The 63,319-nt window shown below is 44.8% G+C and overlaps 2 protein-coding genes and 1 long non-coding RNA gene across 11 annotated transcripts; 2 read left to right on the top strand and 1 right to left on the bottom strand.

Annotated features, from left to right (window-relative positions):
- Positions 1-12,661: 12,661 nt before the first annotated feature.
- Positions 12,662-41,052, top strand: LOC100690686 (neuronal membrane glycoprotein M6-a). Of its 2 annotated transcripts, none has more exons than XM_005461302.4 (7): positions 12,662-12,861; positions 28,013-28,205; positions 29,213-29,369; positions 32,761-32,914; positions 34,718-34,794; positions 34,874-34,939; positions 35,707-41,052. In XM_005461302.4, the coding sequence occupies exons 1-7, from the start codon at positions 12,825-12,827 to the stop codon at positions 35,857-35,859; spliced, it is 837 nt and encodes a 278-aa protein (XP_005461359.1). In that variant the 5' UTR covers positions 12,662-12,824; the 3' UTR covers positions 35,860-41,052. The 2 variants fall into 2 exon arrangements, with proteins under 2 accessions (XP_005461359.1, XP_025764214.1); XM_025908429.1 differs by lacking the exon at positions 12,662-12,861 and adding an exon at positions 13,149-13,345.
- Positions 41,053-45,167: 4,115 nt separating this feature from the next.
- On the bottom strand, positions 45,168-55,126 carry LOC102080803 (docking protein 3). 8 transcript variants are annotated; one of them, XM_019360557.2, is made up of 10 exons: positions 54,977-55,073; positions 53,959-54,207; positions 53,653-53,731; positions 49,923-50,173; positions 49,584-49,836; positions 48,717-48,832; positions 48,528-48,638; positions 48,356-48,425; positions 47,723-47,895; positions 45,168-47,112 (listed from the first exon to the last, which is right to left on the bottom strand). In XM_019360557.2, exons 5-10 carry the CDS (start codon positions 49,603-49,605, stop codon positions 46,258-46,260), a joined length of 1,347 nt encoding a protein of 448 aa, XP_019216102.1. In that variant the 5' UTR covers positions 49,606-49,836; positions 49,923-50,173; positions 53,653-53,731; positions 53,959-54,207; positions 54,977-55,073; the 3' UTR covers positions 45,168-46,257. The 8 variants fall into 8 exon arrangements, with proteins under 8 accessions (XP_019216102.1, XP_019216101.1, XP_019216103.1 ...); XM_019360556.2 differs by having other exon boundaries at positions 49,584-50,173; XM_019360558.2 differs by lacking the exons at positions 49,584-49,836; positions 49,923-50,173.
- LOC112847217 (uncharacterized) lies at positions 51,121-52,284 on the top strand. The gene is made up of 2 exons (XR_003220656.1): positions 51,121-51,352; positions 51,448-52,284. It is a non-coding gene; the product is annotated as an uncharacterized LOC112847217 (long non-coding RNA).
- Positions 55,127-63,319: the final 8,193 nt, after the last annotated feature.

The following is a 63,319-nucleotide window of genomic DNA, read 5'->3' as shown; positions in this document are numbered from 1 at the left end:
CGTGTGAGTATGTGTGGTTCTGTATTATTTTTATTGTTAATAATTTTACCTCCTCACTACGTACGACTCTGGATACTGTAGCTCCTGTGAAAACTAAGGTCTCAAATCCGAAGTACCTGACTCCGTGGTATAATTCTCAAACACGTAGCCTAAAGCAGATAACTCGTAAGCTGGAGAGGAAATGGCGTGTCACAAATTTAGAGGATCATCATTTAGCCTGGAGAAATAGTTTGCTGCTTTATAAGAAAGCCCTCCGCAAAGCCAGAACATCTTACTATTCGTCACTGATTGAAGAAAATAAGAACAACCCCAGGTTTCTCTTCAGCACTGTAGCCAGGCTGACAAACAGTCAGAGCTCTACTGAGCCAACCATCCCTTTAATGTTAACTAGTAATGACTTAACTTCTTCACCAGTGTTGGGCAAGTTACTTTAAAAAACTAATTAGTAATAGTTTCTAGTTACTTCTTCAAAAGGTAATTGAGTTAGTAACCGAGTTACAATATTATAAAAGTAACTAATTACTAGGAAAACAAACTATTGCATTACTTTAAAAAAGAATTTAACCCTCTGGGGTATAATTGGCTATTTTTGACTAATTTTGCTTTTTCCTCCACATTTCATCTTTAAAAACTATTTACTTTGCCTTGTTTGCTGTCATTCTTTTCAGCACAACCTCATGTGTTTGAATTTACTGTTATTTTTTTCATTTTGACATACTGTATTAACACAATTGATCTAAAATCAGACAAAAACCATAAAATCACAGTAGATGAAAGTTATATTTTAAGTATAATTGTAACAACCACAAACATTAACAAATCATTTTCATAGCTTGAAATACAAAAAGAAATTGTAAATTTTAAAACCCAATGCACAAGTTTTGCAAACAACAAAATTATTTGCATCTATAAATACAGCCAAGGCGGGGGGGGGGGGGGGGGCTATAACTATTTCAAACTATTTACGGAACAATCAGTTGTTCTGCATCAAATAAGATGTCACACAAATTATTTGTGCCACTCCAAAATATAGTTTCTGTCTGTTATAAGATGAAGGAGAACATCACAGCCTGATACCTGCAGGCCTGACAGCAGCAGGTGTGTCACTGCTCCTGTTTCCCACCTGCAGACAGCGTTTACACTGTAATCTGCCTTTGGTGGCTTTTTGACAGAACTGTGACATTCAGCATTCACCTCATTGTTCTGACACACTCTTTCGCTCTCTCACTGCCGTCACTCCTAAAACTCCCCCCTCTTCCTAAACAACCAAATGCCATGTTGCCAATCATTTTTTGATTGGTCGATATGATACATTTTGCCTGCAGTGGGAAATGGTGTTTTTTTGTTTTGTTTTTGCTCACAAGCGGAGAACGCTTTCCTTAGAAAACGCAGTTGTGACACAGGACCCACACACACACGGGTTATGCTTAGTGTCTTTTATTTTGGAAATAATCTGCGGGTTTTTTTGTCACCCGCCTCGGACGCAGCCACTGCGTCTCTCTGCCAGCATCATCTGCTCCATCTCACTGTGGGCACACAAAAAGACATCTCCCTCATTAACACAGTCCCGTACACCTGTTGCCTCCCCGCCTCCGTGCCGCCCAGAGAGCTCACTGTGTCACCCCTCCTCTGCAGCAGGCCAGCAAACCAAGCCCCCCGCCACAGCAGTTTTTACTGTTTCTTCCTGCAGTAAACACGACGACAGTATTCAGGAAAAAAACATTGTGTATGGTTTTTATCGTAACTCTGGTTTTACGTGGCCGATCAACACAATTTAAAAACTGGTATGCAGTTTGAAGTCCACACTTTTAACACAAAAAGGGAGACTCTGGTTTCTCCTGGGTTGACATAGCATCTTGCTGCTATGTCATCTTAAATTGGTCATGTGATTGGTTTTCCATGACTAGTTTATTCTTCCTCAGCCAATCAGCAGCACTTGTGCGATTGTTTCATCCCCCTAGTTCCCAGTAAGTAAAGACAGCTTTAACCGTCTGTGTGTTAAAAAAAAATAGTAACGTGTCCGGGCTGCATTTTCTTGTTAGTAACAGTAATGGTGTTGTAACAATAATAATTGTAATTCATTAGATTACTAATTACTGAAAAAAAGTACCAGCTATGGAAAAAGACTTTCAAACTGCCTCAAAGAGATTCTGGCAAACCGTCAGGCGACTCAGGAGGGGAAAGCGGTGTGCTACCTGCTCTGTGTATAGTGCAGGTAGAGCGCTGCTGACTTCGACAGAGAACATTGTCAGGCAGTGGAAGGAATACTTCGAGGACCTCCTTGATCCCACTGGCATGTCTTCCGTGGAGGAAGCAGAGTCTGGGGATGAGGGGGACGACTCACCTATCTCTGGGGGATACTGAGGCAGTTACCTGGGGTGGATGAGGTCCGCCCCGAGTTCCTGAAGGCTTTGGATGTTGTAGGGCTGTCTTGGTTGACACGCCTCTGCAATGTTGCGTGGAGATCAGGGCAGTACCCCTGGATTGACAGACTGGGGTGGTGGTTCCTATCTTTAAGAAAGCGGATCGAAGGGTGTGTTCCAACTACAGGGGGATCACACTCCTCAGCCTCCCTGGGAAAGTCTATGCCAGGGAGCTGGAGAGGAGCGTCTGTCCGTTAGTCGAACCTGGGATACAGGAGGAACAATGCGGTTTTTGTCCTGGTCATGGAACTCTGGACCAGCTCTTTATCCTCTCAAGGATACTTGAGGGTGCATGGGAGTTTGCCAAACCAGTCTACATGTATTTTGTGGACTTGGAGAAGGCATTCGACCGTGTCCCTCGGAGTGTGGGGGGTGCTCCGGGAGTATGGGATGTCTGGCCCATTGCCATTCAGTCCTTATACAGGCCATTTACCATATACAACCGTTGCAAGAGCTTGGTTCACATAGCCGGCAATCAGTCGGACTCGTTCCTGGTGGGTGATGGGCTCCGCCAGGGCTGCCCTTTGTCACCGATTCTGTTCATAATTTTTATGGACAGAATTTCTAGGCATAGCCAAGTGGCGGAAGGCTGTCACTTGGGTGGTGTCAGAATCTCATCTCTGCTTTTCGAGGATGATGTGCTTCTGTTGGCTTCATCGGGTGATGGCCTCCAGCTTGCACTGGAATGGTTCACAGCCGAGTGTGAAGTGGTGGGAATGAGAATCAGCACCTCCAAATCTGAGGCCATGGTCCTCAGCTGGAAAAGGTTGGAGTGCCCACTCCAGTTCAGGGACGAGTTCTTGCCCCAAGTGGAGGAGTTTAAGTATCTCGGGGTCTTGTTCACGAGTGATGGGAGAAGGGAACAGGAGATCGACAGATGGATTGGTGCTGCGGCTGCAGTGATGTGGAAGCTGTACCTGTCTGTTGTGGTGAAGAGAGAGCTGAGTGTAAAAGTGAAGCTCTCAATTTACCGGTCGATCTACATCCCTACCCTCACCTACGGTCACGAGCTGTGGGTAGTGACCGAAAGAATGAGATTGCGGATACAAGCGGCGGAAATGACCTGGCTGGCCTCTCCCTTAGAGATAGGGTGAGAAGTTCAGCCGTCTGGGAGGGACTCAGACTAGAGCCGCTGCTCCTCCACATCGAAATTGGCCTGGAAATGCCTTGGTGTTCCCCCGGACAAGCTGGGGGGGAGATGGAGGTCTGGGCTTCTCTGCTTAGGCTGCTGCCCCCACAACCCAGCCCTGGATAAGCAGAAGTTGGATGGATGTTATCGTTAGTAATGCCATTACTTTTAAGGAATGTCTTAAAGACATAAAGACCTGGATGGCCGCTAACTTTCTGCTTCTTAATTCAGATCAAACTGAGGTTATTGTACTCGGCCCTGAAAATCTTAGAAATATGGTATCTAAGCAGATTCTTACTCTGGATGGCATTACCTTGGCCTCCAGTAACACTGTGAGGAACCTTGGAGTCATTTTTGACCAGGACATGTCCTTCAACGCACATATTAAACAAATATGTAAGACTGCTTTCTTCCATTTGTACAACATCTCTAAAATTAGAAATATCCTGTCTCAGAGTGACGCTGAAAAACTAGTTCATGCATTTATTACTTCCAGGCTGGACTACTGTAATTCTTTATTATCAGGATGTCCTAAAAACTCCCTGAAAAGCCTTCAGCTGATCCAAAATGCTGCAGCAAGAGTCCTGACAGGGACTAGAAAGAGAGAGCAGATTTCTCCTGTTTTGGCTTCCCTTCATTGGCTTCCTGTTAAAACCAGAATCCAAAATCCTGCTCCTCACATACAAGGTCTTAAATAATCAGGCCCCATCTTATCTTAATGACCTTGTAGTACCATATCACCCTATTAGAGCACTTCGCTCTCACACTGCAGGCCTACTTGTTGTTCCTAGAGTATTTAAAAGTAGAATGGGAGGCAGAGCCTTCAGTTTTCAGGCCCCTCTTCTGTGGACTCTGTAGCACTGGCAGCCACCAGTATATTTCAGTATGATCCAACTTGAGTGACTGAGCTGATAACCTCAGCACAAAGGTGTTCACAGGGGTCAAGACAGAAAGCTGTTGGCCCACAGTCTTCTATAGCATGACAATGCTTTCGCCATCTGATGACCTTAAGATAGAATGCTGGTTTAAGGCGCTTCATCTATTTTGCATTTCTCTGAGGTCTATTTGTGCCTGGTAGAAATTTAAAACTGGTTTGCACCCATATAAACCAGTTTTGAATAATTTGAAGCATGTGTGGTAACGATATATATCGCGATATATTCTTTTCTTCTGTATAATGTATTTTCCGCACTATAAGGCACACTTAAAATCCTTTAATTTTCTCAAAAATCAACAGTGTGCCTTATGTATGAATTCTGGTTGTGCTTACTGACCTGAACCGATTTTATATACCGACCACAACCCCCTGGTGTTCCTAATGTGAATGCAGAACTCGAATCAAAGGTGTCACGGGTTGCCGGGGCAAGCCGTGTGCGAATTATTAACGGACCCAAGATGCAGACTGCTTAAGTTGTGAGCAAGCTTTATTAACAAAAGGGTGAAACAAACAGGGACGAGGTGGACGAAAACCAAAACCTAAGAGTAACCTAAACTGGGAAAAGCTAAGCAAAAACAAACCTGAAACCTTGAAACCTTGAGACGTGAGACAGAGATGCAGGGAGGACAACGCGGGGAGAATGCACAGGAAAGTGGAGGGGAACAACACAGACGAACCAGCAACGAGGACGGGTGAACACACACTATAAATACACACCAGTAATCAGGGGATGGGAAACAGGAGGGAAACACACCTGGGAGACATAACAGCTGACAAGGCAAACAAACGTAAATAGAACACACTGACATAAGACAGAGACCTTCAAAGTAAAACAGGAAACATACACGTAATGACACAGACTCAGAGATGCAGACTAAACACAGAGACCTACTACACTAAGGGGATACACAAGCAGGGAAGACACCAAACAGAGGGAACACAACTAAACCCTAGGAAACCCAAAACAACAGTCATAATACAAAAACTATCAAAAGTACACAACCAAAAACACCGGGTCACCGACCCAGGACCATGACAAAAGGCTTATGAGATGGTGTCTCCTGGTGCAAGATTTCAACTTGGAAATCCGCCATAAAAAGGGTACAGAGAATGTGTTAGCGGATGCACTATCACGTATTTTCCTTTAAATGTAACTGTCAAAACGACTACAAAGGAGATGTTTTGATTTTGAGAAGGGGAAGGGGGGTGTTACGGCTGTGGCCGTAACACCTCTGTGTGGGCTGTTTTGTTTCTGTGTCTCTTTACTGTGCTTAAGACTCTTTTCAGGTCCCGCCCCTAATGAAGAGTAGTGAGCTGCTGATTGGACCGTGGAACACGTGACCGCGTTCAAAAAGCCGTTCTGACAGCTGCCAGGAGAGAGAGAGAGGGAAGCGAGCGAGCAGTTTGACAGCAGACGCGGACCTGGCCCTGGTTTCCAACTTTTCCTTTGCTTTGTATCTGTGTGAGCGTGCTCTGTGAGAGCCACCACTGGTGTATCACCTTAGTGTTTAGGCATGCATAGGTTGAAGCGGAAGGGGTGAGCCGCCTTTTCTTTTGAACAGTTTTCTCCTGTTTTCGGGGCTAGGGAGCGAGGGATAGTATTGTCATTTGTTTGTTTTGTTTCTTTCTTAGGGTTTAGTTAGTTTCCTCTGGCGGGACTTAGTTGGTTTTGTTTATTATTTTGGCCTGGGCTCTACACGCCTAGACTAGGGGTGTAACAGTACGCGGCGTTCAAAAATCTGTCAAAAATGTTTTAGTACGACTTTGCTAAGCTACGGAGCTGCACCGCCTGATGGATTGTCGGAGCATTACGGATACCGTAGTCAGGAGCCTCGTGGAGTAATCTGGGTCCTAAACTCCGTCCACTTCTGGTCGCAAAGTCAAACGAACACTGTGGCATGACTGAGAGTTACAAACTGTCTAAATTCTTTCATCTTTAATAAAATGATCAGCGTTGCTGCTTTACCAGGTGTAACAATTAAGTTTAACATCCAGGCATCCATGAAAACAGGATTTATGAAATTTAACAGAGTTAGAAGTTAGTAGGAAGTTAGCTCGCTAGCTTCCACCTAAACATGATATAGCATGTTCTGACTGAGAGATTTTTGAAACAAATTCAAACGTACAGCTCTGCTATCACTTCCAACATAAATGAAGACAGAAAACTAAACAGCAGTGACGTTTGTAGGGTTACTGAAGTTGGGCTAGCTGGTATATAATGATTTGCTACGTGATCGCTAGCGACACAGCTACGTTAGCATAGCATTAGCACAGTGAAGCTGACAGATGAACGCTAACTTTTTTCCACTCGATAAAAATTAACGTGAGGGTTCCTGATGGTTAGGGACAAATGCAATCGCATGGCAGGATGCTGTAAACGGACCAAACTTCAGTCAGGAGAACAACTGAGATAATCCATCCACAATACCAGGTTAGTCATTAATATACTGCAACTACACGGGAACAGAGCAGCTTGAGAGAATTCAACAATAATGAATCAATGGTACAGAAGTGGAGGAAGCACAGTTTTTGGCTTCCCTCATATTCCAAAATGTGCTTTGTCTCTTCGCTATTTCTGTCGCCCGGCATAGTATGCAGATGATATTGCTTGCAGCCATTGCGATGCTTTCGACCAAAAACAGGTGCAGCTTGATGACACCATCAACATGTGCCATCGTGGTAGAGCGGTATAGTCAAAATCTCTACCGTTGGCCAAATTCATATCGTTTCTACTGTGTACCATTTATATCACCCAACCCTAGTTTGCGCTCCACCGCAGGTTTGCCTGAGGACTGCAGAAAGCTCTTTTGACTTTTTTCCTTTGTTAGACATTTCATTAGGGATAGGAATTGATAAGATTTTCACGATTCCGATTCGTCTGTGAAGGTTCTCAGTCATCCAGGTCATCGTAGTCAAAGGAGCTTGCAAAGTCCAGATGCTTCTTTGCAAGCTTCTTTGACTACGATTCCGATTCGATTCTTTATCGATTCTTTTTAAAAAAGGAGAACACTAAGGTCGAATAGCTTAGAACTTTGTTTTATATCTTCTCTTTAAACAAGATAGAAATTTAGGAGTAACATGACCTTACAAACCCAACAGTGAGATCTTAAGAGATTCACAGCCTACGGCTCTTCAATGGGGTGTCACAGGGTCCCCAGGAAAAAAAATTGTAAATGTAAAATAATAAAATAAATATTCTTCTGTAGCAATAACAAAGTATAACATAAATTATTCTGTAGCAATTACACAAGAATATCCAGTAATGTCCCTGCCTACAATTAAACACATTCACTTATGGAAAATCGGGGGCATCTGCTGTGGCAAATGGGTGCAAGCCTTTGACCACAAACTTAGTCACTGCTCGGTGACATTCGTCTATCCTGGCCTGAAAGGAGACGCTACCGGTAGACTGCAGCGAGAACTGCCAGCCAGACTCTGTCTGTCTCATCATGGTCACCTAAATGCACAGTAATGGCAGGTTTTGTAATAAGGCAGATCACGCTAACATAATATGCACTGTTAGCTGATTATTTACCTGCTGCATTAACGGGAGAAGACGTGCAAACGTTACCGCTGCTGCTGGGTTGAGATTCACGAGTCCGGAGCGGAATTAAAAACACGACATTTATTTAAGGTTATCGTGTGTTTTGTGAGCAAATGCTTTTGCATATTCGTAGTGTTTCCTCCTTTAAATGAAATATCTACTTTGCAAGTATTGCAAGTTGCCCCGTTGTCATCCGTTCTCGTAAAGTATAACCAAACTTTTTAGCGTTTGTGGTGCGTAGGCGCCCTGCCAGGTAAATGACGCTCCGCAACATGGTGACGTCATTCGAGGTGACTGCAATCGATACGGGAATCGTTTGCAAAAATGACAAACAATTCCAATTAATTGAAACAGTGGGAACCGGTTCTCAACAAGAACCGGTTTTTGATTCCCATCCCTACCTTTCATACACTGGGATATGCAGGGTTTTCAACATCTGCTCAGTCAGTACAGTGCAAACTGACTATCTGATCAGACCTCAGAGCCACAACCGTAGACTGAATACTTTTACTTTTAAATAAAATTATTTTTGTGGGTTTTGTGGATTTGTCACTGGCATGGTGGTGCAGTGGTTAGCACTGTTGCCTCATTTCAAGAAGCTTGTTCTTCGGAGTGTTGCTGATTCCTTCCACAGACCAAAAGCGTGCATGTGACCGTAAACTGTGTGGTGTAGTGCTCATCTTTCTCTCTGTGTTAGCTCTGTGGTGGACTGGCAACATGTCCAGGTAGTTTGATCAAAGGTTCGTGGATGGGATTCATCAGGAGCAAGTGAAGGTCTTGTCTTTAAAGCTGATGTGGCTGAAGCAGGAAAAATGGGCAAGTGTGAGGATTTGAGGATTTTTTTACAAAACGCCTAAAACTATGATGGGTAGACGACTGGATCGGAGCTTCTCCACAACTGCAGCTCCTGTGGGGTGTTCCCAGTGTGCAGGAGTCAATATCTATCAAAAGTGGTCCAAAAAGGAGTAGTGGTGAACCAGTGACAGGGTCATGGGCAGCCAAGGCTCGCCTTTGTGCTGGTTCTGATAGAAAGGTGTCAGAACCACAGAGCATCACAGTCTGATTTGTGGGGCTGCACAGCCACAGACCAGTCAAGGTGCTTAAGCTGACCCCTGTCCAAGCACCAACAATGGGCACCTGAGCATCAGAACTGGACCACGCACCAATGGAAGAAGGCGTCCTGGTATGATGAATCATGTTTTACATCACGTGAATGGCCGGGTGTGTTGCTCACCTGGGAAACACCAGGTAAGAGAAGAGGCGGTGTGATGCAATGTTCTGCTGGGAAACTTTGGGTCCTCCCATACATGTGGCTGTTACTGTAACACATACCACCTACCTAGGCATTGTTGCAGACCATCTACACCCTTTCATGGAAACGGTACTCCCTGATGGCTGTGGCCTCTTTCAGCAGGATAACGGTTCAGGAATAGTTTGAGGAGCACAGCAATGATTTCATTCCAATCGAGCATCTGTGGGATGTGCTAGACCAGGGGTGTCCAACTCCAGGCCTCGAGGGCTGGTGTCCTGCAGGGTTTAGATGTGTCCTTGATCCAAAACAGCTGATTTTTAACTTCCACCATTAAAATGGCCAAGGTTATCATTGTTGGCGATTTCAACATTCATGTGGATGACTCAACAAACAGTACCACTAAGGAGTTCCTGAGCATTATGGACTCTTTCAACTTTGTTCAGCATGTAGCAGGGCCTACTCATAGGGCTGGGCACACTTTGGACTTGGTCTTCACCTGTGGTGTTTCCCTTGACCACATGAACTTAAATGAAGTTGTTTTTAGCGACCATAAGTCAGTCTCTTTTACTGTATCTGTTAATTCAGAGTCCCATCCTCAAGGTTCTATTAGGCGCAGGCGCTTTATTGACGACTCTACAATTTCTGAGTTTTCCTCTCTTTTTAACTTTAAAAGTTCTTCTAATGAGGTTGAGCTTTTAACTAATTCTTTTAATGAACACTGTCTTGCCATTTTAAATCAGGTTGCTCCTTTCAAAAGCAGTTATTGCTCTCTTAATTCCCGCACACCGTGGTTAAATAATCAGACTCGTGGTCTTCGACGCTCCTATCGAAAAGCAGAGCGCCTGTGGAAGTCCACTGGTCTGACTGTCCATCGTGAGCACTTTAAAGAACTACTTTACCTATATAATGAGTCAGTCAAAGAGGCTAGATCCTCTTACTTCAATAATCTTATAAATCGTCATAAAAATAATTCAAGAATTCTATTTGATACCATCAACAGTATTGTTTCTCCTCCAACCCAGCATGCTCTGCTGCTTTCTGATGAAGATTGTAATACTTTCCTTAATTACTTTGTAAATAAGGTGATGGACTTGAAATCCAAAATTTCCTCAAGTGCCTCCCCTTATGAAGACACCCCTTGCTGTCTTGGATCATTTACCTCCTTTTCTCCAATCACACTAAATGACTTAATTATAGTTTTAGGTAAAATGAAATCCTCTTCATGCTCTGTGGATATATTACCTCACTCTGTCCTGTCTGGGTCTATCACCAGCATTGGTCCCACTTTACTATCCATCATCAACAGTTCACTGAGGCAAGGCTGTGTTCCATCTTATTTTAAACATGCTGTGGTATCTCCTCTGTTAAAAAAACAGAACCTTGATCCTAGCTCTGCAAGTAATTACCGACCTATTTCAAAATTGCCATTTTTAAGTAAATTACTTGAAAAAATTGTTGAAAATCAGTTCAGGTCTCTATTATGTAAATTACACATCCTTGACCCTTTTCAGTCTGGCTTTCAAAAGCAGCACTCTACAGAGACCGCTCTCCTAAGAGTCTATAATGATCTATTAATGGCATCTGACGCAGGGAATTGTTCTGTGATCATTTTGCTTGATCTTAGTGCAGCCTTTGACACCATCGATCACAAAATCCTACTTAACAGGCTCAAGGTTCTGGCTGGTGTATCTGCCTCTGCCCTAGACTGGTTTTCTTCCTACTTATCAGACAGGACCTTTTCTGTTAGGACTGATAGGTTCACCTCTGACACTGCTGCCCTGACCTGTGGGGTCCCACAGGGTTCAGTTTTAGGTCCATTACTATTTTCTTTTTATATGCTTCCTTTAGCTGGTATCATTCAATCTTTTAGCGACCTGTCTTATCATTTTTATGCTGATGACATTCAGCTCCATATGTCCTTTAAGCCTCATCAGCTGGATAGGCTGTCCACCCTAGTCCAGTGCTTAACCCAGGTTTCTGATTGGCTTTCAAGCAACTACCTCGTTCTAAACACTAACAAGACCGAGACCATGATCATAGCTCCTCCTGAGCTACATTCTAGAATCAGTCAGGTTCTTGCCTCCTTCTGTCCATCTGTCAAGTCAAATATTCGAAATCTTGGAGTAATATTTGACTCTTCTCTGGACCTCGACTCTCATGTAAAATCTTTGTCTCGTTCCTGTTTCTATCATTTAAGAAACATATCTAAACTGCGACATATGGTTTCCTCAGCTGAACTGCAAAAACTAATTCATGCATTTGTGTCATCACGCCTAGATTATTGTAATTCCCTGTTTACTAGCTTGGATAAATCATCTCTCTCTCGCCTTCAGGCGATACAAAACGCAGCAGCCAGACTACTAACTTGTTCTACCAAACGTGTTCACATCACTCCCATCTTATATTCTCTACATTGGCTCCCAATAGAGTTTAGAATTCGCTTTAAAATTCTTGTTTTAACATACAGAGCACTAAATGGCCCCAGATTATCTATCCAAGCTTCTTATAAAATACACTGCTGCTCGTCATCTCCGCTCACAGACTCAAAGTCTCTTAGTTGTTCCCCGTACACGACTGAAGACAAAAGGGGACAGAGCCTTTCAGTCTGTTGCACCAAGGCTGTGGAACAGTTTACCACTACAGTTACGTTTGCTTGACTCTGTGGATTGTTTTAAAAAACAGTTAAAAACTTTTCTGTTTAAACAAGCCTTTTGTTGATCTTTTCATATTTTATATTTTTTACATTATTTACATTTGATCTTTTATATTGTGTACATTGTCTATCGATTTTATTGTTTATTTTAATATTTATGTACAGCGCTTTGTGATTGTCTATCTGCGAAAAGCGCTTAATAAATAAAGTTTACTTACTTACTTACTTACTTACTGATTTAAATGGCTAAATTACCTACTCAACATGTCTTGTAGTTCTCCAGAGGCCTGGTAATGAACTAATGTCATTTTAAGTCTTTGTCATTTCAGAGCTGCCTTGTTTGTTGTTTCCCCTCGACTTTCTTTTTTTCCTTGAAACCGTGTTTGAGGATGTTTTCATGCTGCTCTGTTTAAACTGTCTGTGCTTTTTTCACATCTCTTTGTTAATGACTTTGTCATTCGGAGTAAATATAGACAGACGCTGTCGTTTTTATTAGTATTAAGCGTTTAGTCTGTCGTTGGTCATAAAAAATCCTGCACGTTGTTTCTTTTCTTTAATTTTCTAAACTAAAATAAAAAAATAACTAAAACAATATTAGTGTTAATATTTATTTGTTAAGGAGGTTTCATGTTTGCTGTTTCTGTACTGAAAGCGAAAGCTGTGGATGGATCCAGAGGATGCTGGACAGGTCCAGATAGGCAGAGTGAGGAGAGAGAGCGTTGGAACAGGGACTTCCCTGAGCCTCCATCATCTGCAGGGAGGGAAAAAAACACTCTCACACACACTGCCTCCCACACACACACACACGCACACTCTGCTGAGAGCTAGCAAGGGGCTTTAAACAGCTTCACACATAACCGAGACAAAGGGACTGTAACCTGCCACAATGGAAGAAAACATGGATGAATCGCAAAGCCAGAAAGGTAGGAAAGGACGAGGAATCGATTCCTTTTTTATCTTCCATCACTCGTTCCTTTATGCCATTGTTCTGTTCATCCTTCCCTCCCTGTATCATGGGATTCCTTTGTGTGTTGTGGGCAGAGAGGAGGAGGATGGCATACACGTCCTGGAGGGGAAAAAGGGAAAAAGAAGCTTAGACTTTAGGCTGTATATTTAATTTTCAACTTTTCTCAGCACAGTTCACATTCCCCGTTTTCCTCATCAGTCATCTCGGCAGAAATGGGAAGAGGCTGTGGATTGTAATGGAGCCTGCTCAGGAGGCTGTGCTCTGGATAAAAACACGGGATCGTACATGAGCCGTGTGCCGTCGTGCGCTTCCATGAACGGGATCTTAAATACGCAGATTGTTTGGGCTGAGGATGCACGGAGATGACAGACACTGGAGGCTTGGTGTTGTTTTGGAGGCTGGACGGACAGATGGACGGACAGATGGATGGATGGATGGAGGTGGGAGTGGCTGGGGGAGGAAAAGGGGGAAAAGAGGGTGATAGAAGGAGGGTGCGTGGGGCAAAACCCTGAAATAAAGACTAAAATTCAGAGGGAGGAGGGATAAGTGGGGCAGTGATTGATGCCTCCATTGGGATTTTCTTTGTTAGCCCTCATTGTTGATGCTTCACGCTTGTCTGAACGCCTTTTCCTCTCCACTCTCCTTCGCTCTCTGCATGCTCCCCCCCCCCCTTTTCCGTCTGTGTTGCTCCCTTCCCTTTCCCTCCATTTTCTTCATATCTCTCCATCTCTGGCCCTCACCCCTTTTTCCTTCACGCGTTCAGCCTTGGTGTATTCCAGGCTGGATTTTTTCCATCTTTCTGTCTGTATCTTGTTTTCCCGTCTACCTGTTTCTGTCTCTCTCTCTAGAAGAGGATATTTTGGCTGATCTCTCACTCGCCACCATCTCACTCTCTCGGTTGACTCCCTCTCACTCCTTCGTTCCCGTTTTTCTTCCCCCATCCATTTTTTTAAATTCTATTTCTAATCTGAGTCATGCATCCATCCCGCACCCCTGACCGCCTCGGGGTGGTTTGCAGAGTGTTATTTTGCATCTTTCCTTCCAAAATGATTCTTGTTGTTGTTGATGTTGGCAGTAAAAATGGGCGTGTCCATTTTCTTCATCACACCTTCAGAGCCAAATGAGAAATCTACTGCTGCTTGCACATATTCACAAATGCAACCAATAAATGAGGCGGTTTTGATAAAAAAAAATAAAGAAATATTTATATACAAGTCCAAATGAATGTTTATTCTCGTTGTATCTATGGAAACACCGTCCTGACATCGTCTTCTGTTGTGTGATAGGCGCATTTGTGTGTTTTTTCTGGAAGCAACCTGTTTTAGCCAATCAGAGACGCGGGTGGTGTTCAAGCAAACATGATTTTTCATTCCTGCCACTTCTCTTTTTTTTAAGCTTCACCCCCTCTCCTTCTGTCCATTCTCTAACTAGTTCCCATCCTACATCCGTGTCACACTCCATCTTCATCCCTGTCTTTAGTTCAGCCATTACAGGCCTCATCTCTTCCCCTGCACCACACAAAACTCAGGTGTGAGATGAAATGAGGCGGCACAGGTGAGACACAGAGCGGCTGTATAAGTATGACGTAGAGTTGTTTTCAAAGGAATCGATTTACTTTTACATCAGTGGTGTTTCAATAAAGGTTCAAATGGATTTGATTTCAGATATGAGGCTGAAGAGTGCATTAAATATAATACCCAATAATTCTACCTTAGTTCACTTTTAACAGGACCAAAAACTGTGATGAGTTAATCAGAAATGGAGTCATGCCACACGAGTGGAATAAAAAGTCTTTACAGGTTCTGAAATTTGTGACTTTCCCAAACTTTGGTGTTTGAAGGCGTAAAGTAGGCCATATAAAAAGATGGCTGACACACAACTACATTTTCCCACTGTAAACTGAAGCTGCCAAAATGTGCATGTGATGTAATTTACACCCAAAGACTGCAGAGGTGGAACTGAAGGGGTGACACGGCACCAGCTCCTCCAAAATATCTCAAAACACAAACTCAAGTTAGCAAATAATAAAAACAAAGTGTGAAGCGTCCTCGGAACATCAGTTCGTCCTGTTAAGTTTACACCAACTCGTTCACAGATGACAATAAATCTCAATAATAATCATTTTAGTACCAGGCTGATAAGAATGAGCTAGCACAGTGAACCGCCAGAGGGCATCTTTATGTCACTTCCTGGGAGCTGTGTGGTCATCTATCATTACGTACAGTCTGAGGACCAAACTCACTCATTCATATTTCTCAGTTATCAGCAGTCAGGAGGGAACGACTTGTTCAGGTGTTTAGTTAAAATTCAGATTCTCCGTCATGCAAAGACGGTTTTAATATTTCACATCAGAACAAAAGTCTCACAGATCTGAAGGTGCGGTTGGACTCAGCATTTTGTTTGAGTTCATTACTGTTCTGATCATAGACTGTATCCGAACACTCGACTCATTCAGACATGAAAAGGGAACCTTTGTAATAAACTTGTAATCTTTCCGATGATCAGCAGGGGGCGACTCCTCTGGCTGCAGAAACAGTCTTCTTGCGTAGAAATCTTACTTATTGAAGGAAAGCTCATCATGACCACAGACTCCTCAGGCTGGACTTGTAAATCTGTGCTTGTCCATCAGCAGTTAGCATGAACATGCTGCTTTCAGGCTCCAAGGAAACTATGAAGGTTGACAATAATAACTCAGTGTAGTAAAAAACAATCTTTAAACAGCTGTTTCCACTCCTTTCTCTTTCTGGGGTTATATTAATGGACATTTGTCTACAAAATCCCTTCAACATCTTATATAAGCACTTCCTGCTGTGGTAACCGACCCCAGATTCTCCACAGAGTTAATTAAAGTTTCATGTATTCTAACCTGAAAGTCTGAAAGCGTAGCAGCAACACTCTGAAAGGTTTTGATCATTTCCCTTCCTGCTGAGGACCGATTTTAGAGACTTGCAGGTTTAATTGAAAATCTCTGGTTCATTAAACACGTCTCAGGTGTTTGTTTGCTCGCGTGCACCTCTGGAAGCAGCTGGATAGCTCAGGTCATTTAAAACTCTACTGAATGTCTCAGTCCTTTATTTGGCTCGATTAAAATGGTGTCTGCTCATGTTACAACAGTAATAGTATAATAGTTTGGAGAAGTGGCCGATGATCCTGTTATGATTTTATGACATGAAGTCGTCTGGGTAGAAGACTTTTTCAAGCTGATAATGCTGCACCTGAAAGGACCTGTGAACAGTTTTAATGGTAGCTGCATGGCACAAACACGTCTGGAGGTCCAGTTCAGGCAGATGGCTAGCAGCTACAGCCACCTGTGTCAAAATCCCCCTGTCAATCAACGAGGCCATGCCCCTAATTGTGTATGCAGTCATGCAGGCTGTAAACATGTTTATTTCTTACTGCTGCAGGCTCTAGTGGATGTTAGAGGAACTGCAGGCTTTGGTGCGTCTGCGTTGGCTTCGTTTTTCTGTCCTGGAAGCCGATGTTTGGTGGAACGCTGCCGTCACCGTGCAGAGGTTCTCACAAAAACTGAAATGCAGTCACGCTCAGTCAGCAGTGGAGATTGATGGCACCGAAGAAATACGTATTAATCATACTCCCACTTTCATGACACCTGGACTCAGTGCCATGTTTTTGCATCATCCATTTATTTGTGTAATACAACTCTGACAATGTTGTAAACAGTGGGATATTCACTGTGTTTTCACACTGACACTTGAACAGTCTCCATTATCGATCAGCTGAGCTCGTTCTCCGACACACATCCAGTCCCAGCTGAGGTTAGGTGCAGATCATTTCTCACTGTGTCCTCAGACACTCAGTAGGTGTGATCACAGGTTGTACACATGATGCTCTCACGTCAACATTTTAAGTAACTCTCTAAGAAAACAGAAAATCAGAGTTATTAACTGAGATGGGAAGAGAAGGAGGAGCGATCATTTGTGGTAACTTGGTGCCAGATATCATATCCTCACATGACAAATATACCAAAACAAAACCCGCTGCGGTCTGTGAGCTGCTGCCGTTTCATCTCTTACTGTTTGATACGTTGCTCCTTCACGTTCTCAGGTTTGGTGCTTCAGTTGCTCTCAGCTGATATAAAAAGAGCACCGAGGGTCTTTCTCAGGAAACACTGGCTTCATTTTAAAAGGCAATGTGTCTCTACAAATTAGCATGAGCATTTTATTAGCATTAAGGAGCATAATTACAAATAATTTTTGTCTGGCAAAGCAGGGCAGACTGAGGTTTGTTCGGACGCTGCTGCGGCCCAGAGGACTTCGTAAAAAGAGGTTTTGAGGTTTTGTAGATCTCAGTGGGAAAGCTGAGAGCGGACTTTGTGTATTTACCTCATATCCATTTCATTATCACGGCCACTAATAGAAAGGTACTTCATGGAGAGTGCAGTGAGTCAATACAAACTGACTTACAGGCCCGGGGAGGGGAGGGTGAGATGCTGGAGCGATAAAGCAGCCGAGGAGGATGGCATATGGGATGTTTCTCCTTTATCTCTCTGTCTGTGGAGGTAATTTCATTACTGTCCATTGACACATGAAATGAAAAGCAGCTCTGCTCTGCTGCCTGTGTGTGCAGCTGGCTGGACGACCTCAGAGGGAGGAGGTTAACCCTCGCCGTAACACCCGCGGCTCAGTGTGTCCGGTCGCCTCTCGGATCCAGATATCGGCAGCTTCTGGGCCGAATGCCAGGAACGTTTTTTGTAGCATCACAACCCCAAATTTCTACTTTTATATGAGAAACAGGAAAATGTAATGAGCTTGCTTGCTATGCTATGACTTCAATTCAATTCAATTCAGTTTTATTTATATAGCATCAAATCACAACAACAGTCGCCTCAAGGCGCTTTATACTGTAAGGTAGACCCCACAATAATACATACAGAGAAAAACCCAACAATCATATGACCCCCTATGAGCAAGCACTTTGGCGACAGTGGGAAGGAAAAACTCCCTTTTAACAGGAAGAAACCTCCGACAGAACCAGGCTCAGGGAGGGGCGGGGCCATCTGCTGCGACCGGTTGGGGTGAGAGAAGGAAGACAGGATAAAGACATGCTGTGGAAGAGAGACAGAGATTAATAACAGATATGATTCGATGCAGAGAGGTCTATTAACACATAGTGACTGAGAAAGGTGACTGGAAAGGAAAAATTCAATGCATCATGGGAATCCCCGGCAGCCTACGTCTATTGCAGCATAACTAAGGGAGGATTCAGGGTCACCTGGTCCAGCCCTAACTATATGCTTTAGCATATAGTTGACTCCATTGGAGAGACGTGGTTTAGTGCTGGGTGCCCAGTTTTGGAGGCCCCGCTGTAGAGTTGGTGAATTAAAGACGCTTTGAGCGTCATTAAATAGATAAAAGTAAAACTCCAACCTTTCTGTGAACAGCTCCACGTAGGAGCCATTGTGTGAGTCACCTGCTGCTGGCTGTGTGGTGCGAAAAGGTCAAAGAACGAGCTCTTAACAACCTCAGCTGCCTTCTCGCTGGTCTGAGCCGTTTCACGCAGGAACTACTTTTTATCTGCGTCTTCTTCCTGCACAGTGATACGTTTGGTTGGAGAGTCGAGCCTTCACAAACCTGTCCCTATTCTTTTGGCACCACAGGCAGAGATCTCTTACTGTTATCTTAGCTTGAACTGTCCATTGAATGCTGTGAACCTTTGTTGAGCGTCTTTGAGATATCTGGAGATGGCCGTGAAATTTTCCAAGCTCCTCATCCTCCCAGCAGGATGAAGCTCGTTAGTTATAAAGAACCCTCCGAGATCTGTTTGCCTAAATGCTGATGGCAGCAGTCCAAGCTGTGAGGGCTTGTTTCGTGTAAGTGGGAAATGGACACAACATTTCACATTTAGACTGCACTGTTTCTCCTTCGGCGCCTTGCCCTCCTGTGGTTTGGTGATGTTTGGCAACGTGTAAATGTGTTTGTGTTTTCTGTGTCGCCGTGTCGAACATCACGTTTCCAGCTGCGATTCAGAAAATCCTCCTGTATCGCTGTAAAGTCAGCGAGCCCTGGCAGCGCTTCCACTTTTCACCGTTTAGTGGAGCGGCTCCAGCCTCGGTTTGTGCATGACATCACCACCAGAGTCTGCGTGTGTGCAGCTCCTCGGGAGGAGGGAGTGGTTCACATTCTGCATCAACACATCGACACAAGCAGAAACGATGCCTCCTCAGCATCAGCGTCTTGTTTATTTGTGGCATTATCGTGCAGTTAGTCCAAAAGCTTCGTGTTTTTCTGATTTTCTGTTTGTGGGTGGAACCGGGCAGTGAAAGAGCTGGTGCAGATATCTCGTTAGTGTGGGGGGCTCAGCTTCCGGTGCAGGTCTAAAAATGGCGTTTCAGAGGCTTGTCTCTTGGCAAGAGTGGTGCTCTGAATGTTGTTTCTGTGTGAGCATGAAAGTCTGCACAGAGCTGCAGAGATATCAAACCCCAGGATGTTCAGCCAGTCAGTGTTTGGATCCTAGATGTGTGCACAGCTGATCGAGGGTCGTGTCTGCAGAGCAACTGCAGATAATTCCAGTCCACAGACTTCTTCCTGATTTATTTTCCAGTCTTTCCAGTCCAGTGTATGCTTTTCTTGGATTAACGTCTCCCTGTAGCATCTCACTCAGCGGCATTTCCACCACACTGATCTGTGATCGGTCACAAACCCCTCCCAAACAGCAGCCATGAGCTGAGGATAGTCTGATTCTCCCTGATGGATCCTTTTGAATGAAGCTGTAACTGAAGTGCAGAATGTTAGTTAATATTCTTCGAGCCCAGCACGAACGCATTCAGAGCAGCTTTCCCCCCAAAGCGTTACACGTTCACTGAACTGTCAGCGCTCCTCTTTAACTCCGATTTCTGAAGGCAAATATGATGATTGCACTGTATTTGCCTTCGTAATGTTTCATGAGTTCTGTCTGGCTGTCTGAGAGTCATCCATCACTGAAACTGATTGGTCTCACTGGGTCTCCGCCCTCATCTTCTCCCTGCTATTGCTGGCCTGATTTATTGGTCTCCATCAGCGTGTGGTTCTGTGGCAGACATCTTTCCTGCAAACACAGATGATATTTAACATCTGCAGGGAAACAAAAGGCAAAGTGGTGCATTTATGGAAGTGTTTTATGTTGAAGAACAAAATGTGAAAGCCCGTCAATCGTGCATCTGTTTCAAGGTTTTAGGGGTTGCTGGCAAGATGCTAAATGAGGTGTTAAACTTGGTAAAATCTCACATAGTTTCAGTCGAAGGAACCACGTTAACCTCCAGTGTGGCCTGTGTGAGGATATCTGCAGCACCAAAGGCTGATGTTTAAAACTTTAGATGTTTAAGGTACGAGCTGCTGATCCCTGCTGTCACTTTCCTCCAGTTTGTCACAGAGTGGATCACTGATCATCTGGTCGCCACCCTCACAACGCTAACTAAAGCTTAGTGCTCCCTGCACACTCACGCAGACAAATAAACCAGGACTGTGCCTTCATGCTGGCTTTTTGACTCACTCCTCTGTGATGCGATTTCACAGACACGTGGATGAATCTAACGAGTCAGCGCTTCTCCTCCGATCCCCCGATTATCCCACAGGTAGGCGTAGCTGCTTGTGTCCAGCTAACGAAGCCCAGATAATCTCCTGTTACTGCATCGTTAATAATGAGACGGATCTTTGATGGCTGGTAAAACAGATCTCCCCAAACTCTGTGAGCACAGCTGTTTGTGAGCCACTGTCATCGGTGATAAAGTTAGAGCGTCTGCCTCTAACACACAGCTGTGAACGGTCGTCATGGTGATGGGGAGGCAGGGAGGGAGGAGTTTGTGGATCAACAGAGAATTTGATTGGCAGATTGGAAAATCATTTCAGGAGGCAGTGTGTGTGTGTGTGTGTGTGTGTGTGAGACAAAGAAGATATCCATGCATATGAAAATTGAGTTTTTGTAAATCAAAGCCCAAAAACCACCTTAAACATTTACAAACTCAGAGGAAAGCCTCACATGCAGACGACAGCGGTGCGTGCACATGCACACGGTTATATTTATCTGGGTTACCCTCCGCTGGGCTGCACGGCCGCTCAGTCTTAATGGTGTCGTTGGGCTGGGCTTGTCATTTCCATTAGAACCCAGTCCTGACTCCTGAGTGCGTCTTCAGGCCACTCTGTGCGATTCTCTCTCTCTTTCTGTGTTTGTGTGTCTGTGTGAGAGAGCTCAGTGATCCTCTCTCACAGCACACACACACACACACACACACACACACACACACACACACACACACACACACACTCAGCAATGGTGTTTGTTGGTCATTTAGACAATCAGGCAAAACAGTGTGTGTGTGTGTGTGTGTGTGTGTGTGTGTGTGTGTGTACATGTTTAGACATCGTTGTGAGAACAGAAAATTGGCATGCTACTATAATTGTGGAGACCAACAGTCACTTATGGGGACCAAACTCCCGGTTCCCAAAACTTTGAAGACATTTTTGAGACTCAAATGTGGTTTTAGTGTCAGGGTTACAGTTATGGTTAGGTTTAGGGTTATGTCAATAAGATGTGTACCTCCATGTATATATCTCACCTCAGGTGAGGTCTTTAATTGTCATGTATAAAATTATTCCAGGTGTATGGCCACGACTTGTTTTCTTTTTAGTACAGAAACATTTTAAAAAGTGAAGAAAACTTTAAATCTTTGACACACGAGAGCTGATTATAGATGACCTGGGGTGGGGCGGCTGTAGCTCAGGAGGCAGAGTCAGTTCATCTACTGATCACAACGTTGGTGGTTTGATTCCTGGCTCCTCCAGTCTGCATGCCAAGTATCCTTGGGCAAGATACTAACCCCAAGTTGTTATGTGCACGGAGTATGAATGTTAGCTAGGAGGCACTATAAGGCTTAGAAGAAAGTGATTGCGTGAATATTGCATGTTGTATAGAGCGCTATGTAAGAATCAGTCCATTTACCATAACCCTGAAGCAAATGCATCTCAAAACATGACGGGAGCTCAAGATGAACTGATAAACCTGACATATGAAGAGTAACATGAGCTTCACCATCCAGCAATACATCCATTTTTTTTAATTCAGTGTTATTTGTACAGCGCCAAATCACAACAACAGTCACCTCAAGGTGCTTGATACTGTAAGGTACATCTTCAAGAATATTACATAACACATACTTGGCCCCAGTTTTCTCTTTTTAGGGTCTTACGTTAAAATGAGCCTTGGGTTAACTCTGAGTGCTGCTATATAAATAAAACTGAACAGAGCAGAGCTGAAATTGGCCAGGGAAATACTGAACATGGAAATAACCTCATTTATTCTCATTTATTACAAACAGAACTACAAAAAAATGAATGAAGAATAATAAAAATTAGTTTTGGTCATTTAATTTATAGACGTTCATGCTTTTCTATACATAGTATTAACATGGTGATATCAGCTTAATGTCAATAAGGCCATCCATCCATCTTCTTCCACTTATCCGGGGCCCGGTCGTGGGGGCAGCAGCCTAAGCAGAGAAGCCCAGACCTCCCTCTCCCCAGCCACCTCCTCCAGCTTATCCGGGGGGAACACCAAGGCGTTCCCAGGCCAGCCGAGAGATATAATCTCTCCAGCGTGTCCTGGGTCTGCCCTCCTCTCGGTGGGACATGCCCGGAACACCTCACCCGGGAAGCATCCTTGTCAGATGCCCAAACCACCTTAACTGGCTCCTTTCGATGTGGAAGAGCAGCGCCTCTACTCTGAGCCCCTCTTGAATGGCTGAGCTCCCCACCCTATCCTATCTCTAAGAAAGAGGCCAGTGCTCAGCTCTCTCTTCACCACGATGGACTTGTACAGTGTCCTTATCACTGCAGCCACAGCAATAATCCGTCTGTCCATCTGTGAACAAGACCCCCAGATACTTAAACTCCTCCACTTGGGGCACCAACTCATCTCTGAGTGGGCACTCCACCCTTTAACAGCTGAGGACCATGGCCTCAGGCTTCAAGGTGCTGATTCTCATTCCCACCACTTCACACTTGGCTGTGTGAGCTGGAGGCCTTCAAAGGATGAAGCCAACAGAACCACATATTCTGTGAAAAGCAGAGATGAGATTCTGAGACCACCCATGTGGAAGCCATCAGCCACATAGAACCCCTGGTGTAGTTCAACACTCACGGCTTACTCCTGGCATTGCAGCCCAAGCTCTTACAACCGTTATACAAGCCCATACTCCCCCCCAGGACACTCAGAGGGACACGGTCGAATGCCAAGTCAATAAAACACAAGTAGACAGACTGTTGGGCAAACTCCCACACACCCTGAAACATCCTCAAGACAGTAAAGAGCTGGTCCAGTGTTCCAAGACCAGGACAGAAACCTCATTGTTCCTCCTGCATCCAAGGTTCGACTAACGGATGAATTTTCCTTTCCAGCACCCCGGCGTAGACTTTCCCAGGGAGGCTGAGGAGTGTGACACCCCGTCCAATCCAGAACTACCACCCCACATCCCCAAACGATGTTGCAGAAGCGCATCAAACAAGACAGCCCTACAGTATCCAGAGCCTTTAGGAACTCAGGGCGAACCTTATCCATCCCAGGGGCCCTGCCACCAAGGACATGTTTAAGTGCCTCTGTGACCTCAGAGATAGGTGACCCCTCTCCCCCATCCCCAGATACTGATTCCTGTGCACATGTAGTGCCAGTGGGATTATCCTCACTGTGTGGGTAGAGCACCACTTTCCCCTCCTGAGTTGTTGCTGACGGTTTACCAGAATTGCTTTGAGGCAGACCAAAACTCTTATTCCATGTCCTCATGGCCACCTGATCAAACTTATATTCGCACATTGTGTTCATTATGGTGGAAGTCCAATAACAGACCACAACTTGGGTTCAGATGAGGCAGGTTGTTCCTTCCAATCGTGCCCCTCCAGGTCTCACTGTGGTTGCCAAAGTAAGCAATGAAGTCTCCCAGTAAGAGGACAGAGTCACCAGATGAAGCACCCGCAGGCACCCCAATCAGTGACCCCATGAAGGCTGGGTACTCTGAACTATCATTCAGCATCCAGATGAAAGTCAGGACCTGTTCCCCGACCCAAAGGCAAAGGGAAGGAACGCTCTTGTCCACCAGGAAAAACCCCAGTATACAGGCAGACAGTGGAGGAGATACAGCACCCAGATACCCACCCGCCACCACTCACAGAGGGTATCTCCACACTGGAGCAGAGTCCAGCTCCTCTCCAAGAGACTGGTTCCAGAGCCCAAGCAGTTCTTTGAGGTGGGCCCGACTGTATCTAGTTGGTATCTCTCAGCCTCATGCACTATAGATAGAAATCTAACTTTAAACTGCCACAAAACCACTAAAGCAGCAACATAACCAGAACTTATACTCAGTACATTCCTACAAGTTTGGCAAATCCAGCTGCAAGTTCTTCAATAGGTTTACAGGGAAATATGTTGTATTGGAAAAGAATTATTCAGTCACACGGTCACAGTTAAAGGTCCAAATATCAGTTCAATAAAGAGTCAGATCTGATTGTTTTGTTTTATCGTGAACATGTCAGAGGTACTGTGTGTGTTTGTCCCGCAGGATTATAAGGCTGATGATCAGCACTGATCTGCAGTGGAACAGCAAATGGATTCCTGCTATCATCTAAAAAAATAAGCTCCTCCTAAACAAAGAAAACAGCCACACACACAGAGACGCAGCACACAGTCTGTCCCAGTTTTTACCAGGTCACTGGGTCTTTCCTGCATTTAAAGCCCAAATATGGAAATATGACGGGATTATAACATGGCTCAAATTCAGGACACACACTCAGCCTCACACACACTGATATGTGCTGATAATGAAAACACTCAGACAGCAACATACTGCAGAAACAGCTTCACAGCACATTTATATTATCAAGCTGTGTGTGTGTGTCTGTGTGTGTGTCTGTGTGTGTGTCTGTGTGTGTGTGTGCACGCGCACAGCTCCATCTGCCTCACAGCTCAAACATGCATGAATGTGTGTGTGAGACTCAGAGCCACGAGCCGACTCAGCTGCACGGGGACGTTTCGTTAAATGGAGTCAGCGGCGCAAAATGGTACCTTCCTGCTGGCAGAGCCGCCATGTTTTTTCCTTCGCTGGCGGCTCACATTGTTGCAAAGAAACATGCAGAATCTGCAGTCAACGTCAACGTTTTCCTCAACACTCAGATGATGTGATGAAAACAGGCTGTGTGTGTGAGAGAGAGAGAGAAAGTATGCATTAGTGAGACTGTAGCCCTCACAGTGCTGCGCTGTTGCCATGACAACGCTACAGGCAAAGTGGGTCAGCAGGCTCCTGCCACACCCCGGTTGGCATGGCAACAAGGCTGGTCAATTAAACCTGAGCAGCACGATGACTCATTCACACACACTACTTTTCTTTGTCACCCCTGTGTGTGTGTGTGTGTGTGTGTGTGTGTGTGTGTGTGTGTGTGACTGATTTTGTCCAATAAGTATGCTTGAATTAAAAGTCCTCGTAATCTCAGTGGATGGTGAAGTAACTGGGTGGGGCTGATGGAGGACGTGCAGGCCGTGACATCACAGCGAGACAACTGTCAGTTAGGCAGAAACACACCGCTACCACAGACTGTAGATAAATGATGGAGCCACTTCCCCGGGTTGTGAGGCTCCGTTCTGAAGCGTCACATGTGTAAATATTGTTGATGGATGCTTGGTGCTCCACCTGAGGATGGAGCACGGATCATGCTGACTGGGTGATCGTCAGACTCTCCCACACAGACCTGAAACTGCAGCTCAGACTTCTGGGATTGGAGCACAGCACAGTGTGTGTTCTGTGATGGTAACTGTAACTCCCTCCAGGTTGGAAAATGGCGTTCTTGATTCCTACTGGCATTTATTGGACACAGGTGCTGCCAGCGATGCTGTGAGACCCGTGCAAAATGTCGACACATTCTGTACTGCACGTGACCAACACTCAACAGGTCTGTCGCAAATAAACGTCTTATTTTCACACCAACACATAAAGTTGATTGGATTAACTTGAAGGGGTTAATAAACGCCTTGCAGCACGCCCTCTTCACCCACACGCTGGGAAAACTGCCACTGACTGAGAAAGGGAACATGCTGCCCTCTACCGACTGCGGCGTGTAACTGAAAATATCATCAACCCTAAACAACAGATTGAATATTGGTTCCACCCTGAAAACATTTCGTAAAACCTTTAAATGTGTGTCTACATTACAATCTGAAATCTGATCTCAACCAAACTGGTTTCAATCTGAAAAATTTTTTAATTTATGTATTTATTTGCATTATCATTTTATTTTGAAGGTCCTGAAGTGTCTTCTCTTCTCTGTGCACACAAAACGGACATCACTGGCTTTTAATCTGTCCCCCTGCTGTGTGTGACTGCTGTGATCATGTGATCGTGGGTCGCTTCTCAAAGACAGAACTGAACACTGGATCCTGATTACCCAACACCTCCTGCTAATGAGCTGCTTATGCTGCACCTCCTGTGCAGACAGGTTTAAGCGATCTCCAGCATAAAACACGTCTACAGTGATTTCACCCGTCAGCTGTAGTGTCACCACTGACAACAACTCAGTGACTCATCGTGTACTTGAATACTCCTCTCCTGGTTCTGCATGTGTGCAAGACGGATGAGCTAAACTACGCCAGGGAGGAAATGTAGATGTTTGTGTTAAACTGTGGAAGAAGTCCAGCAGGGAAAGATTGTTCTGCTGCCTCCCGTCACTGCGTTAGTGCCATTATTTCTGGACTGAAAAGCTTCTCAAAGAGGAAAGATCACCGTTTATCTGGCAGCCACACAAATGAGTCATTTGAAAATAGCCGAATCGTTGGTGCATCATTCGCAGCTACTGCACAATTACATAATGTGGCAGGTGGAGAGCTCTAATTAATCATTCCAAACACAGGAGAATGGCTCGGGAAAACAGGCAGAGTGATCAGAAGTAACCTCTCACTGCAAACCACTCAGCAGGAGCGTTAGCATGGACGAGGACGAGGAGGAGAGGGTTAAGGTGCTCCGGTCTTTTTTCCTCAAATACAATATGCAAGTTAGAAAATCGTGCTGCTAAGACCAAATGATTCACAAAGAGGTTTCAACCTTCACTTTGCATGCTTTCATTGCAAAGTTCACAGAAGAATAACCTACGATTCCCCAAAGAAACCAACCAAAGGTCCAATGGGAGACCAAGAAACTTATATGTGTGTTTAAAATCCTCACACCAGGAGTGAGAATGTTTGTGGTGCAGTTAGTACTGAAATAAATGTACTTCAGGACATTTTCACAGGAAAAAGTATAAGTAGGTCAGAGAATCTCCAGTTTTTTAATAAGGGAGCATTTCCTTTATGAATGGAGCTCTCTGTCTGCTCCTGTGTTGTAGGAAGGTTATTCTGAGCCCCGCGCTGTTTCTACCTGCATCCTGAGCCAATATTAAAAATGTATTGCATTGAATTCAGCTGATTGTGGGTAAGAAGCCAAGTGAATGTCAGTTTATATGTGCAGCTGCTTTTGCATTGTGTCAGTTTAAGTGATTGCGTGACTCAGTGTTTGTCTGTCGATGCTGTTTATTGTCCACAAGGAGGTAAGAGCTGCTAATCAGCCGGATCATTTAAAGCTACATCAAACTGGTCATTAAACACTCACAGCTAATAAAACCCTTCAGGAGGCATTTAGGCATCACGTTTCATCGCCTGCTCTCGGGGGAGGAAGAGCCGCGGCCGTCACTGCATTGATCTCTGCTCGGTTTTCTCTTCTTCACGAGCTTTTAAGTTGTTGGAATCACCGATCAGCTCTCCGGCTGATGTGTCGGCCAAGATTTCAATTTTTGCTCTTCAGTATTTAAAGGAGTCATTTTTTAGGAACGTCAAATGAAAGTTATTGCAGCCGCATTATTTCCTGTAGGCCAACATTCACGGAGCAAACTGGGAGTTTTGGTTTCTGCACTCAAACGTCAAACTTTATGCTGTGTCTTTGCACATGCTGCTCCATGTAATGACCTACCCAGCGGTGCACATACTCGTTTTACCGCCGTGTGTGTGCCCGTAACCCCGCCCCACGTCTTCTCCTTTGCTTTCATCATCGTCATATAGAATTTGTTGAACTGCAGTCAGACTCACGGTTTCTGTCTCTGTCTCAGGCTGTAAGGAGTGCTGCGAGCGATGTGTGGGCAGCCTGCCCTGGGCCTCGCTCATCGCCACCATCCTCCTCTACATGGGCGTGGCCTTGTTCTGTGGGTGTGGCCACGAGGCTTTGAGCGGCACCGTCACCATCCTCCAGAACTACTTTGAAGTCATCAGAGCCCCAGGAGATACTCTGGATGTGTTCACCATGTGAGTGTTTCATCTTTTCTCTGTACGGAGTATTAATAATCACTCTTAATAATCATGAAGCCCAAACAGAACGAGCTGAAGCCAACTGAAGCTCAAAGCCATAGCCTGTGTATAAAAGATGAATGTAGCCATTGGTTTCAGTGTTTTTGTTTTTTAAATTGATAATGGGTCCTAACTGGTGCATCCCATCGCTAGAAATATCCAAAATAAACTCTAAAACTTCACTCACCAGAAATGAAGCGTAGGCTACTAACAGCACAGGAAGCTGTATTATTGGACACAGTTTATCTGAAGTTCTGGCCACGCCCCTTCCTGCTGTACATCTATAAATCCCTTCTTGTCCCACACAGTTGTTTGTTCTAGTTTCTCACCCCGCCCCTCCAGGCCCGGGAACCCCCACCTCTTCCTTAATGACGTGGTCTCCCAACTGCAGCCTTTGAGCTAGTTCATAGCCTTCGGGCTAGCTCATAGCCTTTGGGTTAGCCCATTGCTTCATTATCATTAAAAGTGTTTCATTCACATCATCGTCCAGACTCCAGTTAGCCGTGGAGAGGGCTAGCAGTCAGTTAGCAGCTACAGCTGCCTGTGTTGCCATCCACCTATCAATCAAAGAGACCACGCCCCTAACCATGCATGCCGTCATGCCGGCTGTAAACATGATTATTTCGGCTGTAAACTTTTGACAGTGTAGAGACCGACTCACTGCTGGAGCCTCTAGTGGACACTATTGGAACTGCAGTTTTTGGCTCTTCTGTGTTTTTTGTTTGTTTGTTTATTTAAACAGACAAACAAGAAAATAAAGATAAAATTGAGAATGGCTACGTTTACACCACTTACATTTTTAATGTGAATAAATCCTCCATGAATCTCTGGTTTCTGGCAGTTCCTCGTGGTGATTTAGCTGAAGATGCTTAAGAAGTCTGAAGAGCTCTCGAAGATGCAGTCGAGCATGAAAATAAATAAGCAGTCATTAATTAGCGACGCTGTGATGTGTGTCCTCTCCGCAGCATCGACATCCTGAAGTACATCATTTATGGCCTTGCAGCTGGATTCTTTGTGTTTGGAGTGCTGCTGCTGGTGGAGGGCTTTTTCACCACTGGAGCCATCCGCGATCTCTACGGAGAGTTCAAGATCACTGCCTGCGGACGCTGCCTTACTGCATTCGTGAGTCAACCCTAAAACTCATCAAGACATATTTGTGCTTAAGTTAGTGTTAATTTAAACAAAGAAGCTGCTGAAAGGATAGACGTGATGACTCTTTCCTATTTTATACAAACTCCGCTTTGCTAATGAGAGCAAATAATTAGCTTGATATCACATGACCATATACGCAAAAGGTCAGAATCAGTGATTCTGACCTTTTGCATACTAATGCCACACCATTAGTGGCATTGTTACTCATGCTCTTTCTGCAGCCCCTATTTCATCTAATGAGGACTGTGACAGTTTTCGTTCTTTTCTGCTTGCAAAGATTAATAACATAAGAATGAATTTTTCTCATTCAGCACCTGTTATGTCGATCTCCATTCCATCTCGGCCGGTCTTTTTGGATACTTTCTCTCCTGTTTCACTACCTGAGCTGGTAAAACTAGTGAATTCAGTGAAAGCATCCTCTTGTCCACTTGACATTGTACCTGCATCATAATTCAAAAATGTCTTCAGAATCAGAATCAGAAAGGGTTTTATTGCCAAATGTTGAGCAGGTTTACAACATTAGGAAATTGCTGCGGTACTTAGTGCAAACATACTGTCATATAACGCTTAAGTAAACATAAAAATAAATAAAAATTAAAAGTGCTAAGTAGATATATATATACATTAGTGCAGGTGTGATCAGTGCCAGACATGGAATGATGCAGTGAACACAATGTAGGGTCATGTGTTAGTGGTAGGAACAGTCATGTGGTTATTGTTCATGAGTCCAACAGCAGAGGGGAAGAAACTGTTCTTATGGCGAGAGGTTCTGGTGCGAATGGACCGGAGCCTCCTGCCTGAGGGGAGCAGGTCAAACAGTCTGTGTCCAGGGTGAGAAGGGTCAGCTGTGATCCGAGCTGCACGCCCCAGTGTCCTGGAGGTGTACAGGTCCTGCAGAGATGGGAGTTTGCAGCCAATCACCTTCTCAGCAGAGCGCACAACACGCTGCAGTCTCTGTGTGTCCCTGATAGCGGCTCCAGCGTGCCACACGGTGATGGAGGAGGTGAGGATGGACTCGATGATTGCAGGGTAGAATTGCATCATCGTCCGTGTTGGCAGGTTGAATTTCTTCAGCTGCCTCAGGTAGTACATCCTCTGCTGGGCTTTATGACGGAGGTGATGGTGGGCTCCCACTTCAGGTCCTGGGTGATGGTGGTACCCAGGAAGCGGAATGAGTAGACAAAGGTGATGGGGGTGTCAGTCAGGATGATGGGGGGGAGTGGAGCTGTGTGCTTCCTGAAGTCCACAATAATCTCCACTGTCTTCTGGGCGTTCAGCACCAGGTTGTTCCAGGCTATTGGTCCATCTGTGCTCACTCTAATCAACTCTTCACTGGCGTCTGGTATAGTTCCGGTTTATTTTAAAAATGCTGCTATTCTCCCACTTTTAAAAAAACCTCAGCTAGACCCGTCTCTTTGGAGCAGCTACAGACCTATCTCTAAATTACCGTTATATGCTAAGCTTCTAGAAAAGGTTGTGGCTAAGCAACTTATGGCAGCTCTGGACAATCATAACATTTGCGATAAGTTTCAGCTTTCGCAGAGCTCACTCCACAGAAACAGCCCTTCTTAGGGTCTCAAGTGACATTTTGATGAGTAATGATGCAGGAAAATGCTCGGTCCTACTTATGTTGGACCTCACATCGGCTTTTGACACTGTTGACCACCACATCCTCCTCGAAAGGCTTAAACATTGGGTTGGTGCATCGGGTACTGCCTTGGAGTGGTTCTCCTCATATCTACATAACCGATCTTTTTCTGTGGTGGTCTCTGATTTTAGGTCATCCTCTATCTCCCTTACTTGTGGTGTCCCTCAGGGTTCGGTTTTGGGGCCTTTATTGTTCTTAATATATCTTCTCCCCCTCCAGCATACAATGGGCTCTTTTGAGGACATTTCTTATCACTGTTATGCTGATGATATTCAGTTGTACGTCTCTTTTAAGCCCCGGGATTTATCTAAGCTTCAGCTTATGAATGATTGCTTAGATTCCATCAAACGTTGGATGGCTGTGAATTTCCTCCAACTCAACGAGGGGAAAACCGAAGCCCTTGGTCCTCTCTCGGTCTATGTTAAATCCTCTAGAATTTAGGTGTCACTTTTGACTCGACCCTCACATTGGATGGGCATGTGAAATCTCAGGTTCGGTCTTGTTTTTATCATTTAAGAAATGTGGCTAAGTTAAGCCCTATTTTATCTCACCCTGAACTGGAGATAGCTATACATGCATTTATTTCCTCACACTTGGACTATTGTATCTCACTGTTTATGTGTCTAAGCAAAGGTTCTCTGGATCATCTGCAGGTTGTGCAAAACGCTGCAGCTAGGCTTTTGACAAAATCCTCTAAGTATTCAGATGTGACACCATTGATATTTCAGCTACACTGGCTTTCTGTGGAATTTAGAGTACATTTTAAGATCCTGGTCTTGACATTTAGAGCCTTGCATAGACTGGCACCAGCCCACATCTCCGATCTGCTACAGCCCTATGTCCCCAGCAGGTCCCTGAGGTCATCTGATCTAGGCTTACTTGCTAAAAAACGGACTAAGATGAGAACTAAGGGTGACAGAGCTTTTGCCACTGTGGCCCCAAGATTGTGGATACATACATTAAGAACTGTGGACTCGGTAGTTGTTTTTAAAAAATAACTCAAAACTCACCTTTACAAAATTGTTTTTGGTTAAATTTATATTGTCTGTTTTACCCTTTTATTATTTGTTATCTTATGTGCAGCACTTTGTGATTCTGTCTAGAAAGATGCTATATAAATAAAATGTTATTTATTTATTTTATTTATATTTACTTGGATGTGCAGAGTAGTATGTTTCATATTGACCAGGTCTAAGACCATAAGACAAAGTGTTGCACAAACATTAAAGTTGTTTTACACACACACACACACACACACACACACACACAGGTCTATAACCTGCCAGGATCCAGTGATTATGGCCCTTCTAAAACATCTACAGTTGCTTTTATCTGGATCAAACACTTATTTGCAAATGGATAACTTTATAACTTATAACTTAAGTGATGTCGTTGTGGCACTTTAACGTTTCCTGCAAATAAATGATCAAAGAAATGTTTGCAGTAAACAGCACAGTCATTGTTCATCGTGGGCATCACAAAAGTACTGTTGGTTTCTGAGGTTTGTATTCGTCTAGTCAGCTACATCTGGAAACTGTGACAGATATTAGAGTCGGAGTCGCTGGATGCGTTAGTGCAGCCACTCAGCTCAGCGGCTGATAAAGACGAACGTGCACTTTGCACTTTTCTAGTCCAACCCGAATAAACACTTTTGTGAGCTCTGCTGAACACGATGCACAGCAGTACGAGACTAACATGTGCCTGTGTTTGCAGCTGATGTTCCTGGCCTACCTGTTCTTCCTGGTGTGGCTCGGGGTGACAGCATTCACCAGCCTGCCGGTCTTCATGTACTTCAACGTTTGGTCCATGTGTCAGAACACCAGCTCGGTGGAGGGAACCAACCTCTGCCTGGACCTGCGTCAGTTTGGTACGCACACTTTGGACCCTTTGCTTTTTGCACCCTGATGTTAAATGAACTTCCAATCATGAACAGCTACATTTCTAATTTACCAAAGAATTTTGTAGCAACGTTTCTTCGTGGTTAGACCTCTGCAGGCTTTGCACAGTTGATGTGAGACGCTGTAAACGGGAAGACTGACGAGTTCAGCTTGATGAGCTTAGCTGCCTTTAAACAAATGACTGTAATTTCCCCATGCTGCTGCTCCGAGCTCAGACCTGCCCCTCCCATTGATCTGTGCACCTCTAATTTATGTATGAAACATCTTTTCCTTCACTTTGTTGGATTTAACAGACTGTAAATGTTCTTCATACGCTAAGTAAGATCCTGGATCACCCAATCGCTGCTTAGAGCGGGCAGGTTAATGGTGACTCACCAAAACACCAAAACTGGCACATGTCATGGAAAAACCTGTGTGTGTGCAGAAGAAGTGCCAAATACCAGCAGAAAGCTGCAAAGCCTTCCAGGCGCCGCAATGACAGCAGAGCCGAGAATCGGATGCTCAAGAGGAAAAACATTGATCTGAAATATCTACAAATTCATTAATGAACGTCTCGTCCAAGCTCAGCCTGTCGGTCGGGGGGTTACACAGGTGGGTCCGTGTGAAATGTGGGTGTGACTGAATCACAGCAGCTCTCTTCAGACATCCTAAGAACAGATCACAGAAATAAATCCACATCACAATAATGTCAGGAAACAGGAAGCAGTAGCGGGACATGTTTGTCTCTGGGCCACGCGTGTCCTGGCTGCGTTCACTCAGGAGCTCCACCTTAAATCAGTCCAATGTCCGATGTCATTCAGCATTTAAGGTGGCAGAACTTGGCCGGGCTAGGCCCAGAGGTGCCAGCTGTCTGGGTTCTTTGTGCAGATTATTTTTCTGCCTGATTATCGTCACCTGTCTTTTCAAACAGCATGTTAGCACAACTTAGCTCAAAACCTCCTTAAATGTTCACACAGACAGACTTCAGCTGGTGGATGCTGCTCCAGCAAACAGCACGTTTGGTGCTTCGCTGAGTCTGTTCTCACACGAGCACGGCTTCGATTAGAATCCACAAACGTCCTTTGCAGTATGACGACCCACCAGGTTTTATGCTGGGCGGGTGAGTTTTATGGCGTGAGCCGTGAAATGACTGAGCTCGTGTTCACGTTCCACTGCGTTTCTGCTGAAGTTCGTTATTTATCAGGAGATAACAATAAACTCAGTAATGAGTGATGGTAATGTCGTGATGTGCGTGTCATGCCGTCTCTCTTGCTCTCTCGCACTCGGCCGTGTTCCAGGTGACGTCAGGTAAATCATGGTGGAGGCCAACACTTCATATCAAGCCACGTACACATTCGGTGCGTCCTGGTCGTGCAATACTGTGTGCACGATGCAGTCACAGCACTGCCCACCATGTTGTTCTCAGGATGCCTACATTCAAACAAAAGGCACCACCAGAGGCATTGTGTGCACTTGCTCACTGTGCTGCCATCTGCTGTTCAACATTTAGACTGCAGCAGGCCTCAGTCAGCAAACTAATGAAGATTTCTCAGGAGGAAAAACATTAAAGATGAACTCCTGGTTCATGAGGCGCTGCGCTCTGGACAGTGATTACTTCAAGGCCGTTCCCAGCGGCCGACAGTCCAGGAGCGGGGACGCGTTGATCTCGGTCAGCTTTAATTAAAGAAACGCAGCGACTCTCCCGTCCGAGCGCCGCGATAGGCAGAGATTCCCCAGTTTTTTCATCAACCACAGAGGATGACGGAGGCTAACAGAGCGTTTGTGCTTCTCAGGAGCGGTGACCATCTCCGAGGAGAGGAAGTTGTGCACACAGTCCGAGAAGTTCGTCAAGATGTGCGAATCCAACGAGGTGAGAACGCAGCAAAAACACGTATACGTGATAACCCGTCAGCACAAATCCAACGTATCACGCGTGTGTTGTGTTGCAGCTGGACTTGACCTTCCATCTGTTCGTGTGCGCACTAGCAGGAGCAGGAGCCGCTGTCATCGCCATGGTGAGAACCATCATTCTCATATCTGATTGGTTATAAGGTGTTCTGTCATTATGGTTTTTAATGATTGGTGCAAACAAAGGAAACAGACGTCGTCCCTGCAAACAGGGAGAGAAAAGAGTCAGAGTGTAAAATCCACTCCTGCACGTCTGCAGTGAGACAGACGGTGAGTCACCGGCATCTCCAGATCCGAGGCGTGGAGACGCTCACATCCGTCCATCCTCGCTGCAAGCACACACTCACACACACAAATCTGTTGTGCGGCGTGAAGCAGCGTGAGGGACGTTTCATTTGTCAACTTACTGAAGGGGATGAAATCGTGTGTTGCTGGATGTGAATGCTGAAATGCTAAAATGAAGAGTATATCACACACGCGTGCTTTAACACTAGGGGCCGAGTTAGAAAAGCCAGAGGGAGCAGCTCGTGTGCACAGTGTGGGATTAACGCCATTAGACTCGACCTGTGTTCAGTAGCGGCTCGTGGGCTGTACCTGTGTTTGCTCCAAGAAGGTGACTACATGTGCACTTCCTCTATTAGATTCAAGGAAACGTGTTAAAAACATGCAGCGGCTACAAGCTACACACATCCTTTAAAGACGAGATGTGACCCAATCATCTAGCCTCTCCTTCCTTTTCCTGCAGCACTGATGTGATAGTGTAGGAACAGTCCAAACCAGCTGTTCTCAGATAAGCCCGCTCAGTCTGTCGGCAGCGTCGGCGTGCAGCGGACGAGTCGGTGATGTTTGATCAGTCTCATGCGTTTCCCCTCAGGTGCACTTCCTGATGGCTCTAGCCGCTAACTGGGGCTACCTGAAGGATGCCAGTCGGATGCAGAAGTACGAGGACATCAAGTCGAAGGAGGAGCAGGAGCTGCACGACATCCACTCTACACGCTCCAAAGAACGTCTCAATGCCTACACATAAACACGCCGCCACGAGGAACGACACACACACACTTACCTGTCAGACACACACGCACACACGGGTGAAAAAGGTTCATTCAAACAAATTTACAGACACGAGTAGGCAGAAATTAGAGGATAAGAAACCCATGAGATCACCGACGCCCTCGTCATCCTCAGCTCTGCACTCGATCGTTGCTGCTCTGCTCCAAGCTTAACACGATAAATCGTCCAGATTCACCGAACCTAAACTCGTCAGACATTTTAGTCTGAAGGTTTCTGAATGTGATGGTGTGAGTTTTCAGGCCTTTCAGAGTAAAATGCTGCACAAACAAAAGTTCTCTCTGCATAACACAAACCAGCGTAATGAGGAAATGCCCAAAATCACCGCGGACGAACCCAAAGAACGAGAATTTTTTCAATCTGATCGCCTAAAGACTCCGAACAGCAACAACTTACAGCAGAGCATGAATGAGGACGGCGTCCATGAGCTCATCATCAACCTGCACACACACACACACACACACACACACACACACACACACTGAGACATGTAGATGTGACTGAATGGTCGGTGTTGTTTGGTGGTGTCATGCTGTGTTGTGTCGTTTCGCCACGCTATGATGATGGTGTCACAGAGAAATAAGGTCCCCGAGGAAATTTGTGCCTCCCGGGTACAAATGGGTAGCTTTGCCAACTCCCCCCGACCCCCTCCTTTCTCCCTGACCTCTGACCTCTTCACGTTGAGCCCAGTTTCATTAGTTGTTTCGTAGTTTCTTGTTGCGTTCGCTGACCCATGTGGTCGTTTACAGCGGTGGGGGGTGGGGTAGGGTTTTGGAAACAAAAAGCACTGGATTGGTTAACATCCAGCAGGTGGTTGGAGACCCGCCTGAGGTTAGCGTTGAGCTCGAGCTTTGGTTATAAGGTTTTCAACCCTAACCACCGGCCGATCACGATGACCTGCAGGAGAGATTTTACCCGATGCGTTAATTACGAAGCGCCGATGATCGCAGAAAAATCGATGTCATGAACACGACCAAATTCTCTTAATGCGTCTCTATTTCTGCGTATCTTTATTATTATTATTATTATTCTGAGGCTGACAGCACGTACGGTGGCAGCGGGGGTGCAGCTAGTGAAACGGGGCTCCTTCCTCCTCCCCCTCTTCGTCCCCTGATTGTACAAACTTGTGATTCGTCCTCAGAAACAGCACATCTTAGCAGCACAAAGTCTTTTAGTCATCATCTCATCCGTCTGTTACGTAACGTTTTCTCACTTTTCAGGGATTTTGCCACATTTTTATTCAGATTCTTTCTGTGTGATTTTAGCACCGGGGTATTTAAACGGGGCCGGGGTCGGGTGGGGGGTCTGTCACATTACCATGTGATGATTCAGTATTTCAGCGATCCTGCACACACACACACACACACACACACGAGCGTATACACCAATCATCTTGAGCGATTCGTTGTTCTCATGCTTCCTGTTTTGCGTTCTTTGGTGACACCCTGATGCAACCAAACATTATTTGTAAGTTGAATCAGAAAAATCAGCGACACCAATCGCAGGCTGACGGCGGCGGAGGATCTGCAGGAATTCTGGGTAGTGTTTGTGCGTTGGCAGGGGTGGAGGTGGTTCCTCAGAGGTGGAGGTGGTGGTGTCTGAAACAGATTGTAGGGCTGAGAAAGAGGAATGGCATTCCAGCGAATAAGCTAATGGTTCAGGGCTGCTCTCCTGTCCTGTAACGCTCTCCTCGGGTTGCTGGGTTATTCTGGAACAGCGGAGCTTCCCAGTTCTTCACAGTCGCAGTTCTCCATGCGAGGTTTTATCAGCAGATAAAAATGCAGTCAACACATTTAATAAGCTCGACGTCCTTCTAATGCAGTGATCCAAACGCAGCGCGGTGGTTCGGTCTTTGTTCTGTGTTCAGCGAGAGAAGAAGAAGAAGAAGAAGCGTGCAAGTGAGGATGGTGATGATTCTCTATCTGCCAGTAGAGATGACTGAGAGCGAGATGAAGATGATAACATGATGGTTTGATTTGATGAGACTACCAGCACACACACACATACAGACACACACACACACACACACACACACTCCACCACCGCCATCACTCTGAGCCATAACTCTTACTTTTCACGATGACATTTCACTATTTTATTATCAACTTTTAATCTTTGAAACTTTTTAAATGTGAAATCATTTAATTAGAAAAAAGAAATGTGTTTTTTTCTCTTTTCTTTTCGCGTGTGGGCGGTGCTAAAGCGCTGCACCGACGTTAACTCTGTATAAAGATATACATATATGTGAAACAGTCGAGGTGAGCAGCCGGGAGGAGGATTTCCTATGGGTTACAGAGTCCGGAGGGGGCGGCGGTTCAGTCCCAATGTCCTGATCCTCTGCTCCCCGCACACAGCTGCACTTACACCCCGACGCTCCCGAGCCGGCTGGATTTCACAGCCGGAGTAAAAGGTTTAAATCGGCGCCTCGGCTCTAACAAAATCCGTTACTGTGACCACGATCGACCAAAGCCCAGATTAGCTGGCTTCACACGTTGGTCGTCCTGATTTATTGTGACTCTCTAAACAGTTATTTTGAATGATTCAACGATGAGTCGCATCTGCCTCAGCCAATCAACACGTGGAAAACGTTGGTTACCGCCAGCTTTGTGGCTCGACGTCCTGCTCGTGTGTGCTGTTAGATATTTACGGGTGTAAATATCTAAATAAATACTTTAAAACGATGAAAGATAAAGTGGTGCTTGCTGACCTTTCAACTTAATGCTAAAAAACTAATTTCACTTATTTAAAAATGTGTGTTAGCTTTTAACTGTTAAACTCAGTTAAAAGCTTTGATGTTAGACAGCACAGATGCTGATTGGCTGAAGCACTCGCGGGCCTCGGGACAAGGACGCCATCCAATCAGGAGGTGTTGGGAGCGTTTCCAGGGACTAACAGAAGAAATAAAGGCCAGTTAGCGTCTGTGCGTCGAAGCCGTGCTCGTTGCTTCGCGTCGTGTAACTGCAGCTGACCAAAGTAGAAAAACCATCACGGTGTCAACGAGGGGCGCCTCCGCCGGACTCGCGTCCTGTTCAGGTGTGTCCCGGCTGCACACAGTCAGTATTTTTAAGGGTCTAGTTTTACAGTAACAGTATTCTATCATTTCATTGCCTGACAATGGATGTCTTGTCAGTGTTTTTAACCTCAGATAAAAGAAAAAATAGTTTTTTGTGCACTTATTGACCATCGTGAGCTCTCTCTCTTATTCTTGGTGTGTAAGTGCATTGAGATCCCCACTGTGGGACCTGTGTATAGTCTTGCAGCATTGGTTATAACCTGAAGAAATAACAATGATGAAAACGAATGAATTCATAATAATGAAGATAATCTTATACTACATAAAAAAGACAGTGACTCTAGTTGTTGTTTGTGGCATGGTTATGCATTCAATGGTCATAATTTTAAAGATTAAAACAAGACAAAAAAAAGTCATTCTTTTCCACTGGCGCTGTTCTGCTGTTTTTATTTTCCACTTTTCCGTGTGCAGTATTGCCGTTCCTGTTGCTAATGGTGTTGCTAAGCTAGCTTGCTTGCTCAGTTGTTTACCACCAGAGCAATATATTGTAGCAGTTTGACAAAATCGAGACGTTAAAAACAACAAGTCCATTCTCTTCAATTTACGGCATACAAGTGCATGAATTTATGATTGCAAGTCTTCAGTGATATGATTATGGTGTTCTGTATTGTTTATCCTAATAAAGCGGATTTGCAGATGTGGTGTAATGTATTGCTCTGGCCACCCGTTTCCCCGCACCCACCTCTGCTCACGTCCTCCTCCACGTCCTCCTCGCAAACACGCCGGCTCAGACGCTTTCAGAGCCCACGTGATGGATTCCAGACAAATGATCGGAAACGCAGAATTCAGACTGCATCCAGTGCTGCTGGATGTGGAGGACCATAACAGCCATCATTTCAAAAAGGACACGAATAAATTAACGGACACGTCTTTATTGCAAAAATAATAGTTATACAAAATAGGGTTTCTTAGCTGAATTGTTTTTGGAATTATTTTGTCATCTATTTACTTTATTTCCCCTTTTGTTTCTTTGTGTTTTTCCTCTTTCTGTGTTTCTGCTTCATTATGCAAACGAGACCCAGAGAGCTGATTCTGCTCACCTGGGTGTTATCTGTGGTCACCATCCAGGTGACCAAACGCACCGCTGAATCGTCTCTGGGTCAGCGATGGTGTGCCGACTCCTCCTGGTCGCTGAACCAGGGTCGGTCTCTGCAAGGCAAACAAATCAGTCGTGTTAAACTTGGCGTGCGTTCGGATGCAAACTCAAATGTTAGTTTATGCAAAACTGTTGGAAATGCTTAATGATCTGAATGATGGCAGTTTTGGTCCTCCACAGTCTGAAGGTGAAGAAGCCAGACTGTCGGCTTCTCCCGGCTGCTGTATGAGAGTCGTGCTGTGAATGTGGCACAGAACAGATTTGGCCCAAATGAAAGCGAAACACCTGAGACAGGTGACCCGAGAGGCTCAGCCCACTGTTGTAGTCGGGTGGAGGAGGATGTGAGCAGCTCGCTCTCCATTCGTTCAAGTCTCCTCATCTTACTGTCTAACCCACATGTAAAGACGAACACGTGTGATGACACGTACTGATCCTGCGTCCTCTCTGTCTGCCCGCTGACCGCAGCTGAACCATTCCAGGATCCCGAGCGCGGGATCAGAAACCCGAGCGCGTCGGCGCGATCGAGCATGAATTTCAATGACATGACGTCTGAGTTCCAACCCGCTGTGAGGAGGTTTGCCGTGTTCCCACAGCTCTGAATCACAGGGGGGGAGATCAGACCCTCTGTGCCTGATAACTTCAGCTCTTGTCCATCGTGAACTGAGCCGCAGATCTAAAAGCTGATGATGTCAGTCCGTGACCTTCCACTGATCATCACGTGTTTCAGATTCATGCATTATGTGAGGTTGGACATCTTGGACGTTGGAGGTAGTTTTTTTCTGTTTCTCTATAGTATGCTAGACTTTTTGTACTTCACTCTGGTTGCTTAGTAGCAGGCTTTATCTGATTCACTCCTCCATCTTTGTACATATCTGTGCCAACAGCTTGGGCAGACAGTGGCTTTTTTATTTGTAAAGACATAAACTTGCTTGCATATATAAATAAAATGAAATAATACACTTGTGTACTTGTTAATAAGGGAACGTCCTGAGTTTGTGTCTTCATTTCTCTCACAAAGTCATTAGAAATAATGAAAAAAGGATAATGAGGATGTTATGTCATCCTCACACTGAGTGATGAAACATCAACAGACCAATGTGTGGCGCAGAGGACGAATAAAAGACGCTTTATCACATGCCTCACGCAGCCGGATCATCATCCACGATGGAAACTGCTGTGATTAATATTTTTGGTGATAGATACAATCAATCTGATCAGAGTTACGAAGGATGTTTATACACGAAGGCCTCATACCAAAGGTAAAGTTAGAAGTCACGTGATCTCACCTGCTTCATGCAGGCCTTTATCCAAGGAAAGGAAACAACACGCTGGCACAGGGAGGACACGAAAACTCTAAAGGCCCAACTGAACACGAGCACCAAGCCCCTCTTGATAAAGGCTGTAACAGCGCCATCTTGTGGTCACATTTATGCATTACAACGTCCAAAAAAACTGGCTGCAGTTGAGCAGTCAGCAGGTTTGAGTAAGCGCTGACGTCTTCTAGGAAACGAGGACTAAAGCTACATCATCTTTTATTCGTACCATTACCTGATGGTTTTGCATCTTGAACTTCTTTTAGGATTATCGCTCATTAGTTCGGCTTCAGTCACAGAAAGCTGTCACCGGATCATCTCTGCAGCATGTCTGCACAGGATGAGCAGATAACCTCAATGTGACGAACATTTGATTTATAAAAGAAAGGCTGAAGTTTCAGAGGGTTATGTTTCCCCTCAACGGCCTCAGGTGTGCGTCCAGACCAGAGCACAGAGATCCAAATCTACAGTTTTAGGCGCCTCCACCGTCACATATGAAGCAGTCCTGTTTTGTGAATCTATCTTTTTCTATTAACTGAGTCAAAGAAAAGTAATTTAAAAGCAAAACATTTTATGCACAAAGGTTTTGTTTCACTGTATAACCACAAATTATATTTACAGTTCATGTTGGAGTTTTGGAAAATCCAGCAGTGCCACCTTGTGCTAAAGAAGTGAAGTACATGTCTAAGCACATCATGTGATGGCTTCCTGTTTCAGCCGTGCATGCTGCACGTCCCCCCCTGCTGGTCAAAGTTCATCAGTGCATCCGGCTGTCTCCACCCTCCCATCCTCACGTTTCTGGTTTTGTTGCTTTAGGTTGTTACGTCGATTAAATTTAAAGAAAATAAATGAATGTATAACGTGGTCAAAGGAATTTGCAAAGAAAAGCGTCTGGACTTCTTGAAGACGTTTCACCTCTCATCTGAGAAGCTTCTTCAGTTCTAAGGTCAAATGGCCGAGAGTCCCAGATTTAAACCCAGTGGGAGTCTCCCCCCAAAGAGGGACAAAGGACCCCCTGGTGATCCTCTAATCACATGAGCCAAGGTGTGAAAGTGGGTGTGGTACCTGATCAGCCAGGGTTTCGGGTGAGCTCATTGTGAAACCTAGCTAGAGCTGGGCGATATAAGATTTTTTCATATCACGATATGTTTTTTTCATTTCAGGCGATAACGATATATATCACGATATAAGCCAAATAACTATATTTGTGAGATTTAAATGTGCCGTTGCTCACAAGTAAAATGTGAAATAATTAGCAGCTTGTTTTAATTAAAATATTTATTTCCCATAATAAGTTCAACAGGGCAGATGTACTTAAGGAACATGAGACTTCAGTTTCAGATAAAGGCAAATATTGTAAACTACACAAAAGGCAGCCGCTAAAGCGTTTAAGTTTCAAAATAGAACAAACAAAACAGACTACTAAATTGTCAATTCCACTTAGAAACAAAATTTTAATTCTAAAAATAAATCTTAGGTCGTTTTACAGAAGAACAGACAAAATTGACTAACTTTTGTCAATATCAAATAAACTGAGAACTAAAAGGAAATTCTCAGGCTACGTCCACACGTACACGGGTATTTTTGAAAACGGAGATTTTCCGTTTTCGTTTTAAAAAAATAATCCCGTCCACACGTAAACGCAGAAATGAAGGAAAACGCTGCTAGGAACATGCCAAAGCAACAGGTGGCGATATATTCCTAACCGTGTAGAAATGTTGGCCAATCAGAAGTCTAGAAGCCTCGGTAGGAAATAGTAAACAAAGATGGGGCATAGAAACAGAACCGAGTGGTATGTGTGGAGGGACAGTAACTATGTGTGTATATGTAAGCATTTAAACACTGCAGAGAGTAAAATTAACAGTAACAGTATTGTAGAAATTCATTTCACCGAAACAATAACGTGGCGCACAGTGTGACGTCAAAAAAGGCGCACACCTTTGACGCTGCGTTTTCTCCGTTTTTCTTGTCCACACGTAAATGCAAAAACGGAGTTTTCGAAAATATCCACCCTGGCAGGCGTTTTTAGAAATCTCCGTTTTCAGTGACTGAAAACGCCGTTTACGTGTGGACGAAAGGTGCAAACGCATAGAAAAATCTGCGTTTTCAAAAATACCCGGGTACGTGTGGACGTAGCATCAATCTCTCCTTGTTGTATAGCTTAGCTTTTCAAACAGTTTTAACAGTTACTTTAGTCTGACAAAAGCCGAATGACGAATTAGCGCTTTCAGTCAGAGATTGAGCATGCACCGCTTTATTGTATATCCAGACTTGCTTTCGGCACAATTTACAGTGCGCGCTACTCTGTTTTTTGTCAGACTTGAAATAGCCGAAATACCTTCACACTACGGAACTTCTGTGGCCATTCCGTTTAGCAATCTCTCCAGAATTGGAACCATCATCTGTTTTTTCTTCGGTAACCTTCGCTCACGCTCTCGGTTGATTTTTCTGTAGTCGGCAAACTCATTTCCTTCATTACCTGGGCGGCCCGGCTGCAAAAACAAATACACATGTGCGCCTTGGCGCTTGTGCTGTACGTAACAAGTCATGTGACCTGACGCTGCGGCTGTGATTGGTTCGGCTCTGCACTACTTAATTTGGATTGGCTGTTTTTTTTTTTTTTTTAAGAGGACAAGCGAGATGAGGTCTATCGCAATAGTTTAATTTTTCTATCGAGAAAAAGTTATTTCGCAATACATATCGTTATCGTTTTATCGCCCAGCTCTAAACCTAGCCCACCCTATCATGTGATTTCCTGAGGTCAGATGGCCCAGGATGTGAGTGGGCGTTAAGGCGTCTGGGGAGGGATCTCAAAACTGGATTATAGATGGCAGACAGTTGGTGTCGTAAACCACCGCCTCTGTTCAAAGATGGTCGCTCACAGTGGACATAGATGGCCTCTTTCACTCCTCTTTCAAACCATCTGTCCTCTCTGTCCAAAATGTGAACATTGGCATCCTCGAAAGAGTGACCTTTGACCTTTAGATGCAGATGGACTGCTGAGTCCTGTCCTGTGGAGGTGGCTCTTCTATGTTGTGCCATGCGCTTGTGAAGTGGCTGTTTGGTCTCTCCGATGTAGAGGTCCAGACGCTTTTCTTTTCAAATTCCTTTGACTACGATGACCTGGATGACTGAGAACCTTCACAGACGAATGTATAACGTGTGATTTTGCACCGTGAACAAAGAAAGTTCATACAATGAAATCAGAATCATAATATTTTATTAATCCCCAAGGAATTTTGTGGTCACAATCACTCCAAGACAGCAAACACAGTAACACACTGAACTAATTAAATAATACAATATATTACAAAGTTTACAATATACTGTATAAGAAATATCTCTAATATGCACAAATATCGGAGTTATAAACATCCAGATTCTTACAGAGAAACTTAGTTATTTCCACTGTGGAGGACGTGCTACAGGCTGTAACTGCTGCACTGTGTGCTGTGCATTAGATGGAGGAGTTGTGCAGAGATCCACCGGCAGGAATGATTTCCTGTGTCGTTCAGTGGTGCATTATGGGTAATCTCAGTCTCTCACTGAACGTGCACCTGTGATTTCCCAGCATGTTACAGAGTGGGTGGGAGGTGTTAGCCATCATTGTCCTCATCTTGGACAACATCCTCCTCTCCAGTGAATGCACTGCAAACGTCAAAAAACATGACCCTCACAGTGCTCGCCGGCTGGTCCAGGTGGACAAAGACTCGACCGAGCAGGTAGATGATGGCGTCCTCAGCTCTGACGCAGGGCTGGTAAGCAAACTGAAGGGGATCCTGATGTGTCCTGACGGGGCTGATAGGTCGGAGATGGTCCAGGATGAGTCTTTTCAAGGTCTTTGTGACGTGGGAGGTCAGTGCCACAGACTGTAATCCTGGGGCCACTGGGACATGGCGTCTTTGGTAGAGGGACGAGGTGTGATGTCTTCCACAGCACTGGGACCCTCTGCAGACTCAGACTCAACATGAATAGTTTATGAAAGACTCCACAAAGCTGGGGGGTCTCAAGGACATGGGGACTCACCCCGTCTGCTCCTTCTTGTTTGTCAATGAACCTGGTCTTGACTGAAAGTGACGGGCGCCAGGAGTTTCTCAGGAGGCAGTGGTGCAGTATGGTAAATATTTTCCCTGATTCATCAGGTGTTTGAACACGACGCCAACACTCCAACTTTCCCAATTGTTTATGGGAACTTCCCAAATGTACAAATATATAAAATCATCTGTCCACACAACTGTGAACACAGTGTTAAAAACACCGGGATTCCTTCAGTGGAACAAAAATGTAACATATTTGTTTTATTTAAAGCACAATATTAGAATAAAACACAATAACACTTACGGTAACAGATGATGGCGATACCTGTTATATCTCCTATATTTACACAGAAACATAGTAGGACCCATGTATGTAACATGAGTCTGGGACATACATACATTTGTTCATCTTAACCAAACAAGCATGTTTACAGTTTTATATGTAAAATAATACTATAGTGTTTGTGGAAATATCAGTCAGAGTATGAATATGCAACACAGGAGTGCTAAACTTATAAATATGCAGATAAACAGATGCATTAACATAAAGCACATTCATGCAGGTTTATTTATTTACCTGTCTTAATGATTAAATATTCATATTTTAGGAAGCGAGCAAGAAGTTTCTCAAACAGAGCGAAGCCGAAAAGTGAGGCCATCTGATCCCTGACCTTACAAAACCAGCAGTTCCTCTGACGTCCAGTCCCAAAGTTCTACAGTCTGTGGTTAGCCTACAACATATCTGCTGCGGTAACACGGCCAAGTTTAACAGATTTTTCAAACAATTTTACTATGAAGAATGTCATTGATGGTTTCAGAAGTCTTCTAAACACCACAGTTAAATGATGCCCAGGTTTTCATAGATTACATCATCAAGCGAACAATCCGTGGCTTTTGTTGTGCTCGTGTTGGCGATAGGAGATGAGGAGGAGGAAGGGGTGCTCTCATTGGATGACGAGGGGCTAGACGATGGTGCTTTCTTACAGACATGAGCGTAAAGATGAGCAAAGGGGTCGGCCTTGGCTTCACTTTTCAGAGACACTTTGCTCCGGCTGCTGGGTTGGGCGTAGACGGGATCACCCTCTGCAGAAACCTTCATTTCTTCTTTTTTCTGGAGGACGTTGTCTTTGTTCTGGTGAGGGCTGATCTTGTCGTACACCTCCGAGTAGACCGAATCCGGGTCGTCGGCACGAGGGGGGGGATGCGGAGCGCCACATGGGGGTTTGAGAGGAAGAACGCTCGCAGGGTCGATATACGTGGCTCTGACAGGCGGGGTTTTCGTCACCGGTCGGATGCAGTCACTCGGATTAGCGTATATGGCCTCTGACTGGTCTCCATGGTTACCTGCAGAGGAGCCATCAGACGTAGGGACCAGTGGGAGTGGCATGAGGGTGATAGGAGGCGGCTGATCTTCTCGCGCATGTGCGCTCTCTTCTTTGCTCTCCTCTGTCCTCAGTTTGTTCTCCAGGATGGCGGCTATGTTGGTCATATCGGGGACTTTGGGGAGGGGCGAATGAGCCTGTATGTTGGTTACCACAACCTTCTCTCCCTCTGGGTTTTGGTTGGTTGATGAAGTCTTCAGTTTGATGGTGCTCTGAATCAGGGTGAATATCTTCTCGGCCTGCGGCGTCTCAAAGATGAACACTCCAGGACCGGAGTCGCAGCGCCGCCCCGCTTCGATGGTTAGGGTCAGCTGGGAGGAAGAGAGAAAATAAACGTCTTACACTTGTGAAGCTTCAGTTTCACTTAAACCTTCCAGCATGAACTGTACTTTAACGAGAATGTGAAGAAACAGTAGCTGTGAATTTCAGGTGAAAACATCAGAGCATGAGAGCCAGACTTTTCTGTAACACCGTTTTTTACCACATGATAGCGCAGCAAGCTAATACAGCACCCAGCAGGAGAGGAAGCGCTAATATCCACACTCATGTGGAAGCGAGATATGGCTGAAGAATTATCACCAAACACAACCAGATTTTATCATTTTATATAAATGATAAAAGTGAAACACAGGCAACCATCTGCACGGTTCCTGGAGAGTGCTAACATTTTTGCTCTCTTTCTGTTCAGGCGCACGCCTGCAGACAATATCGATTCGCACTGTGGAAGCAGCTCCATAAAAAGAGCTCCAACACCTCCCTGCTGTGGGGCTTGAGTCCCGATTTCAGGCTAAATTCTGAATTTTCCTGCTTCTCCTTACAGTCTGGTACAATGGTGCCCCCCTGTGGTGAAAGATTTAATAATAACATGCAGCAGGTGATTAAAAAAAGCACCTTTAACGCATGACCATGAGGAGCACACACCTTATCATTCCCATATCGCCTCAGGAGTTCGTATGGCCACTCGTGGACAACGTTCTTCTTCTGGGTTTCTTTCAGAAGCAGTGCCTCCCGCCCCACCTGCAGCCAGTACGCCCCCTGCAGGCCGCAGCGGGTCGCTGCCTCTGTCCTCTGAATCGCCACCCAGAACTCAGAGGCTGTAAAGAAGAAGTGTGTTGTCATTCATTACTTTGCAAATAAAGCAAAGCAGAACAGTGATGTGATAATTTAACACAGTTTAAATACATGCACGAAATTTTGCTCACACAATTAATAAATACTGACAGCATGAGCAAAAAGTGAGAGGTTCAACCTCTCTCTGCTCCTTTAAAGATGTTTCTGAACACTACGTCAGAGTGCATGTTGAATGTTAGGAAGGTTATTACGGTCCACTTTTACTGAGCAGCCAGAGTGAGCTGCACATTTCTGCAGTATCGTGTACATCCCTGTAGCTCACTGTTTGCTCAGCGTGTGTCAAATGTTCATATTTTCCCAAACTCACGTTTATGTGAACGTGTCAGAACTGAGGGATGCAATAACTGCTCGTCCTGTTCCATAGGGGGCGCTCTTAACCAGACTTGAGTATTTGGAGAAGACAAAAGCAAAGAAAGAATTTACCTTCTTCTACTGAGACGTATATCTGGTTCTCCTCCATTTGGGGCTGATTCAAGCGTGGACGGCCTCCTTTCTGAGAGAGCGAATGAAGCAAACTTAAATAATTAGCTGTGAAATCATAAAGCTGCACATTTGTGTAAAACGTAAAAAGAAGGAACATTTGTGTCCTTCACACCTGAAACGTGCTTTGGCACAGTTTGTCCACCCAGTCGGCACAGTCGTCTCTGAGTGCGGCGAACACCATCGTCCTGTCCTGAGTCTCCACGCAGAACGCCCACATGTTCTCCTGCAGACACAAAGCAGCTTTAAGCGTCTTTTCGACTTTTGACGAGTGGAAACGTGAGAGACGAGCGGGACGGCTCACCATGGGGCAGGCCTCAGCGTTCGGGGGGAGTCTGAGGACGCTGATCAGCTCAGACAGTCGGACCACCTTCACCCTCCGGTCCCCGTGTTTTCTGACCCCAGTGGCGAGATCACCCCCTGCAGGACACAGGTGCACAAACAGGCAGAGAGTTACAGCTGAGTCGGCGGAGAAAATCACGCGGCCTGTACAGCTTCTTCTCAAACAGAGCGAGTTCAAACAATAAGCTTCGTGTGCACTCTGCACTGCAGCTGTTTCCACCCAACGAGTCTTTGCTCAGAGCGCACGATTCTTCTCTGGGTGGAGAAACGTGAGGCGACATGTTTTCCTGAATGTCAAAGCGCCGCAGGCGATACTTCCACTCGCAGGTGTGGGAGTGTTTGTGGCTAAGCTCTGATTTAAAACCAAGTAAGATTCAAATGTATGTGTGAGGGAGCTGAACACAAATATTACTCGTCACAAGAAAAAGGTAGTCATATTTAAAGACGAATCTGTTTATAAAGACAGGATTAAGCACTGAATCATCCTGTCATACTCACAAACACACCTGAGTGCAGTCGGTAAATACAAGATTTACCGAGGATCTGAACGATGGGCTCTCATGCAGACCTGCGAGCCACAAGCTCGACCTGCGTTAGCCTGCAGACTCTTGTTGATCTGACTCATAATTTAAAGGATAAACATCCTGTTTTATCCACTAAGGTCTGAGACCAGTGACAGACATGATAAAGTCATCAGGAAGGTTTACTGTGAAGCTGGTTTCCTGTAATCAAAATCATTTTTGCAGTCAGAGAAGTCGCCCCCTTCTGGCAAAGAATGAAGGTTTACGCTGCTTTTCAGATCAGAGCTACATTCATCTTTTATAGATACATTTTGCTATGAATCCGTCCATCCATCCAGCTTTGGGTCATGGGGGCACCCAGACCGCCCCCCTTCATCCACCTCTTCCAGCCAATCCGGTGGGACTCCAAGCATTCCCAAGCCAGCTGAGATATAACCCCTCAGTCAGTCCCAGGTCTGCCTCCATGCTTCCTCCCGGTATCCCAGAGGGCATCCTAGTATCCGCCACCATCTTCTTTCGATGTGGAGGAGTAGCAGCTGTACTCCAAGCTCCGCCTTTCACCTTTCAGAGGAAGATCATTTTCACATTATCAGTAACTACCCAGAGCAGAGGGTGACTGTAGATCATCAGTAAAGCTTCACTTTTACACTCAGGGCTCTCGGTTTGGCGTTCACACCAGTCCATCTGTCGATCTCCTGCTCCGCTCTTCCATCATCTGTGAACAAGACCTCGAGGCAGCGACTCATCCTGGATCACAGCGGGTACACCACCCATTTCCAGCTGAGGTCCATGGCCTTGGCCTTGGAGCTGCTGCTTCTCTTTCCTGCACTCTGCGCTCATGATGCAAAGAACCTCATCATCTGCAAACAGCAAAGCTGAAATCCTCAGGCCACTGAAGCTGAAGAACAGAAAGTGAAGAATTTTTAAGACGTAGACTTAAGAAAACCCAAACTGGCATCCCAGTTCCAGAAATTGGAGTATTTGGAGCAGGGAAGGAGACCTGGCAACACAGCATGTCTGTTGTTAGCAGAACCTCTGGAAGGTGGAGACGCTTTGCGGCTCACTGGATGGATGGCACATGGATGTTTCCCATGATTTTCCTGGAGTGAACTTTGGGATGCTAAAGCAGTTAAAGCCAGGTGTATTTTTTCAGCAGTGATGCCGTCCCTCTGTCTTTGAAGCCTCTATGCAGACGACAACAACCCTGCAGACTTTCTCTAAACTCAGGCTAACGTGGAGAGATCCAGGTTGAGTGAGTAGGGAAGAAGCAGGAGAGAACTCCAGATAAATAATTTCCTGTTGGTGTAGCTTTATTCCTGCTGTGAAATACTGAGTTTCCTTCTGGAGTTCAAACACACTGAGTGCATAGGAACTTCATACAAAAATGCACTCACTTATTTTTACTCCATTTGTATATTTGTGAGCAAAAGTCAGCGCTCAAAGCAAACATTTAACCTGTGCAACCTCAAACATTCCTGTGTGCACACACCTGCAAGACAAACAGCAAAACCTGCTGGACTTTGGACACTGAATCATTGCTTGAGTCAATGTTTAACCTCAGTTTGGTTGAAGTGTGCTTGGCTTGTATTTAGACTTGCTGATTATTACAAACCAAACCTGAAACACAGTAAGAGCTGAAGGAAGAGCAGGTGTAGAAGGTGACGTCTGATGTGTTTGCAGCAGATTCTGCAGAACATCTGAGCTCTTGGTCCTGACGAGTGCAGGAACAGCTCCCCCGGGCCTCTGGTACTCCTCTAAGTACTTCTGAAAGTATATGTACTTTTACTACTTCCTTTGTAACATCAGTACTCTTCCACTGCTGATTTTACTGCATCTCCCTCACAGCTGAACGTAATTTCCTAAAAGTGGCATCAGGATGAATCTGAGATGAAAAGCAGCCAGTTTCAGGTGACCAAACGTCACCATACCAAAACCAAACCGAACACTACGGGTCAGTAATGTCGCACATGTGGCAGCAGTGAGGATTTTTGGCTGGTGTGTCTGCAGATGACAGAGCGATTACTGTTCTCATCCTCAGATCTTCTTTATTATCATTCATGAATTGTTGTCTCTGCAGGTGAGAGGCGTCTGCATCGAGGAGCATCTTTGTTAGCATTAAAGCTGCTCTTTGACGTCCACAGTGAAACATCCCTGCCATGTGTTTGTGTGCAGGTCACAGAGAAAGGACTGAAGGAAGCACCGAGGTTCTGTGACGAGCAGCTCTCTCCGTGTCGGACACTTTCTGGTCTCCGCGTTGATCGCACCTTTTAAAGCGCACACACTGACCACTGATGGCAGCAGTTTCTCTGCTTTTCCATCCTGTTCGTCCGCCTGCTTCAGCCCTTCAGCCATGTTCTCATTCACAAACTCTTCTCTGATGTTCGTGTGTCGTTCATGTAAAACGTGCATGTCATGTGTTCACTGTACAGATGCTGCTGCTGACCTTACATAACATTGCCCTCATCCCGGGCTCTGTTAAAGCGTCAGATCCAGTGCTCGCGTTCAGCTGCTGATGCCCAGCCCGCCGCTGCATGCATGACATGCGTTCAACACCACCAGCATGCCTAACATGACACGATTCCCCGTCTTTTCGTGCTCGTGTAGTTTTATTTTTAGCTCCCCAGGAACTGATATGAAGCCGGCTTTTAGTGCTGAGCGTCTCCACTGAACACGAGAGTTTAGCATAAAGACATAAACGAGATATTTAATTAGTTATGTTTTTCTGTTTAAGCTGAATATTTTAGGGAGCGCAGATGTCGGACAGGGATGAAGTAAAGAAAAAGTCTGGAGAATCACAACATCAGAAGATGATTGAGAGTTTTTCTTTATAATTTGCACTTTGTGTTCACAGTTTTGTGTCAGTAAATCGATCGAGCATCAACATCAAAGCACGAAAAGAAGAAATGAGTCCATGTTTACACGTGCGGGCTTAGAGCCACCGCTGCGATCATTGCTTTCTTATGTAATCAGGATTATGACCAACACTTCAAATGTTCTACCTTTATAATACAGTGGTTTGTAAAATCTGTCTCAAACGCCTGTTCAAAGGTCAAATTTATTTATATAGCACATTTCAAACAGCCGATGCTGCACAAAGTGCTTAACAATATAAAAATGGCATTGAAAAGCAACAATGTAATACAATAATAACAATAAAAAACAATAATAGGACAATAAAAGAATTAAAACAATAACTAAAACTAATTCAAATAAGACCAAAATGCTTGGATCATAGTGTGTTAAAAGCCAGGGCATAAAAATGTGTCTTTAGTAATGATTTAAATTGCTCAAGTGTTTGTGCAGATCTAATATTTAAGGGGAGACTATTCCAGAGTCTGGGACCTGCCACAGAGAAGGATCTATCACCACGGGATTTGAGATAAGTCCGTGGGATGGACAGCATTAATTTTGAGCTAGACCTCATGGTTTTTCCTGGAGCAAGGGCAGAGAGGAGCTCAGACAGGTAAGGAGGGGCTTGGGCATTAAGTGACTTAAAAACAAAAAGTAAAACTTTAAATTGGATCCTGTGGGAGACAGGAAGCCAGTGTAAAGAAGCTAAAACTGGGATTATATGCTCTCTCCGTTTGGTACCAGTTAGCAGGCGAGCAGCTGCATTTTGAACCATCTGAAGACGATGGATGGTGGCCTGATCTAGACCATAATACAATGAATTGCAGTAGTCCAATCTGCAAGTAAGAAAAAGGTGAATAACACGCTCAAAGATGTTAGCCAGGAGGCTAACATCTAGGCTAACAGATGTTAGCCGGGAGGCTAACATCTTTGCTGGAATACAAAGGTGTATTCCAGCTACTGATGGGTGACGAATTGAAGGATAAACCCCTGTTTCCTACCTGGAAGCATCAGTCTGCTGTGGAACATGAATGCCACAAACCCACAAGGTCTGCTGATCCAATCACCGCCATGTGGTTCCTCTTACGTGCATGGATCTGCATGTAAATGTTCCCTGAGGTGGAGCTCGGCAGGCACGTGCAGCGGGGGGGGGGGGGGGGGCTTGAGCACCTGCCCTTCAAACATCTCTGCACAGCCCTGGAGCTCCCCACAGCGTTTCATTGACCTGATTAAGCTGTGAAAATCTGACATTTAGTGTCACGTCTTAAATATCACCTCAAATATCAAAGTGGAACAGGATAAAACCTGAGACGTGATCGTGATGTGACGGATAATCCAGGGAGACGATCCAACAGCTGCTCCCTCAGTCTGAGTTCAGCTGGACTGTAAATAAACTGAGCTTCGTGTGAAATCAGTGAGCTTCAGTCTTATTTTACTGATGTGAGCGCTCAGTAACTAATAAGAAACGATCACAGGGATGGTCCGTCTGTTATTTTCATCATTCACATAACGAGTGGAGCTGTTTACCTCCCATATCCTGGATCTCCAGTCGGCCCACTGCACTGCTGCTGGGGGGCGTCAGAGACAACCACACCGGCTTCCATTTCTGAGGAGAAAGAGAGACGTGAGCGCCGTGCTGCGTACAAACAGGACACGCCACATGAGAATTTATCAAGGGAAAAGAAGGCTGTGGGTACGGAGGGCCCAGAGTGCCAAATGACATGAATAAATATGTATCAGTACATTACTTTAAATATTCAAACATTTCATTGTTTTACAGTTTAAATAATTATTGCATCCTTCTGTGCAGCAGCTCATCATGAAGTCATTTACATCAGTCACTGTAACTGCAGGTCATGGCGCATCAATCCCAGATCACGATGCGATGAAACCTCATAGACAGCTGTTTCCGTGGCGACGTGGACACCGGCGTGGAAGTGGGGATGATGTCTCAGTCTGAGCTCTCCTCCTGTCCTCGTGAGCCCAGACTCCTGACTCTACTTGCCAAGTTCAAAACTACGAAGTACAAACTCTGTATTCTTGACTGGTTTGGATTAGATCAGGGTTAGCCCCGCCCCCTGACTTTGATGGGTGAAACCGTGAAATAATGAGTTAAACAGTGAAATACTTACACATGCTTTAAATATAAAATTATATTTTTTACTGATTAATTGTTCACTTGATTCATTCAATCCTGTGTTTATTTGTTTCACTGTGGGCACTCCTGGTCTCCCGTAGCACAAACTCCTCCACCTTCTGCCTCGATGGCGTCACCCTGAGCCTTTCCTTTATGACCGCCATGCATCAGAGAGGTCACGTCCAGCGTGTCCGACATGAGTACAGACCCTGCGCTCACCTCTGATCTCAGTCCTTTCACAATAAAAGCAGGAACGCATTACTACAGGTAAACGCTACGCAGCTCGTCCTTCAGTAAAATCATCATCTGTGATTTTTCCATTTTTCAGTCCCAGTTTCGGGTTGGTGTTGTGGGTGTGCTGCGTGACGTAAAGGAGTCGGTGAGCTCACACGGCGTGTGTGTGTACTTTGTGTTGTGCTGGAATGTGAAGCTGTGTTTCAACTTGTTGGCTCAAATTCCCCGAGCCACAGAAACACTGAGATCCCATCTTTGGTTTTTCTCTTTTCTCAGCCATCAAATCAAAATAAAGTGTGACAAAATGGTCTTCTTCCTCCCGTCGGTCCCGTTTTAGTTAGTTATCTACAGAAATGTCAGTTTCTCATCATGACTACAGTCATAAAAGAATCGAAAACACAGCTTCCTCCCGGTGTCACCTTGTCGGATCTTGAACCCTCACAGCAACGCAGAAACAACAGGAATGAAAGGTGTACTTACTTTTCCAGGTTTGTGAGGTTGCAGGTAAACTTTCCCTGATTTGGTCTGAGCGTCCATCAAAGAAGCAGCAGCACTTCAGCCGTCACGCAGACGAGTGAGAGCGTTTGTTCTACGAACAGTCGGGATGGGGTGTGGACAAAATGATGCATTGTTGAAATATGATCCTCACCTGATACTCTCACACACACACACACACACACACACACACACACACTCATTCTCTCTCTCACACACACACACACACAAACACACACACACACAGACACACAAACACACACAGACACACAAACACACACACACACACACAGACACACAAACACACACAGACACACAGACACACACACACACACACAGACACACAAACACACACAGACACACAGACACACACACACACACACACACAGACACACAAACACACACAGACACACACACACACACACACACACGACTCTGGGTTGTGAAACAGTCTGCAGGAAAGGTCACTGCTGAATATAATCAGGATCCTGGCTTACATGCAGACCAAACCTGCTGCTACATCCTTCTGAGGAACCCTCCGAATATTTTCTGATGTGACTGAATTTATTATCAACCTCGTGTAATAAAAGTTTTATTTATATGGCAGCGAATCACAACAACGCCTGCCTCAGGGTGCTTTATATTGTAAGGTGAAGACCCTACAGTAGAAAACCCCAACAGCTTTGTGCTGCGACCGGTTGGTGTGAGGGCAGGAAAACAAAGACAGGCTGTGGAAGAGAGCCACAGATGAATAATGATTCGATGCAGAGAGGTGTATCAGCACACAGCGTGTTCTCTCTGTGAGTTTGAATCCTGTGTTGCATTTTGACTTTTTCATGTCTGGGGCCGAGGTGAAGGACGACAGCTCAGGGATGTAATAGAATTTGCGTTCCCACAAACATTTCTCCGGGGAAATCTGCCACAGCCTGCAGTATTGATTCTGCTCGTCCACTTAATCCTGACCATCAGCCTTCTCCTGAAACAACCGATTCAGCTCCACCAGTTCATTCACTCGCTTTATTTACAGATGTGCACACTCAGGGGGCGCGTGGGTGTGGGGGCGGGGCTGAAGTTTTAACCTTAATAATATAAAGTGTCCTGAGATGAATGACGCCATAGTTTGACCTGATATCAATAAAACAGAAGTGAATTTATTGACCTGTGCAGGTTACAAATCTGTCCCCACAAGGACGGGCAACGACCGGCCGATAGCCTCTCCGACTCTCCGACAGCTGCAGATTTAGGATCAGTGTTCAGACCACAAAGGGTAAAAGGTCAACGAGCTGAACTCTGCACTTTTCTTTAATTAATAGTTTTTAACTGTGAACTGTCTAATCAGCCTGTTTTGTGTGTTTGGAGTCTGAAGTGCTTTTCCAAAAGCTGCTATGCCGTCAGTTTTCTCACTTTAAAGACTCAGGCTCACTCTGCAGAGGGCCGATGATACAGGAGGACAGTTTTAAACGATCAGTGTTCCTGGTTTTAATTTGGACTCCTTCTGTCCTACCAGAGGAATTAAAGCATCTTATTTCTCCTCTGATCTATTGCTGACGGTCTACTTGAAGTTCAGTGTTCTGGTTTTTCATTGTCTCTGGGTAGAAACAAATGTCCTGGTTAATTCAACGTTTAATTACTTTTTACAGCGAGGTCAGCCCTTCCAACATGTTCTCATCTTGGAGTGTCAAATAATCCAGTGTTTTCGGATCCCACCTCTCACCATCACACACACGGTGTTGGCTGCTGTCAGTACCTTAATAGAAACATAACTGCTTTTTCACATGCATGTAAGTCTGCGTACCGGGCTGGATATGTAGCATTGGTTTATCCGTGTCTGCGTTCTCTAGTTACATAAAAAATAAATAAATTACTTGCATAGGTTTAGGTCAAGATCGCAGTTTGAGTTAACATACAAAACTTCATAACTCTATATGCGTATATATATTTACTTTCTACATTGTAGATACAAACTGAAGACATCATATATGAAACAACACACATGGAATTATGTAGGAAAGAAAAACTGATAAATAACTTAAATATGTTTTATATTTTAGAAGTCGCCCTTTGCTTTGTTGACAGCACTGCAGACCCTCGGCCTTCTTTCTGTGAGCTTCATGATGTCGTCACCTGAGATGGTTTCACCTCACAGGTGTGCCTGTCAGGGGTCATTGGTGGAGTTTCTTGCCTTCTTAATGAGGTTGGGACCATCAGGTGTGTTGTGCAGAAGTCAGGTTGGTACACAGCTGACAGCCCTGTTTGACAACTGTTAGAATTCAAATTATGGCAAGAACCAATCAGCTAAGGAAAGAGAAACAGTCCATCATTACTTTAAGGGCAGTCAGTCCAGAAAATTGCTAAAACTTTGAATGTGTCCCCAAGTGCAGTCACACAAACCATCAAGACTCCGATGAAACTGTCTCACATGAGGACCGACAGTGACATGTCATCCCATCATTTGTTTTTCAGCAGGACAATGAGCCCAAACACACCTCCAGACTGTGTCAGGGCTATTTGACCAAGAAGGAGAGTGATGGAGGCCTGGCCTCCGCAGTCACCTGACCTAAACCCAGTGGAGATGGTTTGGGATGAGATGGAGCGCAGAGTGAAGGCAAAAGGGCCAACAAGTGCCCAGCACCTCTGGGGACTTCATCAAGACAGACTATAAATATTTTATAAATATATATATCAAATTATTCAGCGATGAAAGAAATTAATGGATCAGGTACCATCACTGAGATGCACCAGCAGCTTTTTAACAAATCCCTTTTATTTGATTCCCAGAGAATCAAAATTAACTGACACTCTTTATAAATCAATAATAATAATAATAATCCATCCATTCACTTCCGCTTATCCTTTTCAGGGGCGCTGGAGCCTATCCCAGCTGTCATAAGGTGAGAGGCGGGGTACACCCTGGACAGGTCGCCAGTCTGTCGCAGGGCCAGCACACAGGGACAGACAACCATTCACACCTATGGGCAATTTGGATTAACCAATTAGCCCACACACACAGCCCAGCAGACTTTTCTGGCTGTTTGCTCATTTGCACATTTAGTATAAAACACTGATATCTGACAAGAGCTGCTGACAAGCTGCCACTAGTTTTACTTTCACTGCACTGGGATCAGTTACCATCAGCACCTTGTGTGGAAATGAAGCTAGCAAATAAACAAGCAGTCTGTGATTTACCATCTTAACATAGGTTTCCTCTCACTAACCACCAAAGCCAACATGTGAGATGTAAAAGGCTTAGAGCGTGATGTGAAAATGAAGTCTTTAATAGATCCTTTAGCACATCACCAAGTGCCTTAGCTCCAGCAGTGTCTGGTTAAATAAAACAGACAAAATGAACCAGATCCACCGACAGAATAGCATCTCTGAGAAATCACAACCACATGTTTAGCCGCATGTTCTCCTTAAATTGCTGGCTGTCTGAGTGGTGTCCCAGAAACGATGTGGGCTTCATAGATAATTGGCAAACCTTCTGGAGGAAACCTGGTCTTGTTAGGAGAGACGGCATCCATCCCACTTTGGATGGAGCAGCTCTCATTTCTAGAAATATGGAAAAATGTATTAACCCCCCCCCCAAAATATGACTATCCAGAGTTGGGACCAGGAAGCAGAGTTGCAGTCCTACACGCCTCTCTGCAGCTTCTCTCCTCCTGCTACCCCCCCCAAAAACCCATCTCCATTGAGACTGTGTCAGCTCCCAAACAGACAAAAAACAAACCAAAAACCAGCAATAAACAACTTAAACATAAAAAATCACAAAGAAAGAACAATACAGTATCCACATCTGAACCAAAGAGTAAAACAGTGAAATGTGGATTATTAAATATTAGGTCTCTCTCCTCCAAGTCTCTGTTAGTTCATGACTTAATAATTGATCAACAAATCGATTTACTTGATTAACGTGCACTTCGCTCTCACACTGCAGGCCTACTTGTTGTTCCTAGAGTATTTAAAAGTAGAATGGGAGGCAGAGCCTTCAGTTTTCAGGCCCCTCTTCTGTGGAACCAGCTTCCAGTTTGGATTTGGGAGACAGGAGGGCTGGACCAGGTGACCCTGAATCCTCCCTTAGTTATGCTGCAGTAGGTGTAGCCTGCTGGGGGATTCCCATGATGCATTGGATGTTTCTTCTTCACTCACTATGTGTTAACAGACCTCTCTGCATTGAATCATATCTGTTATTAACCTCTGTCTGTCTTCCACAGCATGTCTTTATCCTGTCTTCCTTCTCTCACCCCAACCAATCACAGCAGATGGCCCCGCCCCTCCCTGAGCCTGGTTCTGCTGGAGGTTTCTTCCTGTTAAAAGGGAGTTTTTCCTTCCCACTGTCGCCAAAGTGCTTGCTCATAGGGGGTCATATGATTGTTGGGTTTTTCTCTGTGTGTATTATTGTAGGATCTACCTTACAGTATAAAGTGCCTTGAGGTGACTGTTGTTGTGATTTGATGCTATATAAATAAATCTGAAATGAACTACCTTAAATTTTCAAACAAAATTTAAAGTTCAAGTTAAACATCTGCAGAATTAACAATCAGGATAAGACTGGGAAATGTTTTTCTGCTAAATAAGTACTTTTACTTACTGAGCATTTATTAAAGAATAGATATATTCTAAATATATATATAATGGGCAGCACAGTGGTTAGCACTGTTGCCGCACAGCTAGAAGGTCCTGAGTTCAATCCCACCATCAGGCCGGGGTCTTTCTGTGTGGAGTTGGCATATTCTCCCTGTGTTTGCGTGGGTTCCCTCCGGGTACTCCGGCTTCCTCCCACCATCCAAAGACATGCAGTTTGTGGGGATAGGATAATTGATCAATCCAAATTGCCCATTTGTGTGTGAATGGTTGTCTGTCCCTGTGTGTTAGCCCTGTGACAGACTGGCGACCTGTCCAGGGTGTACCCCGCCTCTCGCCCTATGACAGCTGGGATAGGCTCCAGCGCCCCCCGCAACCCTGGAAAGGATAAGCGGAAGCGAATGGATGGATGGATGGCTCTAAATATATAATATACAATTCTTTAGCCAGGAAGGAGTCCAGAAAGGTAAAGATGCTCATGCATGCAACAAGATACAGTGGCTTGCAAAAGTATTCGGCCCCCTTGAACTTTTCCACATTTTGTCACATTACAGCCACAAACATGAATCAATGTTATTGGAATTCCAGGTGACAGACCAATACAAAGTGGTGTACACGTGAGAAGTGGAACGAAAATCATACATTACTCCAAACATTTTTTATAAATAAATAACTGCAAAGTGGGGTGTGTGTAATTATTCAGCCCCCTGAGTCAATACTTTGTAGAACCACCTTTTGCTGCAGTTACAGCTGCCAGTCTTTTAGGGTATGTCTCTACCAGCTTTGCACATCTACAGACTGAAATCTTTGCCCATTCTTCTTTGTAAAACAGCTCCAGCTCAGTCAGATTAGATGGACAGCGTTTGTGAACAGCAGTTTTCAGATCTTGCCACAGATTCTGGATTGGATTTAGATCTGGACTTTGACTGGGCCATTCTAACACATGGATATGTTTTGTTTTAAACCGTTCCATTGTTGCCCTGGCTTTATGTTTAGGGTCGTTGTCCTGCTGGAAGGTGAACCTCCGCCCCAGTCTCAAGTCTTTTGCAGACTCCAAGAGGTTTTCTTCCAAGATTGCCCTGTATTTGGCTCCATCCATCTTCCCATCAACTCTGACCAGCTTCCCTGTCCCTGCTGAAGAGAAGCACCCCCAGAGCATGATGCTGCCACCACCATATTTGACAGTGGGGATGGTGTGTTCAGAGTGATGTGCAGTGTTAGTTTTCCGCCACACATAGCGTTTTGCATTTTGGTCTCATCTGAGCAGAGCACCTTCTTCCACATGTTTGCTGTGTCCCCCACATGGCTTGTGGCAAACTGCAAACGGGACTTCTTATGGTTTTCTGTTAACAATGGCTTTCTTCTTGCCACTCTTCCATAAAGGCCAACTTTGTGCAGTGCACGACTAATAGTTGTCCTATGGACAGATTCCCCCACCTGAGCTGTAGATCTCTGCAGCTCGTCCAGAGTCACCATGGGTCTCTTGGCTGCATTTCTGATCAGCGCTCTCCTTGTTCGGCCTGTGAGTTTAGGTGGTCGGCCTTGTCTTGGTAGGTTTACAGTTGTGCCATACTCCTTCCATTTCTGAATGATGGCTTGAACAGTGCTCCGTGGGATGTTCAAGGCTTGGGAAATCTTTTTGTAGCCTAAGCCTGCTTTAAATTTCTCAATAACTTTATCCCTGACCTGTCTGGTGTGTTCTTTGGACTTCATGGTGTTGTTGCTCCCAATATTCTCTGAGAAAACCTCTGAGGCCGTCACAGAGCAGCTGTATTTGTACTGACATTAGATTACACACAGGTGCACTCTGTTTAGTCATTAGCACTCATCAGGCAACGTCTATGGGCAACTGACTGCACTCAGACCAAAGGGGGCTGAATAATTACGCACACCCCACTTTGCAGTTATTTATTTGTAAAAAATGTTTGGAATCATGTATGATTTTCGTTCCACTTCTCACGTGTACACCACTTTGTATTGGTCTTTCACCTGGAATTCCAATAACATTGATTCATGTTTGTGGCTGTAATGTGACAAAATGTGGAAACGTTCAAGGGGGCCGAATACTTTTGCAAGCCACTGTATACACAGGCTGTCAGCATACATAAAAGAAAAAAACACAGCAGCTCAAAGTCACGAAATGATGTTTTCATCTTGTCCAGTTAGTTCTGGAGAAAGATATTTTCTGGGTCGTGGGGAATCATCTGTTGTCTTTGTAAGAAACTATATTTTAAATTGTTTTTGAATTAATATAATGGTTAGAGATAATTCTTAGGAACTGAAATCCAAATGGCAGAATTGACTGACACATGCAAAATCATCCAATACAAATGAATATCTGGTGTGTTTGTCTTTACATCAGGCGAGAATAACTCATCCACTGCCAGTATACAGATCTATCTCAGAGCACCTGGTGCTGCTAACAAACCAGTGAGACCACAGTTACTGTGGGTCATGTGCTCTGTGGCCCAGAGAGGCTCTTTGCTCATTACCCATAAATCACGTTCCTTCTTAGAGAATCCTATTTTCCACACAGGATGATTTCCACAGTAAAAATATACGGTACTAGGAAATCCAGGATAATTTTACTGTGCAGCACACTGACCCCTTTATAACAAATATATCCTGCTTAGCTGCAAAAGTGGATTATCATATACAGTCCCCCAGGAAGCACATCTGTGAAAGAGTCCTCTTTCTAAGCAGCTCACTGACGGTTAATTCCTCTTGCCACCCGGGAAGTGAGACAGGTCAGCATGGACAGACCAGTCTCTTAAATCACCGTCCCAGTAAGACAAACCAAAGCGGGTAAAAAGGCTCAAAGATACCAGGAGACACGCTCTTACTTCTTTCTTTGCTTTTAAAAGATGCAGTGAAGAATTTATCTTATTATCAGTTAATGTCAGAATCAAAATACTTCATTAATCCCAGAGGAAATTATTTGACCACTCCAAGACAGTAAGAGCAGTAATGAATAAATTAAAGAACCAATTAAATAATACAATATATTACAACATATATAAATATCCCAGTAATTACACAAAACTGGACACACAATGCTGAAGCCTGATTCCATAAAGGACTAGATGCTGTAGTCCCTGATAATGCATTAAATGGCGAGAACCTTGAGGGATGGCTGTTATGAGGAAAGGCAGCCCAGAAACTATACCAGCAGCACACATCGTTGTGTGCCTCAACTTTTGGTCTTTTACCCAGGCTAATCTGCCTTTTTTCCTTGGTTAGGTTTAGGGATTAGAGATCTGATCTAGATTATCATATTAGAATTTGGACACATCGTCAGTAGTGGACCTTGGATTCATCGGGTGTTTCGGCCGTTATCACTAGACACCCTCATCCAAGGAGGCCCTGCCAGGGATGGTCAGGCCCTGGAGTGTGTCACTGGTTTATGTTAACTCGTTATTTCTCTTCTTCTTTCTTCTGTTTAGTTTCCTACAGTTTATTTTCTTCTGTGTATTCACTGCAACTGAGAAATAATACTTACCTCTTTAGCATTTATGGAGCCTAACTTCTTCAAATGGATAGAAATGGTGATAGAGAGAAGTAAGACAAAAGGACAAGATAGGAGAGAGCAGAGAGGAGAGCCGGAAGGGGGGCGCCCGATCTGGCTTCCCACACCTCCCCGCCGGATCGGGCTGTACGCTCTACCTCCCCACTGCCTCCCAGAAAAGGGAAGAAGAGCAGAGGGAAGAAGAGCGAAATATTTTCTCTCGCGGTTAGCTGACTGCCTTA

The sequence above is a fragment of the Oreochromis niloticus genome, linkage group LG6 (genome assembly GCF_001858045.2).
Source record: "Oreochromis niloticus isolate F11D_XX linkage group LG6, O_niloticus_UMD_NMBU, whole genome shotgun sequence".
Classification (NCBI taxonomy): Eukaryota; Metazoa; Chordata; class Actinopteri; order Cichliformes; family Cichlidae; genus Oreochromis; species Oreochromis niloticus.
Note: the sequence above shows the minus strand (reverse complement) of the source record. Positions and strands in the feature narration are given on the sequence as shown.

Coding starts and splice junctions, on each gene's coding strand:
- LOC100690686 (XM_025908429.1), top strand. CDS start 13,258: ATGCACGGAGATGACAGACACTGGAGGCTTGGTGTTGTTTTGGAGGCT. Junction 13,346..28,012: donor AGATGGATGGATGGATGGAG/GTGGGAGTGGCT, acceptor TCTCTGTCTCAG/GCTGTAAGGAGTGCTGCGAG. Junction 28,206..29,212: donor ACTCTGGATGTGTTCACCAT/GTGAGTGTTTCA, acceptor TCCTCTCCGCAG/CATCGACATCCTGAAGTACA.
- LOC102080803 (XM_005461303.4), bottom strand. CDS start 55,033: ATGGACGCTCAGACCAAATCAGGGAAAGTTTACCTGCAACCTCACAAA. Junction 48,833..53,652: donor GGAGATCCAGGATATGGGAG/GTAAACAGCTCC, acceptor TGTGTCCTGCAG/GGGGTGATCTCGCCACTGGG. Junction 47,896..48,355: donor ATACGTCTCAGTAGAAGAAG/GTAAATTCTTTC, acceptor TCTTCTTTACAG/CCTCTGAGTTCTGGGTGGCG.